Genomic DNA, 72,089 nt, shown 5'->3' on the forward strand with positions numbered 1-72,089 from the left:
GCCAAGATCAAAGAGCTGTCGAAGGACACTAGAAACAAAATTGTAGACCTGCACCAGGCTGGGAAGACTGAATCTGCAATAGGCAAGCAGCTTGGTGTAAAGAAATCAACTGTGGGAGCAATAATTAGAAAATGGAAGACATACAAGACCACTGATAATCTCCCTTGATCTGGGGCTCCATGCAAGATCTCACCCTGTGGGGTCAAAATGATCACAAGAACGGTGAGCAAAAATCCCAGAACCACACGGGGGGACCTAGTGAATGACCTGCAGAGAGCTGGGACCAAAGTAACAAAGGCTACCATCAGTAACACACTATGCTGCCAGGGACTCAAATCCTGTAGTGCCAGATGTGTCCCCCTGCTTAAGCCAGTACATGTCCGGGCCTGTCTGAAGTTTGCTAGAGAGCATTTGGATGATCCAGAAGAGGGTTGAGAGAATGTCATATGGTCAGATGAAACCAAAGTAGAACGTTTTGGTCTAAACTCAACTCGTTGTGTTTGGAGGAGAGAGAATGCTGAGTTGCATCCAAAGAACACCATACCTACTGTGAAGCATGGGGGTGGAAACATCATGCTTTGGGGCTGTTTTTCTGCAAAGGGACCAGGACGACTGATCTATGTAAAGGAAAGAATGAATGGGCCATGTATCATGAGATTTTGAGTGAACACCTCCTTCCATCAGCAAGGGCAATGAAGATGAAATGTGGCTGGGTCTTTCAGCATGACAATGATCCCAAACACACCGCCCGGGCAACGAAGGAATGGCTTCGTAAGAAGCATTTCAAGGTCCTGGAGTGGCCTAGCCAGTCTCCAGATCTCAACCCCATGGAAAACCTTTGGAGGGAGTTGAAAGTCCGTGTTGCCCAGCAACAGCCCCAAAACATCACTGCTCTAGAGGAGATCTGCATGGAGGAATGGGCCAAAATACCAGCAACAGTGTGTGAAAACCTTGTGAAGACTTACAGAAAACGTTTGACCTCTGTCATTACCAACAAGGGATATATAACAAAGTATTGAGATGAACTTTTGATATTGACCAAATACTTATTTTCCACCATGATTTGCAAATAAATTCTTTAAAAATCAGACAATGTGATTTTCTGGATTTTTTTTCTCATTTTGACTCTCATAGTTGAGGTATACCTATGATGAAAATTACAGGCCTCTCTCATCTTTTTAAGTGGGAGAACTTGCACAATTGGCTGCCTAAATACTTTTTTGCCCCACTGTAATTTGCATATTTTGTGACAATGCCTAATGTGCAAAAATGTTGGTCAAACTTCTGATGAAGTAAAGAAAGCCACATAATTATCTTTCAAAATGAATCACACAATAGGATTATTGTCTATATTTCTTACAACAAATAAATCAGTATTGCATAAAATACTCCATTTCTCTTGTTAGATGTAATGGGCTGTGAGAACTACCTTGAGGAAGAGGAGGAGGAGCCACAGCCAAGGCAATTGTCAGATAAGAGAAATCTGAGCCTAAAGCAGAAATGGAATTTGAGAAAGCAACTCAGACTTGATCCTCCCTAGTTCTCTTTAGGATAAAGGCACAGAAGGGGGAGGCACATTCAGAGTTGCAAGATTCTGTTACTTAACCTGTTACTTCTGTTACTTTTATTACTAAACTATAGTAAAAGTAGTTTTAGTATTCATGACTCTGGTGTTCAAGTCTGGCCTACCTTGAAGGACTGACATTAGCAGAATTGTTCTTGTGAAACACTAGAAAATGAAAGTGCAATTGTCACTGGATCAATGGGAAACTGCACTAGCAGAAAAATTAACCCAGCATCAAAAATGTTTGAAAAATGCCATAATGAAGAATAGGGACAGTCCAATATGGACACCATCACTTATTTACATTAATACTTTTTTTTCCTGATGAGATTGTCTCAATTGGCAGAAATGTCACTTTGGATACATGTTTCATATACATATGTAGAATTTCAGTTGAAAGGGAGATGATTGGGTTTGAGTTCCCCCTCTTGTGCATGAACCCCTCTTTTCATATGCTCTAAATGCCTGGATAATATGGTGAGGATAAAGTTAGTTGATGCAACTTCCCTACCCTACTAGCACTGCCCTAATTGGAACATTGTTAAATGTTGAAATCATACAACTACACATCCTTCCTCTGAGTCAACCTTGTTCTATGTAAGTTGACTAAAAGTAGTTCCACAATCATTCTGGTAATGCTTTTGATTTTTTTGTTGTTGTTGTTATAAGTTGTGCACTTTTTATGTAACACAATTTTTCCTTATCTTTTGAATTATAGGAGATTCAGTATTGAAAAATGTTTGCTTGGTTAGTTGAACTCTAGTGTCTTTTTATGTGGTATGTGTAATTTCAGAATTTCTGATATGACCTCTTTTTAGTGAATTTTCTGGATTACCTGAAGTGATAATCTGAATTTCTTAAGCAAAGTTCACAGAAGTGTACACTTCACATACCATGTTTATTCTTTTATCCACACTAACAGTATATTTCACACATTTAAACTGCAAAAGTAGAATAAATTATTAAAGAAGGAGATCCTGTTCTGCCAGCGTACATTCAAATCATATCACACATTTTGTATTAGAAATGTTTTATAAGTACACCCACAATTCACTATAGTCCAGAGACCTCTAGGGTACACACAAGAGATTTTCTCCTGTAGGGGCACCTTATATTTTTTTTCCTCCTTTTGAACAGCTGGCTCATAAGTTTTAAAAGGTGTTGTGGTGCTGCCCCAAGATACTTAATTCTCCTTGTCATGGAACTAGTCCATGATTGGTTGGCCATCAATAAGACATTTTTGGCAGCTAGTTGCTGTCTTGACTCAAACAGTTCTTTGAATTGGCCCAAAGTAGAACATGACTCACCTGTAATCAAACTGATGATAAGGCTGACCTCCTTCTGCTGATTGGGTATTGTGACTGTTTCTCTGATGCTGTTATTTTTATATTATGTTATTTAAAAATATATAGTTATGATAGATAAACTGAGGAGGAGGAGGAGGAGGAGGAGGAGGAAGACATTGTTGCCTGGATGTATGGGTTGATATTTTCATATTGCTATGTGATTCCAGTCAGTGTGGCTTGCTCGACAATTATCACAGAAACAAATCACAAGTTAGAGCATGATGTGGCAGGCCAGCCACCGAAAGCCATCACCAAAATAACTGACAACGTGGTGAACAAATGGCATTCTCAAAACTGTGAGGCAGGTCCAAATGCAGATGGCATTGTTTCTCTCCATGGCAGCAACAGCTAAAAGCCTGGCTTGTAGAATTTTCCCCTGTTAAAAGATCAGAAGCCCTGAAAAACAAAGCGACAAGGTCTTAAACTGACTCATCTAGACCCTCAGAAGCAAGGATGAGTAAGGCAGCAACCCGGCAGGGAAGAAAGGGCTTCCTATGGCCTTGTTTTGTAAGGTTCATTGCATCAGCGGCGACATTTAGTAGGGCAGAAACTTCCCAGCCTGCTCAGACAGGACACAACCACAGCCTCTCAGTAGCGTTCGGGCGGCCGCAGCACTCCTTGCTTTTCGGAACGCTTGGAAAGGCTGCGCACGCGCACGCGCACCTGCCCCGCTTGCTCTCTACCGGCCGGCGGCCTCCCCCGCTCCCTCCTCCCATCTCTTCTTGGGCTTTCTCAGGTAAGGATGCTGAGCGGAGGGCCAGCGAAAGAAAGATGGGTGGGATGACCGGGCGGGCTGTGGCGTCGAGGGTCCTTGGGGGCTTTCTGTAGGGAGTATAGGAGACTCTTCCTTTCTAGCGCCGCACTTCCTCCCGAGCCGGCTGCTTTTGTCATCTCGGCGAGAGAGAGAGAGCAAAGCGAGACCCAGTGCCCATCGCGGATGCCCTTTTCGATGTCTCCGCCCCACTGATACCGGGGGTAGCCGGCCTCTACCATGAAGCCCCGGGTCTGTCCGGCTTGCAGGGCTCTTTCTCCTCCCGCCCTGTTTGATCCGCACTCCACCCAAAAGAAGCCGATCCGCTTAACAGGCACTGACGGCGGATAAAACCAGACCGGGAAAAGCAATGTGAGTGTCACGGTGCAGGAAGCGCTCGTTGCTGAATTCTATTGCCTTAACTGTGGCCGCGATTTTATGCGGCTTTTGGGAAAATGCCCTCGTACTGAGTCAGTGCGCATCGCAACGAAACCTATTCTCTGAGATTCTGCATGTCTAGAAACCGGTTCCTTATTTGCCTAATTTGTGCAGTGCTTGGTGCAACTTTCTGTTTCTCACTCTTTCCGCACTCAGAGTCTGAGGAAATACAATGGCTACTAGTGGTGCTCTGAAGAAAAAGACAGTGGACAAGCAATCTGCAGAGTAAGAATTAAACGGAATGCTGCTTAGAAAGGCACAATGTCTCAAAAATAGGGATGGGAGGGAACAAATACTTTTCTGGCTATCATCTGTCTATGTCTGTCTGTCTATCTGAGTATTACCACTGTGTGTTGTGTGTGTGTATGACACGCATACAAGATCTGTTGCTACAAAGCCTTGTTTTTAAAGTAAAACTTATACCTCGATCAATTCATTAGTGCCAGTTAAGCAATTTGTGCTCACTGAAACTCAGAGTATTCATAAATTAGCTGATGGGGATTTGAAAAATGTATTGATTTCATAATGGGCATGTGGAAAACTCCAAAATATTCCCATTTCTCTCTAATTTGTGGTGAAATTACTCCTGGACCATGGTTCCAGGGTGGTTTGGCAGTTTCTATCAGTAAATCCTCTGTAATAGAAGTGCCTCAAAATGTTTTACACTGAGTAAAACCTAAGAATATCTTCACAGTGTCTCAGCACAGTCAGTGAGGAAGTTGAACATACAAAAATGCATTGTATTCATGACGATATCGGTGAAATCAAAATTTTCAAGAAGAGGTGTAATAATTTAGAAATTACACTAGCCATGGTTGAAGATATCTATTTTGAGATTATGAATTTATTTAACTGTTTATTGACAGAGATGCCAGGGTTCATGTCCCCAATCCACACCTTGAGAAAATGAAAGATGACATCCTGTATCATTTTGCTCTTGGGACCAGTACTCATGACTTTCCTGCCTTATTTGGAGATATAAAGGTAAGAAAGAAAATGGCTCTAGATTGTTAAATCAAGTAACTGTTTCCCTCTTACCACTCTACAGCTAAGCCCTAAGTCCTAAGTCTTCTTGCTTGTGCTACTGTATCAGACATAGGTTGAATTAAAGTTTACAGAATCTACTTAAAAGCTGAAAAACCTGAAGCCAGAAAGATAGTAGTGAGGGGGAGGAGGTTAGTAGCTCTCAGCTACTCATATTTTATGTCCCACCAATCATTCTATCAAAGAAGTAGTCTCACCAAGAGATACAGAAGAAAAAACTTTTCCCAAGAAGGATATTTACAGATTTACAGGTACCATGTTACCATATTTGTCATATTTGGTACAAGGGTATTGATGGGCAGATTCAGTAATAATCCTCACCACAATTCTTTATGTATATGCTCAGATGGAGAAATTGGGTTGCACATGTACTTTTGAATTGTCCTATATATTGTTCCTGGAAATTGGAATTAATCATATCTAATCATAAACCACTTGGGTTAGCCTCATCAGGCAATTCTGTGTTTCCTATTGAAAAGATCAGTATTTCAAACTTCCAGAAAAGTGGCTAAATGTGTGCTATGGTGTTAGAAGTTGCTGAATCTGGACAAAATCCAGGTATGCTTAGTTTCTGTTATGAATGGGGCTTTTATGCAGGATGCTTTATATTTTCACTGTGTTTTGTGGTTTATGATCATACATAAATAAATGCATGAATTGTTCATCCTTGCCTTAGAAAATGGAGTTTGTTACCTATAGTGGCCTAGATACCAGAGAAATCTGGATGTTATTGTGGTTCAATTGTTCTGTCATGGAGAAGATCCTATGTGGTCGCTGGGAGTCAAAAACAACTTGATGGCGCACAATCAATCAAATCAATCAATTATTCAGTCACTTTGTGACCCAATGGATATAATTTTGCTAGCATTATCTGTCAGTAACTGCTTCTTGTAAGCTTGTGCTTGTGTCATCAGTGATAACATCAAGCAACCTTATCCTCTGTCATCTCTTTTTTGATTGCCTCCCATTTTTCCAAGCATTTGAATCTTCTCAAATACTCTTGTCTTAAGTGCCCAGAATATTTAAGTTTCAGCTTCAATATCAGTCCTTCCAGTGAGCAATCTTCTACTAATCTACTTACAACATATTCAAAATATAAATTAAATAAATTAAGGTCTGTCACCTTAAGAGCTTTGGTGCACTCAGGCTCAGATTTGAGTTCCTATAGATTAGAAATTTTAACAACCTAATTTTTCCTACTGATATAGTCAGCTGGGAGCATGATGGCCAAGAATAAGAGATGGTAGGTGTTGTATTTAGGAGAGACACACAGGTTGCTGCCCTCCCTCCCTGTTCTAAGCGGACATATTGAAAACAAAACTTTGGATCATTTACTGACCAGGTATGTGTTCTACCAGTACATTTATAACTTTTTGCTTTAGTAAACACTTAAAGAGATTTATAATGCTGCACAGTGGAGCAATATTTAGAAAACATTTTAGTTCAGTTAGTTTTTGAAACCATTGTCTGTGACCCTAATTTAATTTTGGTGCACATTGAAAGTGTACATTTTGCTAATAGTATGCTTTATTTATTTAATTCTGCTTAGTTTGTATGTGTTGGAGGAAGTCCTTCACGGATGAAAACTTTTATTACCTACATTGCTGAACAGCTGGATATTGGCAACCCTGGTTATGACTATCCCAATATATGTGCTGGAACAGATCGGTATGCAATGTACAAAGCAGGCCCTGTGCTGTCAGTCAGTGTAAGTATACAATATATTTTAAAAACATAACGTATAAAAAAAAGCCTTTGAAAAAAAGAAAGACACAATGGCTTGTGACTTTAAAAATCTGCTTTTATTTGGACCACTCAAAACGTTAGGGTTAGGGTTAGGTTGCTTTTTTCTGAGACTGTGTCCAGAAATATCTACATCGATTGCATGTTCCATCCATCCATTTATTTTCTCTATGCTGAAAATAAATGAATGGATGGAACATGCAATAGATGTAGATATTTCTGGACACAATACAATTTAAAAAGAAGAGAAATTTTGGATCCCAGACATATTTTTTATGAAACAATTGAACTGTTGATATGGCTTTGGGGTGAATTGTGCTCCAAGAAATAGATAAAAGAAGGAAGAGAGATAAAATAGCTGCTTGAGGTTTGGGCGAGGCAAGCAGTGTCTTGTCCACATTGGTTTCAGAAGAGAGTAGACTGGAAGAGGAGGAGGAAGAAGAGGACACAGCAGGCAGTTCCAAGGAGGTGAGTGGTTGTCTGACCTGCTTTAGCACACATTTCAGGTAAACTCAAAGCCACCCAGCTTGCAAGCCCTTCAGCCTATGCCAGAGGAGAAGGCTGAGAGCCCTGCCCTGCAACACTGGCCATCCAGAGTGCTTTGTTGTTAAGTGGTTCAGGATAAATATGTTGTTGTCCTTTCTTCCAGGAAAAATGTTCAGCTTCCTCTATAAGTACTGTAATGGAGAATAATCTGTCATGCTGTTTTACTCTGTCAGTATGCATATTGATTCATACATAAACAGAACACATGAAATGATAGAAAAATATTCATTGTGGATTCCTCCCTCTCCCATTTTTAAATTTCAGCATGGAATGGGAATCCCTTCAATTGCCATCATGTTACACGAACTCATCAAGCTGCTGTATCATTCCAAATGCTGCAATGTAACCATTATTCGTATTGGCACATCTGGTGGAATAGGTATTTCTATTGTTATTTCATTAAAGTAAACACAGTGATTGGTTTATGGTATCATCAAATACAAATTATATATTTATAATGTAGGTTTGACACCAGGCTCCGTGGTGATCACAAAGCAAGCTGTAGATGCTACCTTCAAGCCACAGTTTGAACAGATTATTTTGGGGAAGTCTGTCATTCGCGGTACATGCTTAGATGAAAACCTAGCTGAAGACCTTATGGAGTGTGCCAAGGAACTTGATGAGTTCAACACAGTTATCGGAAATACAATGTGCACTCTGGATTTCTACGAAGGTAAAGCTAGTTGCGTACCACCCTGTTCATAGCAAACAAAATTTCAAACTGAATGAGCAGATGATAAAATAAAACATAATTTTCTTAACATTAAATAAGAAACAAACTACCACATGAAGAAAATGCATAATTCAGACCCCAGAGGTAGTTGAATGCTTTTGCATGAAAAAGGGGGAAAGATTTGAATGGAACCTACTTATTTTTCTAGAACTTCATCCAAGTGTATTCTCAAGTCCAAAAGGAGGTTTAACTTACAATCATATTTACCTGGTTCAGATCAAGTGATCATTTTTAATCTATTTAAATTTAATTGTCATTTTTAATTTTAATTTTCTGCATAAATGCCTTGATGATATATAACACAGTGAATGTGCTTGTATTTAAAATGAGTTCCCCTCTTATTTGCATGTATGCAAATACATGTATGCTTTGAACTGGCTCTTAACTGTGGTAGATCTCATTATAATAAATGTTTGCCACAAGTTCAATATTTGGACTACAGGCATTCAACAGGTACTTAGTTGTGACCTACACCAAACTAATAATTATTAAGATATCTTAAGGTGACATGGGGTCAGGATGTGAATTACATAGTTCAGTCATACAATCTAAACCATCCAAATCAAAACAGCATAGCTGTCATTAGAGAAATATCCCCCACTTCCCTTCTGCCATTGGAGATTAGCAGTAAACCATTGTGACAGCATCTGACTGAGGCAGAGAAGCAGGAAAATATAGAAAATGTATGCAAGAGGGAAGGGGGGAGGGAGGTAGTTTTGTTAATACAGGGGTTGGCATGGAGCCCTCTGTTATGCTCATTGGTCTAAAAAGAGAACTGGGTTGAAGAATAAATTCTGAATGAAAATCTAAATGTAAATTCTTCAGTAGCAGGGCAGAAACTGTGATTAATTTGTGAATGTATGAACAAAAAGACATCTTTCCAGAACTACCAAATATGCTTTGTTTAGGTTTTCCTGTAACTTAAACGTCACTAGAATCTGTTCATAACACACATATAGATTATCTTTCCAACTCTATCCTTCCTGGCTAGATAGTTCCAGATATGCTTACTATCTTGATCTGGCATTCTGCTTCCCCTTGCAATTATTGCCTCCCTCAAGGGAACTTTAGTAGTAGTCATCTGTCCAAGACCTTATTGCAGAGATGTGTAGTTTTACATCTTCAGTGACATGTCGTGCATTTGTAGGTCAAGCTCGTCTTGACGGTGCCATCTGTATGTACACTGAAGAAGAGAAACTACAATATTTGAAGGAAGCTCACAAGGCTGGAGTCAGAAATATTGAGATGGAATCTTCTGTTTTTGCAGCTATGTGCAATGTTAGTGGCCTCAAAGGTAATGTGTATAATCTTATTTTATCCACTAGCTTTAATTCTAATATACTGAAGAGTTTGTAATGTAAGTAGGAGTAGTAGAATAATTGTAATACTGGTACCTGGAGATGGGGGTGGACCACTGTCAGGGAAAGTAACCTAATTTAGTATCAATGTTGCCTTCCAGCCCCCCATGCTCTACCACAAGGCCTGGTAGCCAGGGTGTGTTACCGACGCTGCTCCCAGGTTCGGCTTATGGTCACTCACTCACACACTCACTGCCTGTTGAGGCACGCAGATCTTGTCAGCCCCCCTTGCTTTCTACCTGGGTTTCCAGATAGGTGCGGCTGGAGCAGACAGACACACAGCCCTGGTCAACAGCGGGGAAATAATTGGGGAGACACACAAATCACTTCCAACCGAACACTGAGGCACGAGAGGTTCTTTGTAATACACGGAGACCCAGTGAATTTAAAGTAACAGCAAAACTTTACTGGTTGCAAGGTATATTTGCTCTTCCTCATACACACACACACACTTACCCACGTCCTTCCCAACTAGGCTGCCAGGCACTAGCTAGAGGGACTGAAGCCGCCAAGTCTGGATGACTCAGATGACCAAGAAGACTCAGATGACTCAGACGACTCAGAGTGGGCGGGCTTTGGGACCCCTTTTATCCCCAAAAGTACAAGTTGATGGGATTGGGGCGAGGGCCTCCATGTGCTCAGGCCCAACCTCCTCTTTCTGGTTCAGATCATGTGCTCAGGCCCAACTTCCTCTTTCTGGTTCAGGTCCTTTGTTTTTTCCTTAATTTTCCTTAATGACTTGCTTCCTTCTTATCTACCTCCCTGAAGGGATCCCATAGATAAGTTTCCTGGCTTTTGTCCTCTCTGCTTACCTGCCTGCTTCATCTTTAGGTTATGGCAGCTTCAGCCTAGTCTCACAGGTGCTAGGGACCCTGTCTTCTGGCTGCTGCTGCTTAATGCACCGTCAACCTGCAACAAAACTGACCTTATCCACTTGAACTTGTTATCAAAACCTGGCTGAGCCCGGGGGAGGAGTGTTTCCATCTCAGAGATGTGCCCAGCCAGGTGTCAGGTGTGCCATCAGTTGTGAACCCAGGGTTGGGATGGAGGTGTGGCAAATGTTATCTGAGAAATCTTAGTAGCTTTCAGGGGTGCTTCTCCACAGATTGCAGAGTGTGAGGCCTTGTTTGTGAACTTGGGCTGTTAGGATCAGAAAGGACTGTTGCATGTGTACAACCTCCCTGCTGCATAGAGCTACTGGAGTCTATGGCTGGGTTGGCAGTGAGATTCCTCAGTCTTATGGTTCTTCATTCTGCTGTCCTTTGACGGGGACTTGGAAGCGGCTCAGGAGTTCATTGCCACCATGGCAAACATGCACTTGACCCAAGTTATCTTTAGCCTGACTCACAGATTACCTGTTACCTCACGACAATAAGTATGTCATAAAAAGTTACTTCTCCACCCTTATTGCATCCAGAGAGCCAACTGTTGGCCCTGTTCAGGGTAAACTGTTCCCTCTTGGGTAAGAAGGGCCCACAGAAACACTTGCAGGGCTGCTGCGAGGATTATTCTAGGCAGATAAAGTTGTTTTGATTTAATCAAAGTTGGAATCCAGCCATACAGGTCCTGAGGAGTTGTCTGAGGCACAGCTTTGCCCAATTATCTGGGAAGAATTTGAATCTGTTAGCCCTGATGAAGTGGACAGGATCTGCTTTTAGATTTCTGTCCCTCCTGGTTGATTAAGGTCTCCTGGGAGATGACAAGTGGTTGGGCCCATGCATTGGTGAATGATTCTCTGCTGGAGGGGGTGATTCTGCCTTGAAGGAGGTGGTTGTCCTCCCTCTCCTGAAGATACTGTCACTGAACCCAATGGATCTGGACAATTTTCAACAGTCTACAACCTTTTCGTCTTAGAGAAGGTGGTTAAGAAGATATCATCAGACCATTTTCAGTCAGGATTCAGGTCTGATTATAGTACAGACAGCACTGATTGCACTTGTTGATGACCTCTGTTGGGCTTGGGATAGGATAGTGCATCCATCCTGGCCCTCCTTTAACTGTTAGCAGCCTTTCATACAATGGATTAAATTATGCTTTTGACTTGGCTTAGGGGATCAGGAGTATGCTCATGATATCCAGCTGTACATCTCTGTCCTGGGCTGACCAAGCAATGCTGCCAAGGTCCTTTACCAGTGCTTAGAGTCTATGGCATCTGAATGAGGGAGAACAGGCTTTTGCTCAACCCTGGCAAGATTGAGTAGCTGTGGGTTTAAGGTCCTCTGGCTCTGGAAATTTTCCATCTTTAACTCTGCCTGGAGGTGCACTTCCCCAGTCAGAATTGGTCCACAGTTTTGGGGTCCCCCTGGACTCATGGCTCCTGCTCAAACAGCAGGTGGCAGCTGTAGCTGGGAGGATTTGCCCAGGTTCGTCTTATGCATCAGTTGCACCTATTCCTGGACTGGAAGACCTTGCTCACGGTGATTCATTCCTGGGGTTTGAATTACTGTAATATGTTCTACGTGGTGAAAAGCATTTGGAAACTGCAATTGGTCCAGAATGTAGTGACACAGACAGTTTTTGGCGTTTCTTGTTATGCTCTGCTGCTCTGTGAACTGTGCTGGTTCCCAGTAGGCTTGCAGGTGTGATACAAAGTGCTGGTTATCACCTGTAAAGAAAGCCCTATATGGCATAGGGCCAGGCTATTTGTGGAATCCCCTCTGTCCCATTGTTTCTGCTGGGCCCATTAGATCTAGCAGAGTGAGCATATTCCAGGTCCTGTCTATCAAACAGTGCCATCCCATCTTGTTGGACCCAGGAGTTGTGCTTTCTTTGTGGCACACTTGCCCTGTGGAACAACATCCCTCTAGAAATTTGGATGGACCTGATCCTGTTAGCCTTTTTCAAGGCATCGAAAGACCTAGTTGTTTCCCCATGATTTTGGGCCAGGAGGTTTAGTGAGCTCTGCTGCTGCTATGTTTTTTGTGATTTGAGGTTTATTATTTTAACCTTGGGCATCATGGGTTATATGCTGTAGCTATTATTTTAATCCTTGTATGCTGCACAGAGTCACTTTGTGGGATGGGCAATTGTATAAATCAAATAAATAAATAAATAAATTTTATAAGCATATGTAGATAACTTGGAAATATACAAAATTTGGAAACAATGGTTTGAGACTAAATTTCTTTTCCATTGTTCACAGCTTCTTGCTTTATTTATGAATGCACCATAACAGATCTTAACATATTTTATTGCATAACTATTGCCATGCCCTCTCTTGACTTATTCTGATCCCTACCATTGTCAACTGAGTTGTATCTCCCTTAAATGGTTTACTCCCTCTCCTACTTATAAAAATAAGATAATAACATGTTTTTTCTCTCAGTATTCATGTATTATTATTGTTGTTGTTATATTTTTTATTTATTAGATTACTAGTTTTCAAATAATTTGGGGGGGAATAACTTTGATCTTGTTTTATAAATGTTAAGGTGCTGTAGTATGTGTAACACTCCTGAACCGACTTGAAGGTGACCAGATCTCCACACCGCATGATGTTTTGAAGGAATACCAGACAAGGCCACAGAAGCTGGTGGGACATCTGATTAAGAAATGTCTTGGGAAAAAGTGACTTTCTGTACTATATATATAGAAGCACCATCCTTTCCTTTTACTTGAATTCCTGTTAAAAATGTTTCTTCAGTATAAAATAACATCATAAACTGCAATCCTGTGCACACTTCTCCATTGAACAGAATGGAACTATTTTTGAATGTATACATATAAAACAGTGCTGGTAATTCTTCAAGGCAGCACTCTGTAATTTTAAAGCACATTCTAAAATATTTTTAATCGACTCAGTATTATTTTACAAGATAAAATCTATTATTAAAGCAAAGCTGTAGTGCCACTTAAAAGTTCTGCCCAAAGAGAAATTAGCCTTGGAACCTGACAAAATCCATTAGATCCATGGCAGTTGTTACCCAAACTAAAATTCTTAATGGCTTAAGACTGTAAACTTTTTCATACTTATTTGGGCATGGGGATTTAGGTAGCTAAGAGGAGACAAGTGATTGCAAGACTGATATTCAAATGAATGCTCTAGGACAGTCCATACACTGCAGTTCTGAAATGTTAAGTTTTCACCTTGGACCTCAATGAATGCTTTGGGGCTACCTGTCAGTCTCTTTCCACCTGGTCTGTTTTACTGCATCGTTCTGAGGCTAAAATGAAAGGAAATGCCCATATCGTCTGCAATGAGCTCTCAGAGAAAAGGTTGAATATAAATGTCATGCTGAAAATATGCATTACAATAAATGCGGAGGAACAAAGTCTTCTATTCTACCTGACTTGGTAATTATGAAGAATAGGTACACTTGTGCTTACTCTGTGCATAAAATATATAAACTCCTCAATGTATAAACTATATGTAAAAAAAAAAGCAAAATTCTTTAAAGCTGGATCTTTTATAAATTTAAATAATGAAGCTGTACTCCTTCTGTTTCTGCTAGTCATACAGAAAAGTGATCAGTGACAGAACACAGAATGTTCCTAGCAAGCATTGACTGCTGCAAATCTGATTCAAATATCCCATTGATAAGTCAGTTTTATAATTACTTACTTTAAAGATAATTCTCTATTTTTTAAAATAATTATGTTACAAAATTAAAAATGTCCATTTGCATCTGAAGTTGCCACCTGTCTTTAGTTTGGAGACTAAAGTACATTATTTCATCTAGTACAAATGGTCGTGCTTTGCTGTATGGTTTATATGTAAGCTAGCCCAGTTTATTTTCTTGCAAGATCAAACTCTATAAAAGTTTCCAATATATTGGTCTGGCATAGACTTGATTTTAGGTTTAAATGCCAGAGAAAACTTGATTTATTTCCTTATGTATTTTACTGTGATAATCATTTTATACTGATATTTAATTTCCTGTTGTACTTTACTATTGTTTGAATTTTATTTTTATGTTATGATTTAGGCAGCTCTGAGAGTGGTGGCTGAAAAGTAACAAATACATGTTTTAAATAAATAAGAGTTTTTAAAAAGCTACACATATTGACCATCCCCACTATTTTTTTCTAATATCAAATATAATTTTCTACTGGACAAGCCTAATATCCACATAAAGCCTTTAAACTTAGGTTTACATTTCTCTCTTCATCAGTCAAACACAAATGTTAATGGGAACTTCCCAAGCAGTTTAGAAAATTTAGTGCAATATATTGGGATAATAAACTCTGCAAATTGATTACACTGCACTGTGAGATTTATTTTGAAGTTCCCACCCATCTGTTGCACAAGAACTTTCTATTTTAAACTCTAAGGAAAATCCATTTCCATATTATTTTAACATAGTCAAAATGCCCTGTTTAATACAAGGTAGAACATATGGATACTTTCATAAATGGAAGAGCTATTTTGTCTGTTTTTCTTTGTCCACAAAACATCCTTCTGCCAAGTGAGAAACAGACTTGGAGTGTCTAAAATAACATACAACTTTGGTGTGGTTTCATAGCTTTCATGTCGTGACTTGCCACGACAGCAGATGCAACCAATATGCCCCCACAACAACCCTATGTGATAGGTTGGGCTGAGAAAGAGGGGCTGGCCCAAAATCACCCAGTGAACATCTGTAGCTGAGGGTGAATTGAACCTGGCTCTCCCTAGTTCTAGTCCAATATCTTAACCATTGCAACTTACTAGAAGCACCGGTGTTTGTTGTCTAATTCCTTGCACCTGAATCCTGACCTAAGAGGAACGGGGTCACATCATGGGCAAGTTGTAAAGGATGTCATCCATCCCAAGCCCTTGAAGGGAAAGCAAGGCAGCCAATGCCCTAAGCCAGTACCTTTCCTGCCATATTTGAAGCATCTATCTTGCCCTTCCCTTCCAACAGTGAGAAAGCAAAGCACTGGGCAGATGAGGGAGAGGATCGCAACCCATGCCAAATAGTTAGACCTATGCCCCCATTCAGTCAGGGAGATCTCCATTCTGGCTAACTGATCCTGCAGACATTTTTTCAGATTGAACAACATATCCACCCTCAAAAACAGTGAAGATCTGGCTTTTGTCCCAGGCACTCGGCCCAGGATGTTGTGGAGCTGGCATGGAGTGGTTGGTGGATGGACGTGAGGTTTGCCAGGGCCTCAGCACTGTTTATTGCTTTAAATGCTCTTTTCAGTGTATTGTGTTTTTATTTTGTTTGTCACCCAGAATTCCTTCTGGTAGAAGGGTGGCTCTCATTTTGAGGGAAACACACTTGATATTTCCTCAGGGGCACAATATATTATTCTCCTGTCAGAATTGGGAGAGTGTGCTCTGGCAAGCAGCTGGCTAGCAGAGGTGAACAAGCTGGTCTAGGAAGATCCGGAAGTGACAAATAATGCTCATTGATTGGACTAGTGCTGTCAACAGCCCAGCTGAGTCATTGTAGCCTTGGGAGCAGAGACGTACAGAGACAGAGGCAGCAGGCAGAAGAGGCTGTTACAGGTATAAAGAAAACAAATGTCCTCAGTTCAAAGTTAAAGGTTATGCCAAAGTGGAGCAGGTGTTGGCAAGTAGTCAGCAGGCATAGGAGGACAACCTATTTATTGGATCAGTGTGTCAACAGCCTGGCTGAGTCATTGCAATAATGTAGTCACACCTTGCACCCTTTCCTGCTTAAGAGGAATAATGCGCTTTTGCGGCCATCTCATGCACTCAGAGTTAAGCTTACATTGCCACAGGCCAACTAAAGAAAAGTTTTTCTTTTCTGAGCATTTATAAGCTTATAGCTGGCTGCACTGAGTGTCTTCTAAGGCAGGAGGTCAGAGTAGCATGGATGAGGAAAGTCTTGGTTGATTGCAGTGAGTATAAATGTAATAATATGTTTTAAATGTGATAATACATTTTATATAATACAAGTTTAATAAATTATTATTATTATTAAGATTTCCAAATTGTCCAGCGAAGAAAATGCTAATATGAAAAGTCTGGAGTTAGTCCTTTCTCAGAAGGAGTGAATTTTGTGGGCAAAGCCTTCCTCCCTGCTCAAATTAATACATTTAACAGCTGAGAGACTGTTTGATGAAGTCTAAGTTAAGCCTTATGGATGGAATTAATAATGGGGAGAACTGCAAACATGACTCCTGCCTCAAGTGTGCTGAACAAATATAGAAAAACACCAACAATATTGCAGATCATCACCTCTAAAGACCTGTACTGTATAACAGGACCAGGCATCCTGCCTTGCTGGTATTGAATCTGCCCATCCAGGAAGTATAGCTTGAAAAGGTCCTCCTACAGACACCGACTGAATGATAGGCCTTTTTTGCTGTGGCCCCCACACTTTGGAAATCTCTACTCCTAGCTGTTTGCAGAGCCCTCTCCTTTATAGCATTTGAAGAACAGTCAGAATGGCCCTATTCCCCTGAGGTTTTATCCCTAGTTAATTGCTAGAGGCATCCATCTCAGGTGGGTGGGTATTAATAGAGTTTACATTTTATATTATTTCATATTTCTACTCTGTTCTAACCCACCCAGAGCTTTCTACTTGGAGTGGGCTATAAGAACTGTAAATCATTAAATAATACTGTAAGTATGCAATAGAGGGAGTATGGGCATTCACTCTATAGATTCATCTTGAGGTATCCCAGGAATGGGACATTTCACTTTCAGGAACACCTGAGCTTCACCAACTCAGGTTCCAATAAGGCCAGTGGGATGTGACACCATTTCCTGTCCTGCTGAACACATGACCAATATTCCCAAGCAAGCATGGCCAAACATTGTCACCTTGGCTTTAGGTTGCCTCCAGCATAGGTGGTAATAGAGGAGTCTGGGCTGTTTGTCTTCCATAGGTGGGTGCTGCAAATTCCACCCAAGGATTCCACTGCCCTCTGCTCATGGCGAAGCAGCAGCAGTTGCTAAACAACCCTCAAATCAAATCTTTATTACACTCAAAGACCAGCATAATTAAAGAACCCTGTCTGCCTTCAGCTATTGCTGGGAGTGTTGGCTGAGATTTGCTCTCAGGACTGCCACCTGGTCAAAGTGGAGCTGCACTTCTACCCTTGCCTGTTGCTGATTCTGTATTTTCTGGATAGTCGTGACCAGTTCATTCTCCCACTGCTGCAGGGAGTGTTCCTCTCATGTACCTTTCCTTTCAGTCAAGAGTCACACATGTCTGCCAGCACATACAACTTTGCCTAAAAAGTATCTGCAGTTGTTTCCTGATCTCATCCTTCAGCTATTCACCACAGTCTGCACAGGTGTGGCCAGTGACTTCTTCATCCATGGAGTGCTGGGCGTAAGAAAGCTCTCCACCTCCTGCTGGAGATAGTTCACAAGGGAAAGCAACTGGATAAGAAGGGCAGTGGTGGCACTAAGATTGGCAGCCTCAATAAATGGCTCGAGGACTACTTGTAAGGTGATCTCCCACTACTGCATGTTGAATGGCCTCTTAATACAGATCTCCCCCTCACACAAAAAATCCCCAACCCCAGGCTGTCTCACAAGATTGCCTGCTGCTGCTCAACTAATTGTTTGAGCATCAAATATGTGGAGTTCCACTGAATCTTAGATAAGTCAGTGCTGGGGGGGAGGGTGCTATTGCCACTCTGAAACCTCTCACAGCAAGCCATGAACAAGGGAGCAAGAATTACAGACTTCTACAAGGTGTGTTTAGTGTCAGTATTAGGAGCAAGATACAAAAATATAGAAAAAGAGCAGTTGACCAGCTTGGGTCATCTGCAAAGCCTACTCTGTTTTTCTTCCCTCTGCTCAAACCTGCCTCATGTCTGCTGCCACAGTTCATTTGATTAATGTTTATTTTAATCAATTTAGTAAATTAGTTTATTAAAGTAATAAATCCCTGAGATAAAGGCATATAAGAATTACTGAACACAAAATACTCTGTGTGTGTGTGTATGTTCAGTGAGTGTGTGTGTATCTGACAATAATGTAACATTAAACCCCCTCTCAGGCTTAATTAAGATTCATTCAAAATACAGATAGACAAGTACCAGTTTTTGGGGGGTAAGTGTGAGTTGGGGTGAGGAGAATTAAAGGAGAGGGGAACTGAAAGAGCTAAGATCAGACAAGCACAGGGAGACCAGGTTAGACAAACAGGATGCTTATGTTATCTGGATCTGAGGAAAGGCCACATCCTATAGAGCAAGAGCAGCAGAACGGGATGGTCTCCCTTCTCTTTGTCTCACCTCAGGTGGAATATGCTGCCCAGCACACAAATCCTAGAAAGAGTGAAAAACACAAAGGTTAGCAGAAATAGAGAAACAAAAGAATCCCTCACCCCAAAAGAGCTTTAATAATCAGAAGGTAATGAAGAAAGAACCTCCAATAGCCAGACGTCCATGGCAGTGTCAGAGAATCCCTCACATCACTTTCCTCCCCTGGCTGCAGCATTATCCATTATCAAAGTGAAATTTCAACACTGTGTGTAGTCTATCACAATCCTGGAAGTAGCAGAAAAGCCACTGAACCCAAAGGGCTACAAAGGGCTTTTCAGGACCTTTGTCATCAGTGGTCAGGATCACCAAAGAAGGCAACAATGGGCAGTACAATAGTTACATAGGTCACATAGTGCCTCCTACTGGTCAGTAGCAATTATAGCATCTGTTAAATTATATACACCCCTTTAAGTGGGGAGGTCTTGAGGCTTCTAATATGAGGCCTAGCAGCTCTCTCCCCTGAGAATGCATAAAAAAGGAGACCCGTTGTAGCACCTAAAGTCAAACAGTTGTTGATGCTAAACTTGTGCTATTATTATGGTGGTTTGTATTGTATTATAAACAGTTTGTATTTCTTTAAAGCAAAGAAGTCATTTTCTAAATTGCTATATATTTTCTAGACACAGTTGAGCTTTGCAGCAAAAATTTTTATTGGGACATTTATTCAGAGTTGCGAAATAGTCAAAAGTGCATGCAGATCCACTATATCTCCATATTCAAACAGAACCAGTTTACTGAACTATGTGGATAATTCAGGCTAAGAGAATTTGTGAGATACAGACATTTTTCAATAATTATTGATGCCATTCCAGCATGTCTTAATAAACTAATAGTACTGGACAATTTTCATCCAGTTTCCAAACATCTCTTTTTAGGGAAAGTTGTTGAGAAGGTTGTAGATTCACAGCTGCAAAGTGCCCTGGAAGAATCCTATTATCTGGATCCTTTCAAGTTGGCTTTCAGGCTAGTTTATAGTACTGAGACAGCATTGATTGTGCTTGTGTATGACCTCCGGAGGACTTGGGATGGGGGTGGCGCATCCATCTTGGCCCTCCTGGATCTCTTGCAACTTTCAATACCATTGATCATGACATTCTTTTGGCTTACAGGGTTTGAAATGGGGGGGGGGCATGGTTTTGTGGTGGTTTTCCTCCTTCTTCCTTGGCCGGTTCCAGTAAGTGTTGATAGGGGGAGAAAGGTGTAGCCCTAGGCCCTCTTATGTAGAGTGAGTCAGGGCTTGTCTTTCTTTGCACTCCTATTTAACATCTACATGAAGCCATTGGATAAGGTCATTCACTGGCACAGAGTGTGGTATCATCAGCATGCTGATGATAATTATTATCTCTACCCCTGGCAGTATGAATGATGCTGTCAAGGTTCTTACCCAGTGCCTGGAGGTGGTGAGGCTCTGGATGGGAAAGAACTGGCTGTGACTCACCTCTGTCAAAAATGAGTGCCTGAGGGGTTTTGGGCCCCCTGAGTCTGGAATTTTTCCATCTTTAATCCTGGATAGGGCACGATCTGGGGGCACTCCTGCACTAAACTAATTTGGTAATTGAAACATGCAATGCTACACTTAACATTGGGGTGGTGGTGAAAGTTTCAAGAATGGGATTCAGTTCTGACTGAGGTCTGACTAGTTCCACAGAATACTGTTATTTCATCTGACTTTTCTGCCAGCTGCAACATACCTACTAAATGCAATACTGAGCACATAGATGTCTACTAGAAGCCACAATTATGTCATATGTGTCACCCTTGCTTCCTTGCAGATGCCCATGGCTGAGCAGCATTGTATATTCCATACTTTATTTTCATTACAGCAGTAATTTCAAATGTTACCTGTCATTTTCAGTCATTTCAACTAATCTGTAGCTTTTCTGGGATTTTCTGGCACAGAATCAATAAGGAAGAACCATTTCAGTGATGAAGTAATCTTTCTCAAACAGCTATATTCCATATTTTTTAAATTGGATTGTAAACTAATTGGATTGTTTCTAAAATTACTTGGACTCTCTGGATATTTACTAGTAAAACTACCTGCATTGCAAATTTGTAATTTGCTTATATCAGTAGCTGCAGACAAACCCACTCTGAATCTGTTGAACCAAGTAAAGACAAGGAATCGAAAAGCATTTCTTTTTTTAAAAAAAGTCTTACATTTAGCATTTATATTATTTTCACCTGCCTTTTTAAACTAAGATTGGGGACTTCCAAAGCTGGAAGTGGGCTGTGCTTCTCTGGATCTCTGAATGGGCTTGCCTTAGTACAGATCTAGTCATTCTCAAGTACCCAAGAATCGGTACTGAAGATTACAGCTCTGGAAAGTTTATGTACAGTTTTATTTATAATTCTGGTTATATCAAGGTTATAGGTATAAGTGTAGATACAGATGTGAATGTACAGATATAGACCCAGGTATAGAAATAGATACATTTTTTCCTCTGCAAAAAATCCTGGAATATAATGCATGTACAGATTAAACACTTCCAAGCCCTACTGATTTTTATGGGAGTATCCAGTATATGCCTAGCTTTGTAACACTGAAATCAATGGATTCTTAAAAATTTAAATGTAAAAATTAAATTATATATGTGTATGTCAATATCCCTGACAGTCAAAACAAGAATTCAAATGTTATCAGATACCAAATGAAAGATTTTTGGTACAAATTTAATGAATATTTGAATTTTTAGAGTATTTCAGTTGAATATTTAATGTCAAATAATTGTAGAGGAAGATTTCAGAGTGCAAACACACTGCAGTTTTAGCTGGCATGCTGTTTCAGTGCATAAACAGGTTGTCTCTTATGGGTCTCTATGGGATTATGTATCTTATGGGTTTATATTGTATTTGTAACACAGTGTTGAAGAGGTCTCCTCTGCTTTGCTGTCCAGAGAAGCCAAATTCTTCCTATGGCAGAGGAGTTCTACAAAACTGGAATAAAAATATTTCATATTTTTAACAACAGATTTGTAGAGCTCAAGTTACGTTACTAAGCATTATTAAACAGAGAGAGAGAAAGAGAGAACAAGAGAACTTGTCAACCTAGGCTTTTGCTAGGTTTCATCAGATTCACCATGGCAAAGTCTTATGTTCCTTATAAGACTCATAAATTTGCAAAATTACATCACTGTTTCTTTTCATTGCCATTATAAATTGGCCACTAAATGGCACTGCCAAAAATCAAATTGAACATCCTTATAAGTTATACGTTCAGTACAAGCAGAGATGTAGTTATCAGAAGTGACTTTAACAGTAACTGCTGAATGAACAATGACCGATAGTTTTCAAGAATATTAGTGCTCTCAGGTTACTTGCTCTGGATCTTTTAAAAATTGGTGGGTGGAGGGATTACTTTGGTTTTTGGAAGATGAGGTTGAAAGTTTAGGCTTTTTGTTTTGTTTTTGTTTAGAGGGCATGGGGAGAGTACTTTGACTAGATACAGTAAGCATCACAGAAGCTAATGCCTATTATTATTATTATTATTATTATTATTATTATTATTAAAAACTTCCAAAATTACTTTGGCTTCAAATTTGGCAGTGTGACCTTAGAGGACTGTGGAGGCCACAAATGGACCTGAAGGAGGCACATCCTTGCTTGAAAATACATGAGTAAGAATCAACATTTAGAACTGTACCTGAGTGCAAGAACAATTAATTTTTATCAGAATTGCTTAGGATTGATCATTTAACATTTAACTAAGTGGCCTTAGTTACACAAGACTGAAATACATGTAATTCCATAAACATTTTATTTGATTGATTATGTGTTAGTTCCTAGCAACCACAAAGATAGATTTCTCCATGAAAACATTTTATTTAGTACTTCCTTGTTAAAAAATACTAAATAAATTATTAATGGAATTGCAAGTATTTTAGCCTACTATTTTTAAGGCCACCATTTTAGATATACAGTATGCATGGAAAACAGTTTGCTTTCCATTATTTTTTCAAGAATGGTAATGAAATCATGAATAAATTCCATAAATTATGGATAGACTGCGTGTAATTCACCATTAGGACCACACTAAATTACAATTTAAATTATGGAATGTTTATGTTTAAAACTGGGGTTTCTGATTTTAGATAGGGGCCTTTATTACTGTTGACTATGCCACTCATTTTCCTTTCCTTCCTTCCTTCCTTCCTTCCTTCCTTCCTTCCTTCCTTCCTTCCTTCCTTCCTTCCTTCCTTCCTTCCTTCTTTCTTTCTCTACCTACCTACCTACCTACCTACCTACCTACCTACCTACCTACCATCTAAAAATAAAGTACATTATGCCCTCATGGCAGTCTCTGAAGTAGCGTTAAAAATTACCACCAAAATGAAAATTTGGTGGTAGGAGCTCATTGAACAGAACAGCATTAAATATGAACACCCTGGTACCCTAAAAAAACCAAACACCATTATAAGTATGTTTTTACAAGGCCTTGGTGAACAGCAGCTGAAGCAGGCAAGAGGTAGGATTTAAGATTTTGTTTGTGTGTGGCAAGGGGAGATTCACAATTAGATTGAATAACCTTGACTTAGATACTATATATATTCAGGGTCCATTGCAAAATAACCATAAATTAGAAACAACATCCTGTTGTCTCAGTTTATATACGTGCGTAATAAATATAGTGGCAATCAGCTTTCTGAAAATTCAGTCTTGTTTCCAGAGGTATCTTCTTTCGTCCAGGGGCAAATAACATTTTTCTTCCAGTGGCTACACTCAAAAAAAAAATCTTTGAGGGCTGGAGGGATTGTGGTCAGTGATATCATCAGTGCATGCAAGACCAAAATCAGTGGATCAATTTTTAAAACGTATTTTGGGAGAACCCAAAATTGAAGGGGTTTGAATCATTTTTAGTAATCTGTAAATGTACTATGTAAGTACATCACATAGTTTAGATGTAAACTGTCTGATAGCTGTGATAAGTAATCAAAATAACAATCTTCAACAGTGTTGCACTTTATACATAAGTATACTAAGCATGGGAAGGGCTATTATCTTCATGACCTGCTTGTGGAATTTGCAGCTGAATTTTAATTTCATTTGTAAAGGTCAAGATATCATAGCCAGTCAAATATCTTTCTTCCTGGTTTCTGAAAGCTTTAGTTAGAAATGAAGTCTTATCTCATACAGAGAGTGAGGGCTGGAGTAGGCAAAGTAAAGATGCAAAGCTGTGTCAGATATCCATGGACAGAACCAGGTTTTTCTTTTTTCTTCTTGAATTCTGGTTTTATTCATTTGTTTTTAAAGGAGCTGTAGGTTTGATGCTACAATATTTTTGTGCATCCCATTTTGAAAAGGCAATAGGAAACCTTTACAGTTTTCCATTTATCTTCTGTGTCCTTCCTCTTTCTGTCTATTGCAATGTCTCCTAGGATTTGTAGTACAATATTGTACAACACTCTATTTCTTAATTTGAAAAAGGAGTTTCCTTAGGATGTTTTCGTAGGAAGTTAATTTGAAGCATATGACGTCAGGGAGGCTGCAGACTGCAGGAACTTAATTGTATAAAGACAGGATATTCACGCTTCCCCTTTGTATGGGAGGCCAAACATTGTTGTTCTATACGAATATTTCTCAGAGTAGAAACCTAATCTAAGAAATTATTAATGAACCAGATTTTTAAACTATAACAGAAAGGACATTTATTTACAAGAAATACATTATAGGGAACACCCCTAGCACCTAGCTATTTATATCTTACTAGAAGAACACATACTTTATGTCTGTGAATGAAGGCAGAGCAAACTGACCTTAAGTTAGAAGTCTCTTAGACAAAGAGCAGGCAGAGTTATAGACAAAGGAGAAAAGCAGAATAAATCCTTAACTCTCAATTTATACCACATACCACTGTGGTCAGTATGTCCTAAGCTACTGAAGAGACAGTGCCACTGAAGTCACATTTCCAACACTTTGGTCACCTTGAGACAAAATGGGCAAGAAAACTAGCCTATGAGAACTTCACCCAAACCTACTCTCCCTTCAAAATAAAAAATTGAAAGCAAATTCTCTTTCAGAAATTGAATGAGAATTGATTAAAAAAAAAAAAAGCGTGGGTGCATTTCTTTCCAAGGCATCAATCTACACATCCTATTCCCCATCCCGAGGCATCCATAGCAGTATGTTTGTGTGAAATGACAAAAACAGTGCTGTGTTGATGTGATGTAAGCTCTGCACCTTTTGTATATGTGTTATGATGTCCCACGCACGTACAGAAAGGGCAGCGCTTGCATCACATTTTGATGAGAGTGCTGGATCCTGCAGACGCTTCCGCCCTGACAATGAATGCTGAGAGTTAATCAAGTAGCTCTGATTAAAACCCACACTTAACTGCTCAATTAACTGGATGATGAAAGAAACGGTTATACATATAAGACATATATACATCTATAGCTTGCTTTAAAAGCTTGCCAAGAAAGGTAGCAGTAAAAGTCTATTGAGTGAGAATGAGGGCAGATGCTTATGGGGCTTATTCTTGAAAAATAACTCTAGTATGCAGAAGACGTACAGCTGAATGCGATGCCTTGAAGGCATTTCTACAAAGCTGAACAGAAAGTGGAAATACAAAATTTCTCTATGATAGTGGAAGAAGGGATAAAAGAGATTCCTCTCTTTCCTCGATTAAACACAGATATCTATAGTTTTGCCCTGAGTTGCACCAGAACAGAGTAGGTTGAACTCTTTGAACTCTTTGTAAAGGTTTTCTGTGAAAACTGAAATGCTCTAAGGCTACAGCGGTAGGAAAGAGAAAGAGTACGGGGCATTCAGTACCCCTCTTCAAAGCTCCCTTTTAGAAAAACTGGATTTGCCATGCAAAGTATCTGGTAGATTCGTTGCAAATTCTTAATGAAAAGCTTCTTATGTAGGTGTGCTTTAAAAAGACAATGATCATTTTGAAGCTGTTTCATTTATACTGAAGTTATTGTTTCAATTTCTTGATTTTTCAGAAGAATTGTGAAATGGCAAAATATATTACGGTTGCTACAAAAGCCCAAACCAGTTTTAAATTATAAAGTTAGTTTACACAGTTCAGAAGAGTTGACTAGAACTATTACTAAGGAAATTATATTACAGCTATAGACCCTGTATAATAGTCAGTAAAATAATATATACAATATTTAGCATTTAGTTAATGGAAGAATACCAATATTTTCTTCTGGGGGTTAACAATAATAAATAACATTGTTCACTAGTGTAGTAAAGGCATATAATACTTAATTGTCATGTAATAATGAATTGTTACTAAGGAATCCTTTTTTATTATTTATATTTTCCTATTGTCAATGTATAGTTAAAATTTACTATAAGATTCTTTGGCAAAATAGCCTATCTAGGTTTTAACTTTCCATGCTGGCGCCCAAACAACCTGTCTACTGTTATTCCTAGAGGTATCAAGCACTTAAAGAAGATTTACTTTGTATTTTCTGGTCATGCATACATACTGAATTATTTTGGCACATTATATTATTCAGCACATGACAAACTACTGGTTACCAGTAAATCCTCAAGTTATTTTCATGTGCATTTTAAAGAAAAACTGTGGAAATGTAGATATTCAATTTATATTAATTTTCTAACCGTGACTAAAAATGAGAAATTACTGGAAAGCAATAGAAGCGCTTTTATTTATGGGCTGATATAGGGAGGGAAAAAGGGGATTTTGCTGTGCTTGTAAAATTAAGTCACGAACTCCACAGGAAAAGCCCAGAATAAGAATTAAGGCATTTTGCTAGGGTCTGTGCTCATCACATGTGTGACCTTTACTGATAGCTGCCTTCCTCTGTCAATGGGCAACTGGAGGCAGGACAATCATCAAAAGGCCAATTATTGTCAGAATTTACCTAGGCAGATCAAAATGAACAAGGAAGTTGGAACCTTTTCCTGAGACAGCCTTGTTTATTTGGAAGTAAGGAAAGACCTTTTAGGCCAGGCAAATCACTGGTGATTTTAAACTTGGAAGTTACTGGTTTGACCTTCTGAAGCATTTTCTCTTTCTTCTAACTAGGGGGCTACTACTTTTGCCTGATTCTGGAATGAAAAAGATTGGAGACTAGAAATTTGAATTCTGAAGTTAAGAAAGCCCATTTGCAGTGTATCTGGAATAAAACAAAACATCCACTTGCTAACTTGGTTAATTATTCACAGAGGCTGACCACAGAGAGATCAACAGCCTTAAATAAGAGCTCACACAATTGGTCTGATCTGATTGGGTCAGAGGTACCTTCCACACTTATGGCTACATATAAAGCTGCAGTGAGATAGGTAGTTCTCCACCTACACAAAGTGTAGAACTGCACCGTGAGAACTGGCCTGAAAAGGCAAACATGATTGGACTTTTCTGGGGCATATTTTTAACAGGATAAATGAACAAAACTGTGATGGGTCTCATTATTTCAAGCCAAAAGTACAGAGGCTTTGATGCAACAAATGTCTGGTGCAAGGTACATCAGTTTCATTCAGTAATGAAATATCAGGAATGTCCTATTTATATTTTGCTTTCTGCTTAATGAAATTCGTCATCAGGGCCTGGAATTGCACCTAAATATTAGATTAATCTCTTAGTTCTACTCTATATGCCTTGTAAATACAGAAAAAAATTATTCAGTAAAGAATAACATGGTTTCAATTGGATTTAATTTATGTTTATTGTGGCTTGATTTGCCACAGTATCAAGTCAAATTTATTTATTTATTTATTCAACCAATTTATATAGCAGCCCATCTCACCACAGGTGACTCTGGGCGGCGTACAACAAAGCTAAAAACAATCAATAAATACATTAAAAATATAAAAAGGAAAATAAAACAGAGAATAAAAGGATGTTAAAAATAAGGGAGCAGCACCTTGAATTGGACCCAGAAACAAACTGGTAACCAATGCAGCTCGTGAAGCAGAGGTGTAATGTGTGTTCTACTAGAAACACACATAACTGCTCGCACCACAGCATTTTGCACCAGCTGATGTTTCCGGATACTCTTCAAGGGCAGCCCCATGTAGACTGCATTGCAGTTGTCTAACTGGGAGGTGAACAGGGCATGAGTGATCTTGAGTAGGTCTCTCTGATTTAGGAATGGGTGCAACTGGCGCACAATATGTAGTTGTGCAAAGGCCCTCCTAGCCACGACTGCCACCTACTCTTCAAGCAGGAGTTATGAGTCCAGGAGGACCCCCAGATTGTGCACAGAGTCTGTTTAGGGCAGTGCGACCCCAACCAGTACCAAAGATGGTAAAATCCTAGAACCAGAGGGGCTCAAAACCCAAAGCCACTCAGGCTTGCCAGGGTTCAGTTGAAGCCTGTTGTTCCCCATCCAGGTCCTCACAGCCTCCAGACGCCGAGATACGACAACCACCGCATTGCTTAAGTTGCCGGGGTGGAGATGTACAATTGAGTATCATAGGCATATTGATGATACCTCATCCCATGGCAATGAATGAGCATTCAGCAGTCTCATGTAAATGTTAAATAGGAGATGTGAGAGCACCGACCCCTGTGGCACCCACATAGTAAGGGGTGGTGGTGGGATCTCTCCTCACCAATCACCACCGACTGGAACTGACCCTAAAAACCCCTAAAAATAGGGGTGTTTAGCTTCCCCATCCTTAGTCCAAGTCCGTTCACAATGACTGGGTTGATTAAGCAACGGGAGTACCCAGAGTCTATTAATGCAGTTAAATCTGCTTTGCGGTTGGTTCTCAATCCCCTTAGTCTAACACCAACCATCATGGGACTCACCGTTATGTCTTCACACCCCGAATCGTCTGCCTGCCTTCGGGCATGTTTTAAAGCAGGCGGCTGGAGTTTTCTGCTGGCTGTTGCTTATCCTCAGAAAGCTTGCTCTCCACCATCAAGGGGACTTGAAACTGTTCCTCCGCTCCTGAAGCAGCTGTTTCTCTCTTCTCTGGTTGGCACCCTTCAGCAGGTTCCTTGATGGCTTGGATTTTGTTGCAGCCTGTGCAGGACGGTTCCGGGGGCAACTCGCAGCGTAGTGCCCCTCTTCTCCGCACCTGAAGCAAGAGAATCTCTCTTGTCTCTGATCCTGGCTGCCCTCCTTCTGTTACCATCCCGATCTTCTTGACATCAGGACTGATGAAGCCACAGGGGGTTGGTTGCCTTTTCTTTTAACAGACATCCAATTGTTCTCCACTTTCCCTGCAAGGCTGATCCACTCTTTCAGGGTTTCGGGGTTGTCCCTGGCTAGCATGTGTTCCAAAAGGTCAGGTTGTAAACCCTTTTGGAAACACTGGACCTTAAACTCTTCAGGCCAGTTTCGGAGTTTCCCAGCTAACCCTCTAAACTCCAATGTGTAGTCCAAAACCATTCAATTCCCTTGTTTGATTTGCTTGATGGTCTTCTTTGCTCTCACGACTGCGAAGGGATCTTCGAAGCACTCATACAGTGTGCTCATGAAATCATCCAAGTTTGTTAGTTCTGCTGCTCCAGTCTCATGCACCTCCACCACCCATTCTGCCGCCTTATTTTCAAGAGAACGCAACACATAGGCTACTCTCTCCACATCATTCTAGAACAGGTGGCCACATCCTTCCATGTAAATTCGCACTTGTGTTAGAAAACATGCCAACTGACTTGGGTCCCCTCCGAATTTCATCTACGGGCCCTGTTGTTGTAGCAGATTCCTCTCCTCCCTCTTACTTCTTCCTGGGGGGACTGCCTCCTCCTCTTCACTGGACACAGACCCCTCACTCAACTCCTTGCTGTCCCCCAAGGACGTTGGGGGACCTCTGGACTGACGATGCCGGTCCCGACTCCCCAGTGCTTTCTTTAGCATGGTCTTCAATGACCTCATGTCATCTGCCACAGAAATAAGTTGCGTCTCCAGTTTATCCGCAAGACTCTCAAGCGCAGCGGCTCGGGTTCCGGCTCCCTCTTCTCTTTTGGACTTTGAGCCAGTTTTATATCACCAATGCCCATTGACCACCTAGCCTTGGATTTCTTTTTTGAGGACATGGCAACAGCACACTCCTCCAAATCCCTGGGGTCTTGGAAATGAGCCCAGTGTGTGGCCATCTGCGCTCTTTCTTCCTCATCGCCAGTTTTGCCACTGGCTTTGACGTCTCCATTTCCGATCCATACTCTGGATCTTCTACAATGCTGCCAGTAGCTCTGGCCTCCGCCTCGATAATTTCGTCTGCCATCTCTTTTCAAGGCAAATCTGATGGACTTTCCTTGGAGAACTCGCATTCTGGGTAAAATCCAAAAGTCAGTTCCAGCTTTATGTAAGAACCGTGGTACTCAGTTCCCAATGAAAATAATTCCCATCGAAACCAATGCAGGTTCAAAGAGGAATTCGTTTTTTGGAAAAATAGTGCACAGCTCTAAGCAAAAGCTGGAACTGAGTCCTGCGCGTGCCAAAATTCAGTTTTACCTAACTCCCCTTTTCCCCCTCCCTGTTCTGTCTTCGAGTCCCTCTTGCACATGAAGATTCTCTCCAGGTCCCATGCTGGCACGACCTTGGGCATTCCTGAGAACCTGATAACAGTCCATCTGCGCCTAACGGTTAACCTTCCAACCTTCCCCCCCCCACTTTTTAATGGCAGAAATGAAGCAAGCAAGCTAGCAAGGCAATTGATTGATTGTGAGGATTCTGACACATACATTCTTTTGTTAAAATTGTATATTTCAGTTATCAAAGATTAGGTCAGACATACCATCTGTGGGCTTCAAAATTGCAGATGACCACTAGATGGCAGAAACATGTTAGAGTTTGCTAGTGATCATTTGGAATTTTGCAGTCCAGATTTGGTTTGTCTATCATAGCTAGATTTTTGTTTGAATAAATGCCAGCCCAATTACAATGAAAGTAATTCATACATATAGCTGAGTCATTAGATCACAGATAATCAAGCAAGGTGAAATCAAGTGCTGTAAATTATTCTTTATAGTTTAATGTAGTATTTCCCAACCTTGGCAACTTTAAGATGTGTGGACTTCAACTCCCAGAATTTCCCAGCCACCAATGCCCCACCAGCAATGCTAAAAAAAGATTTACAATCTTTTTGTGGTTGAGGGTCACACTTCCATTCACCTCCATTGAAAACCAACTTATGTTAGGGAGAGGAAGGCCATCTGTCTGCATACAGCAAAACAGATACTTTATTTGCTAACATCAGAGGTGAAAATCATGTTCTTGTTAAAGCTATATAAAGCTGATATAAAGTATAAACCAAAAAGGGGCCAGGATACAGCTTTCTTTAGCTTCTCAACACACACACACAACCTTTATTAGGGCAAAAGACCAGCATAAAACAATAAAATATAAAAAGGATATAGAAGTACAAGAAACTACAATATGAAAAGCAAGGGACGATAAAGTGTGGGGAAAACAAGCACACAGGGCCCATTATAGACAATCCAGGCCTAAGTAAGGATAAGGTTTTGTTGAGAGACAAATTGGGGCAGAAAAACCTCCATTTTGTTGTATATCTGACTCACATGTATATATTCTCATGGAGCATCATGCTCAATCTAATAAGATAGTGATCCATAGATGGCTTTTGCAATTTCCACCACAATCTCTCCTAAGAGATCAAATCAAAAGCCACCTTCAAATCTACCCCTCCTCATAAATCACTCCAACTGAACCATAGAAGAGAATATGTTTTTTAAATTCTCAGAAATCTCCCAAGAGGTAGCTAAATATTTTCAGTCATGCTTTCTCTAAGGAAATGTTGGATGTGCTTAAGCTCTGTTAGACTGTCCCATGTTGGGAAGTAAAATTAGCTATGTTACTCTTTTTTAACAATTCATTCCCATGCTGTTGTTTGATGCTTTAGATAGTATTTTGGCCTGTGATTATAAATAAATAATACTTAAGATGGACCTTTGCTTGTCATTGCCATGTTTATTTTATTTTATTCTGTTTTGTCATTATTGTTAGGAGCATTATTATCATTATGATGTGTATTTTTCTTGGGAAACTCTCCAGTTTTCTATTTTTATTTATATTCTTACCATGGACATTTTAACTGTTAATTGTATATTGTGGAAGTTTTATTGTTTACTGCTGTTGTAAACTGCTGTGAGTCTGTAGTTTGGTAGTATAGAGAAGGAATACATAAAATAAAAATGGTTAATAACAACTTCATTAGTAATGACTAAGAGAAAAGTATTTGTGTTTTGGCAGATCCTGTAGCCAGCTCTATGTTCCTATGGGTAAGTGTTGGTTTTGTTGTTTTATAGTTTTATATACTTTATTTATACATATTGCACAAGAAGAATCACAGCTCTGCATTGTGCCTGGTTTCATTCTTCCAAGGTTAGCAGGCTTTCTGACAGAAATGTAAAATACATTTGAATAAGTATTTAATGATTACTATGCAATCTTTGCTAAAATGTTAAACCTCTTTTTCTGAACAGATGTTGTGGTTTATAAACCAGGCTTTATGGCTTACTATATTGTACAAACCTAGTCAGTTGTGTTTTGTTCAGCAAACCATAGCTAAGCAAATGATAGCAACAAATGTGAACCAAGCTTCTGAGCTATAGTGTGGCATTTTTATATTTTTCTCTAAAGCCGATTAATTTTTTGTAGAATAGTTGAACCTGTGTGGATGCATGATAGTGGTACTGGCACTGAGAAAAATCAATGGCTATGTTCATATATTGTGCTAAGCTATAGCTTGCCTAACCATCATCTGTTGAATAGGCCACCTTGGCTGGATTCACATGTTACATAAAGCCATAAACCATAAGTTACAAACCACAGTGGCTGAATTCTCACAAGATGCTAAACCAAGACCAACAAATCATTTATTTGAACAGGATTTATTAGGCAAGGTAGTGGAAATGTGAACACACATATATGTGTAGATGAGTGCCAGTCCCAAAATCTGTGAATCTCAGCGATTAGACCATATCTTTCTTCTCTTGACCTGTATTTCCTTCTCTCCATGCACTGCAACCCTGGACTTGATTCTCTTATTTTGTATACCCTAACAGTAGATCACCATTCATTACTTTCTCTCTCTCTTGTTTTGTAATTAAGATGAATTTGAATGAAAATGAAGAGGTGATATCTATGGCTGAAAGTCTCCATAACCAGTCGTACTTCTGGGAATTGCTATACTCATCACCATGGCTTCTGTTAGACAATATTTTCTAAGAACGCTGGATTGAGAATTCATCAAAGTTTCTGCACATCATTCAAACATAAATTCCAAATCCTCAGTTTTGAGTCAGTGTAAACATGTATGTGGATGTCTATTTTGGGGACTGGTCTCCAAACTCAAAATGTGTAGTTATGTTACTTTTTTTTCCCCCTTATCCAATATGGGAATATAATTCAGCTTGTGGAATTTACTATGCTAGTGTAGAAAAGCATATGGGACAGTGGACATTGTATGTTAAATATTCAAAGCATAGTTTGGCCTCACTTGTTTAGGGGATACCAGTAAAATGATTTTTTAAAATAGAAATATTTCTTTTTTACGATTCTAATAAAAGTTAGGACCCCAGCTATTAATTATTTCAGAAGGCACTTTAACATTAACAGCACATAGCAGATTGAGAAGGGGGGAGATTAAGCCAGTATGTAGTTTGGCTATAAAGTGACATCTATACAGTATAATAGGACTGTGCAAATCCTTTGAAAAAAGTGATCTGGAATGCAGGGAGTACATACAAAGCACCTCTTTTTGAATCATTCAAGCAGCAACTGTGCCTTTTTTCCAGGCTCTTTGTTTTTCTGGGAAAAAATGAAAGTGTCTGTGGAGGCAAACACGTGAGAGGAGAACCAGGAGCAGCTTCTAAAGTTCTAGCCTGGAAAAAGACATGGCTCTTAATGATGCAAACTAAGGTGCTATATACATGCTCATGCTTGTTGCAGAACAGCTCTTTTGCCAAGCTCTGTGGATACAGCACTTCAGCATCCTGACCCTGGCTTCATGGGACATACTCTATTTTTTGTGGCCTGTAATGATTATGTTGAAACCATTTCCCCAGATTTTTATGTAGCTTAGTTATTTTTTGGAAAAAACTAAACTACTGTTCTGAAATGCAATCTGAATAAATATGATTATATCATTTGATGTAACATTGTCTCTGGGGGGTGTATGGAGTGCCTAGAGAGGGGTAGCACCTCTGGTGGAGAGGCCTGCTGTGCCCTTTCTAGGGCTGCTCATTCACCTTTGGTGCCCACCTGGCACTCAGCTCTCATCTGTAGCTCCAAGTAGCTGCAATACATGCAGCGACCACACCCCAGTGAACTGTTTCGGTAGATGGGCCAAACCAGGTGAGGGTAGCCAATGGGTCTTCGACTCTTGGTGAGATAGGGGATTTATATATCCCAGCATATGAAGTCTGGTCCAGCAGATTGAGCAGAGGAGACTGATGAATGGTCCAACAGCCCAGAAGGCAGGTCCAGCAGGTGTTGTGGAGTGCTAAGAACTTAACAAAACACTTAGACGTCCTGATCACCCACTGTAACAGGAGAGTTCTCCAGCAATAACAGTTCTCTGTGCCACTGGATTAAGGCATTTTATGCCAAGAGAGTGGGATTGCCCCTGTGCAATGGCTGTTCCACTTAAAACTCCATCACACAAACTGATATATATATATATATATATATATATATATATATATATATATATATAATCAATGGACAAAAATGATACAAATCTTATAATGAAAGCTGGTGTTATAGATAGACTAGTCACAAATGATTAATAATTGATAACTGATAAATATATAAATATACGTTGGATAGATAACATGAGAATCTATATAAATGATATAAATGGTGAGTGAAGACTATGAAAGGATGGCACAAATGATTGGTAACTGGCTGACACACAGTTTAAGATGGAAGATGGTTTTTATGTTTTTTATGTTCTTGTTTGTTTATGTATGTTTGTGTTTGCTGTAAAAAATAAAAAACTTAATAAAAAAAAACTCCATCACACACAGGTTTCTATTGTGCAATCCATTCTCATCTACAAATCATCTACAAATCATCTCAGTCCAAACTTAATTTGTTGAGCCCTGCAGCAATGGGGGAATGGTGAAGGAAAAGGTGGAGATGACCACTGGCAGTTGTAGTCATGAACCTGCATGTGGGCAGCCCTTGGACCAGTGGTCATTCCTCTCAGGATCCGGGGCAGCAGAGATGTCTGGCAACATCCAGCAGGGATGTCTGGCAACCTTTCTAGGATAGTACTGCCTACCCTTCCATGAGGGAGGGGGTTAGAAAAGGTACCCTAAACATTGCCAGCCCTACAACATCTGGCTAGCTAACTGCAGCTGGCAGATCATCTCCTTAGTGGTCAAGCATCAAGATAAACGAATCAAAGAAAACTCATTTTCAGAGCCCAGAACGTCTGCATCTTGCTGGATAGAGACAAGGTGTCAAGGCCTGAAAGACGAGCAGCAATCATAGCAGCCAAACTTTGCCATTATAGAATTGACATTGCTGCACTCAGTGAGAGCAGGCTGGCAGACGAGGTTTCATTACAGGAAGCAGCAAATGGATATACATTCTTTTGGAAAGGGAAATCATAGACTGACAACAGGACTCATGGAGTAGGTTTTGCAATCAAAACTGCTCTGCTGAAGAACATCTCTACTCTACCCACTGGAATAAATGAACGCATTATGAAGTTCCGCTTTCCTCTCAGCAAGTCCCGGTATATCACCACTGTCAGCGCCTATGCGCCAACTCTCATGAGTCCAGATGAAGACAAGGAAGGTTTCTACAAGGACCTGGACCAGATTATTCAAACAACCCCCACCAGTGACAAACTCATCAATTGAGGTGACTTCAACGCTCGGATGGGGACAGATAGTGACAACTGGAATTGATTCCTCAGGAGACATGGAGTGGGAACACTATATAGCAATGGCCTGCTGCTTCTGAGCAAATGTGCCAAGCAAAACCTGTGCATCATTAACACGATGTTCAGACTTGCAAGCTACCTGGATGCATCCCAGGTCCAAGCACTGGCACCTACTTGACTATGTCATAGTACGTCAGCATAACCTTAAAGATGTCACCATCACCTGAGCCATGCAACCAAAGACTGTCAGAAAGTCATTCAACATTGTCAGATCACAACACCCAGGCCAAGTCCAATGTTTCCAAGATGTACTTAAATGAAAAACTCTCTGGCAATTTACTGCTTGTAGGAACCTGTTCTGAAAGGTGGACACTGTTTAAAGATGCTATCCTGCAGACTGCAACAACTGTACTTGGACTGAAAACCTGGGCACATCAAGACTGGTTTGATGAAAACTATGAGATCATTTCTGCAGCCCTCCAAGCCAAGAACAAGGCCTATACAGACTGGCAGAATGATCCATCATCTGTCTCAAAGAAAGACAGGATTAAACACCTGCAGTCCAAAGTACAGACGGAACTGCGAGAAATGCAGGATGAGTGGTGGCAGAGAAAGGCTGAGCAGGTGGAACACCATGCAGACATGCATGCCACCAGAGAGTTCTTCAGCACCATAAAGTCAGTTTATGGTCCTTCTAAATTAGGATGCCCCCCACTGCTGTCATCTGATGGGTCAAGCCTGATCAAAGACCAGGAAGGACTGAAAAACCGCTGGGATGAACACTTTCCCAACCTACTGAATAGAGTGTCCATAGTTGATCATGATGTCTTACAGCAGATTCCTCAGCTGCCAGTCTTGGATGCCCTAGACCTGCCTCCCTCTACTGATGAGATCAAGAAAGCTATCTCTCAGATGAACTCAGATAAAGCAGCAGGACAGGATGGCATTCCTGCTGAGATCTACAAAGCAGTAGACCCAAATGCCTTACAGGCATTCCAAGACATCTTGGAAGACATCTGGCCACAGAGGAGATGCCTGATGACTTATGAGATGCCCTCATTGTGGCTCTCTACAAAAATAAGGGAAGCAAATCAGACTGCGGAAACTACAGGGGTATCTCACTGCTGTCCATTGCAGGCAAGATCTTTGCCCATATTCTCCTGAACAGACTGGTCACTGTCTCAGAAAGGAACCTCTCAGAGGCACGGTGTGGCTTTTGGCCAGAATGGAGTACAGCAGACATGATATTTGCCATGAGGCAAGTCCAGGAGAAGTGCATCAAGCAGAACAAGCCTCTTTACTATCTTCATTGACTTGACAAAGGCATTTGACACTGTAAACAGGGAGGCTCTCTAGATCATCCTGAGATGTTAAGGATGCCTGAGGGAATTCGTGAAGTTGATTCAGCTACTCCACAATGGAATGACAGGAGAGGGTCTTACAACGGTGATATATTGGCTGTATTTCCCATTTCCAATGGGGTAAAACATGGTCATGTGCTAGCCCCAGTCCTGTTCAATCTGTTCTTCACTTGCATGTTGTCATGTGCTGTCCAGGGTCCGAAGGAAGGAGTGTACATCAGGTACCAATTGGATGGCTCTCTCTTTGACCTTCACTGCTTGAACGCATGGACAAAGTGCCTCCATACAGTCCAAGAAACCCTCTTTGCTCATGACTGTGTGCTCCTGGAACACAAAGACAGTGATCTACAGTTGATGCTGAACAAATTCTCAGATGCTGCTATGCTCTTTGGCCTGACTATCAGACTGAACAACACTGAAATACTTTACCAGCCCCTGCCAAATATCAACACTGTAGAACCAAAAATCACTGTTGACAACACCCAGATGACAAATGTAAACAGCTTCAAACACTTGGGAAGCATCGTCTTGAGTGATGGGTCTTTGGACAAAGGATGAGTTTGACTCCAGGAGCAGCAAGGCCAGCTGGCACTGGGGCAGTCGTGTACTAGAGTGCTCAATCAACACAACATCCATATTTCCACAAAGCTGAAAGTCTACAGAGCTGTGGTTATCCCTTCCCTCCTATATGGATGTGAACCCTGGATTCTGTACCGAAGACACATCAAACAACTGAAGAAATTTCACATGCACACTCTCCACTCAACTGTCAGCATTCATTGGCAAGACTGGGTCTCTGATCTGGAGGTCTTGGATTGTGTGGAATCCACCAGCATTGAGTCCCTAATTATTAGAGCCCAGATGTGGTGGGTGGGGCATGTCATCAGAATGGATGACCACCGTATGCCTCATCAGTTGCTCTATAGTGTACTGGAGTTGGAAAGAGACCTCGAGGTCAACCATGCAAGCACTACAAAGATGGCATGAAAGAAACCCTATACCACTGTGACATCCAGCCACGGGAACTAGAAGCTGTGGCTGCTGACAGAACCCACAGGCAAGCCCTGTGCTATGAAGCCTCCACTGGCTTTGAAAACAGGCACCACTAAAAACGATAGAAAACCGTGAGTGGCATCACCAAATAACACCCACAGTTACTACAACAATGGACTTCCAGTGCCCCCCATTGTGCTAGACTCTGTGCTTCTGGACTGGGACTGCAGAACCATCTTCATGTCCGCAGGTGAACTGCAGAACAGTGTGTCTTCTTCAGACCCAAAGAACTACCATATAGGAATCTGGGACAACATTATCCTTGAGGAATCCACCTCCCTACCACTTCACAGAACACTACTGGGCCTTTTTAAAACTTCTGATGGAGGAAAAGATAGTTGTTTAGCTGTATAGTGCTTAAGCTGGATGGGGTTTATTGTATTTCATTCTGTAAGTCTCCTGCAGCTGTCAATTGTCCATAGAAAAATTGACTAATTTTAGAAATTGTGCTGTTATCAGTCAATCCTTTTGTAGCTTCCATTTCTTCTTTTCATTTGCAGCATTTTTGCCTTAGCTAATTTATATGAACAACTGTGCGCATTAAAATTCTGTGCACTTTAAATTTTTCTGTGTGTACATTCATAGGAGATTTCATGAACAATCGTTTGTGATAAGACATGCTTCAAGAGTTTCCTGCTCATTTGCATATATCCTTGTGAAATAAGGTCTCTTCTGAGATGTAGGCATGATCAGATGTTCAAAAATATTGCACAGAACTATAATAAGAATGATATCATTGGCATCACTTAGTTGCCTCTCCCCTCCTCCATAATCAACAGAACAAAAGCTGAACTTGTAATGTGTCTCACATGTAACCTGCATCTACATTACCAACTTGTCACACACCCCCAGCCCCCCTGTAGCTCACAAACGTTTCTGCCTTTCAATGAAATGTGTTAATCAAAAAAGGTGCTACTAGGGTTCTCCTGACTTTTTGCCACCATAGACCAACACAGCTCTCCTCCTATAATAGAAGAAAGGTCAATCAGTGGTGGCTTTGGCTGTTCTTATCAGGAAACAGATCACTGATAGCTGTCATTGAGCAGACAATGAAGTACTGATATCTTTCTTATGGTTAGGGCTACCTATACAGCTCTGAGGCCTATTATTCTATGTAAAACTCATGCTATCTTTATTTTAAAACTAATACTCCTGCACTCCAGGGTGGACAGCTATCAGACTTCATTTTAAGTAAACTGAAATGATCATGTCATCCCTTTCTGCAGTTATGGTGCTCTAGCTTGAAGCATAGGCACGCAGCATCAATAGGAAGGTGCCATGTAACCTTTCAAGCATCCCTTATTCCAAATTACAACTCTACACTTCTACGTGTTTTACGTAATCCCATGATCTAAATGGTGGATGCTGTGCTTCATTTCAAATGTCAGTATGAAGCTGGTTCTGCTTTTAAAGTCAGCATCTGCTAAGGAAAATCCCCATGTATCAAAAGTCAAAGCTCATTAGGTATCTCCCACTTTAGAGTAATGTGATTAAAGCACAAAGAGGAGTAGAGTTGGCACCTCCAGAAATATGCAGCTGTCACTAAATCAGAAGCATTGTGCCTAGTTCTGTCTCATTTTCCTTATAACTATAACTTGCAGTAATCAAGTATTAGTCACAATGAATAATGTTGTATTGTTTTGCCAGCTGGCCATCATACACAGCAGAGCAATCACTGATATTTTCTGTTTAATGTTTGTCTCATTATTTTCTATTCTGGGGAAAAATACTTTTTTCTCTTTCTGATATCAGTTCCTTAATCTTCCTGGAAGATTTAGATATGATTTCATCAAAGCAAATTTCTTACGTAGCCCTAAAAATAGTGCCAAATTTGACTATTACAGCCTTTTAGGCTTGAAATGGGGAAGATATGTGACTGTTACTTTTTTTTTCCTTCTCATTCTTTCAAAAGTTTCTAATTTGAAACTGGCTTATAAAGAATCAGTTCCAGAAAGTGATTAAAATAAATACAGGGCCTTGATCTATAAAGAGATTTGAATGTCACCCCAAAATACTCCACCTTGTTGAGCATTAAGACTAGCTTCAAATCATCTGCTTACTTGATACAATAAGCAGCATCATTATACTAAATAGCAACAAGCTTTTATTCTGGCCCGACTTATCACTAATGCCAGGTGACACTCAAAAAGCTCCTATAAGCAATGTTTTTGCCCTTGAAATGGGAGAGAGATTGAATTGGCGGAACTTGTATTCTTCCATTGTTTCTTTTATAGGGAAATATTTATATCACATCTATCATTTGGAATATTCTATTTTAGGATGGAGAACGTAGCATTATATGCCTTCTAATTTAGCTGGTTGGAACTTCTTATAGAATGGCCAACTCTTATGTGGTAGCAGGTGCTGTAGGAGAACATTTAGTTATGTCCTTTTCTACTACAGTAAGTAAGTTGTTTAGCTTTTAACACTGAAAGGTCCACTGTCATTTACAGGGATAGGATTAAGGTATGTGTAGTAAACCAGGGAATCATGTTTTATATTATTTGAATTATTTGAGATTAGTTCAGTTAATAGTTATAATTGAAGAAGTAGCATATAAGAAATTGAAAAAAACTCCCAGAAAGACAATGTGTATATATTCTACAAGTTAAAAGAAAATACAGTACAAAAGCCTAATGTATTTTACATTTCTGTTAGAAAAGCTAAGCACCTTAAATCTTGCTAAGTAAGAGGCAACATATATGGGGAGTGATGGTGCCCTCCCCAGTTAAATCTGCCTGTTTTTTGTGCACAAAGATCCTTTTTATTTTTTCCAAATTACAATGACACTGCGTGGTATTGCCCATTGCTATCTCTAGTACAGGCTTTTTTGTTTAAAGTTAGGATTTTACCATTTATTACTTTATTCCTGTCTCCAATATGCCACTCCATTCACAGGCAGTTCATTTTAGAGGATGATTTCATGGATTGAGAAGACAAGATACTACTTTAGAGATGGTTACTGTCAGATTCCAGGGCTCAGCTGTAAATCTTGGCTCTGCAGGCACTTAATCCTTAATTCAGGAATTGATTTATTCAGTAGAAGATTCTTAGACATGACTTGATTAGATTAGTTTCTTTACTGCAGACAAGAAAGAAGCCATATACCCACTGAAGATTTGTACACTGCACTACAGGGGTAAAAGCCTCTTCATAAATCTGTATTTTTCTTCTAGCTATTCTGTGTTAACAGACACGTGGCCATTCTCTTGAAAGCCTTGAGAATCATCTGATCTGCGTTAGCTAGTGTTTCTCTCTAGCCTGGGGACTGCTGGTACCAGCCTCACCAGCTTCGTTCCTTACACTTATCATTAGCAGGACTGTATGATACTTTCAGTTCTCTTACTTGTTTCAGGAAGAGTGGTAGTAAAACTCTTGGTATTGCTGCATTTGAGGAGAAACGCTGGGTGGCAGTTAGGAGTTGCCGAGAGCAGCTACAGGTGCTGCTAAAAGTCTGCGTGCTAGCATGAAGCATAAATAAGAGTGCACAGATAAATACTGACCCACAACATAATTACATCCTTGTCTGACTTCTGTAAGAGTCCAGTAGCTGATTGACTCCTTGTTTGTCCTCTTCCTCTCTTTCGCACTGCTGCTGTTACTTAAAAAATGTGCCCCTCCGTTCTCCTTAAATAGGACAAAGAACAATAGCCAACCAGCCAGTCTGCTTCTGTGGTACACAAAGATGGCCACTGAACAAATCAAGTACAACTGATTGTCTTGCAACATCTTTTTTAATACAACTTTCTTCTCCTTAAACCCAGATGTCCAATGTTATCTGCTGAACAATTTATGACATTTCCTTCTGGAAGAACTGCCTGAATGCTGATATTCTGGCTGCACCTGCAGTGCCCTCCCCCCCCCCCCCGCCCCCAGCCAAATAATCCACTCAGCTGTATGGCAATTTTGGAATCATGCAGGAAGAGTCAGAAAAAAAGAGACTGCACCAGCAGAGATAAAATGCTCTTTTTCTTGTCTGTGTTTAGGGGCAACTTCTGAGTTTAATTTGGAGAACACATTTGGTTTTACCCACTCTCTAGGAACATACAGCTAATGCTGTAATGTTGGTACCGCAACTTACCACCACCTCCATTGTTGTGTTGTGTTTCCCTGTTTTCCTTTCCTGTCAGTCAGCTTCTTCCTGCTTCTTATTTCCTCACCCATCACTGGATTATCTGCCACTAACACTTAATAAATTGGATGGTTTGCAAAACCTAAAGCAAAAAGGCCAATGCTTCACTCTGATTCCTGAAGCTCTCTTCCACCAAAATGTTGGGGCAAATTTCAAATGCGGGATCATATCAGCTTCAAAAGAAGCTTATGGCAGTTTGATTTTCTCCATCATTTGAGTGGAAGCTCAACAGATGCTTGGGTTGATTATAAGGTTGTATAAGGACCTGTAAAATGGAGCTCAGTTCTGAGAAGATTAAGACTGTCTAGTTAGGTACTTCTTGGAATTGAAATGTTGATTTTCACACAAATGGCATCAGTGGCCTTGGGATTTGTTGGTAGAGAGACGTAGTCTGCCTATAGTGATTAATGCTTTGGTAATCATTTGATTACATTATTGCAGTGCATTATATTTGGATTACTCATAGCTCAGAAGCCATGTTTATATATTGATTGTTCTTTAATAATGCTCAATAACAGGAATTCTTTGGGCAGTGTACAACTTGTTGAAACAATATCTTAGCAAAAAGCAAAACAGCATAAAAACAGTACAAAAATCTGTTTAGAGAATATCACAACACCCAAGATAAAAATCAGTAGTAGGTGTAATTATGGGAATAAATGCAGCATAGCATCACAATAAAATAGCAACAAGATATGAAATCTTTAAAACTTCAGAATGCTTTCTGGAACATAAAAACGTATTAATCAGGAACCAAAAAGACCCTACTATAGGCAGGTTTCTCCAAGGAGTCTTGGGAGGGGGACAACATAGGGAACTTTTCCCCTTCCCTCACAGAATTTTTGTTCCCAGTGGACAAAAACACGATAGAAGCAACATGCTACAGTATAACCATTGCATATGTTTATTGAATCAAAGTTTAACTATCTCTTTAATAAATTTCTCAATTCCAGCATAACTAATTAGAAGTGCACATTGCTGTTCAACAGGATTTTCTCATCTAGTGTAAACAGAGATGTTATCTAAATTAGTAAGCAGATAGTTACCAAAAATTGTCTTGTGGCTCCTTGATTCCAGAAATATTTCCAGGATGGAAAAGGTAGTGAGAGAAGTATCAGGTGGAAAGCAACCAATAAAATATCTAGGTATAGGAGGGAAAAGCTCTTACACACTACACACACTTCACCCAGCTTACTCACAGAGCTCTTCTCCATCTCCTATTTTATAACTTAGAAGTATTGGACTCTGACCAATTGGTTTTCATTTTATCATGGAATGTTGTTAAAGTTTAGAAAATAATTTAGGGAGGAGTCTAGTTGTTCTTGGACAATTATTGGTCATGAAAATTCATGTCATACCTTTTATCTACTAGCTGTACTTTGATCTTCTCCTGGTCTTTGGCACATCATTGTTTTAGTCCACCCTAGCATGCTGTTGCATTTCCATGCATCTGCGCACTCAACTGCATGTACTTTATTCATCATATAATTCGTTAAGCTCATTATCCATCATGATCATTAGATGAGGTCATTTGCTGGGCAAGCTTACAAAGACATTACATTCTGTTCAAACAGATTCTCTCCAGTTCAGCTGTCCCTTGTTTTCTGTATATTCAAAGTACCCTTCCAACAGGTACATTCACCATGGACTAAAATAATTTTCGGTATCATTTTCAAAAGAAATTCCACATATAAAAACTAGGTAATCACTGGAGTATCATTTTAAACTGCTGAAGCCACATGGACCTCCAGTGATGATGCTGGTTGTAAGTGTATGCCCAAACTGTGCACCTGATTCTTTTGAAGGGGTGCACTTTTTTCAGAGTGCTGTAACAACAACTTAACCAGACTGATCAACCACTCACAAATAATACTTACGTTTTGGATTTTAGGTTATTAACCCTCTTCCAGTCCAGAACAACTATACAGTGGCTCAAAAGTTAAACTAACACAACTATATTAGATAAAAATTAACAGAAAGTTAGACAGAGCTACATGTTATTTATTTATTTATTTATTTATTTATTAAATTTGTATGCAGCACATCTCCCCCAGCAGGTGACTCTGGGCAGCTCACAATGAAACCCACAAACAGTTAAAAAATAAATACCTCCATTAATTAATTAAAATTAATTAATTAATTAAAAAGTCAAACTACAAAAAAAAGGCGCTATGCATAAAAAACTAAAAACATTCAAGATGACGGGGGAGTAAAATCAATTATCCCACAAGCCACTTCCACTGGAGTCAGCCCCCATGCTGCTCCCAGGCCATTTGGCATAGCCAAGATTTCACGCTCTTCCTGAAGGCCATGAGCATGGAGGCACACCGGACCTCAGGTGGTAGGTTGTTCCACAAAGCAGGAGCCATGGCAGAAAAGGCCCTCTTCCTAGATCCCACCAGTCAAAATTCCTTGACTGGTGGAGTCTGCAACATGCCCTTCTGCCGGACCGAGTGGGGCAGGCTGATATAACAGGAGTGAGATGGCTCCTCAGATAACCTGGTCCTGTGCCATGCAGGGCTTTAAAGGTAATAACCAACACCTTGAATTGGACCCGGAAGCAAACCAGCAACCAATGCAGCTCGTGTAACAGTGGTGTTATATGTGCCACCCTAGGGGGGTTCAAAACTGTCTGCGCCACTGCATTCTGTGCCAGCTGTAGCTTCTGGATACTCTTCAAGGGTAGCCCCATGTAGAGTGCATTGCAGTAATCCAACTGGGAGGTTACCAGGGTATGAGTGACCATGCAGAGGGCCTCCCGATTGAGGAAGGGGTGTAACTGACGCACAACACGAAGTTGTGCAAAGGCCCTCCTAGCCATAACTGCTACCTGCTCTTCGAACAGGAGTTGAGTCCAGGAGGACCCCAGATTATGCACTGGGTCTGTCTGGGGTAGTGCGACCCCATTAAGAACCAAAGATTATAAACTCCTAGATCTTGAGGCTCCCCGTACCCACAGCCACTCCTAAGGCACTCTTACCAGGGTTCAGTTGAAGCATGTTGGCCCCCATCCAGGCCCCTACAGCCTCCAGGCACTGTGAAAGGATAGCCACAGCATCACTTAGGGCACCTGAGATGAAGATATATAATTGAGTATCATCAGCATACTGAAGATACCTCATCCCATGGTGCTGGATGATCTCACCCAGTGGTTTCGTGTAGCTGTTAAATAGGAGCAGCGAGAGCACCGAACCCTGAGACACTCTACAAAGTAGGGGCCATGGGTTGGACCTCTCGCTTCCTATCAACGCTGATTGGGTTCGGGCTTGGAGAAAGGAGCTGAACCAGTACAGAACTGTGCCTCCCAGCCCCAACTCCTGCAGCCGACCCAAAAGGATACCATGGTCAATGGTATCGAAAGCCACTGAGAGGTCAAGAAGAGCAAGGATGGATGCACTACCTCCATCCTGCTCTCACCAGAGATCATCTAAAAGTGTGACCAATGCTGTTTCTGTCCCATATCTGGGCCTGAAACCTGACTGATAGGGGTCCAGATAATCTGTTTCCTCCAGGATCCTCTGAAACTGCTGTGTGACTACTTTTTCCACCACCTTTCCTAAAAAGGGAAGGTGGGAAACTGGATGAAAATTGTCCAGAAGGGTGGGATCTAATAATGGTTTCTTGAGGAGAGGGCAGACCAAAGCCTCCTTAAAAGGCTTCGGGAACACCCCCTCCTGCAAGGATGAATTGACCACCACCACTACCCACCCTAAAGTCACCTCCTTGGTAGCTTTGACAAACCAGGAGGGACAGGGATCTAAAATACAGGTAGCTGTGCTAAAAGCCCCAAGGACTCTGTCTGCTTCCTCAGGGCCAATAGGATCAAACCATTCCCAGATAACTGGGTAAGACCACTCCCTCAGCATCTCCACTGGATCTGCCTTACGCTTGGCCTCCAACTGAGAACAGATCTGAGCAATTTTATCTGTCAGGTGTTCAGAAAATTCCTCTGCACAGCCTGTAGATAGTCCTCTGAGTCCTCCCTACCCAGGAGGGACTGAGTGACCCTGAACAGGGCTGCCGGGCGACACTCTGAGGATATGCAATAAGAGTGGAGAAATAATGATTTCTTACTGCCATGAGGTAGTCCTTAATAGTGGCTCTAATCTGTGTTTGGTCAGACTGAGCTGTAGTTTTCTGCCAGTGGCGCTCAAGATGTCTCTTGGCCCTTTTCAGCTCCCTTAACTCCTCTGTAAACCACAGGGAGTGCCGGGGACGATGGGCCAAGAGAGGCCACACAGGCACAATCCTGTCCAAGGCCCCAGCCACCTCCTTATTCCAGGCTGTGCCCAGGACCTCCGCTGGACCATGCAGCAAGGCCTAAGGAACAACACCCAGCTCCCTTTGGAACCCTTGTGGGTCCATCAGTCACCGGGGGTGGATTGTTTGAATAGGTCCCGCCTCCCTGTGGAGGGGGGCAGCATAGGAGAATCTCAGGGCCACCAGGGAATGGTCTGACCATAACAGAGGGGATAATATCAAATCCCCCACCAGATCATGCTGCCACAGCTCCAACAAGAAAACCTTGTCTGGAGTGTGACCACTGTCCTGAGTCGGGCCATAGATGACCTGGGATAGGCCCATGGCCACCATGGTAGCCATGAACTCTTGAGCTGCCTCCGAGGCCAGCCCCAGGGATGGCAGATTAAAGTCCCCCAAGACCATAAGCCTGGGGAACTCCACTGCCAACCCCGAGATGGCCTCCAGCAGCTCTGGCAGGGAAGTTGCTACGCAGCAGGGAGGCTGGTACAGAAGCAACACTCCCAACTGATCCTGTGAGCCCATCTTCAGGAACAGGGTCTCACATCCAGCAACTTGTGAAGCAGAGCCCCTGAAGGCCAGCAGAGATTCCTGGATGACCACTGCCACACCCCCTCCCCTGCCCTGGGGTCTCAGCTGGTGCCAAACCCTAAATCCAGCTGGACACAATTCCGAAAGGACAACACCCCCTTCTGGTGTCAGCCAGGTCTAGGTAATGCATGCCAGGGCAGTTTTGGTGATACCTTTGCTCACATCCCCAGCATATCCTAGTGCTTCGATGTACAGGTTAAAAAGAATGGGGCATATAATTGCATGGGTCCTGAGAAACCTCCTTTCCTTATTGCCACTGGATAGACACCACCAGTAACACCTTCTGAGATTTCTCTAACAAGTAGGAATGGAATGATTCTAGCATTGTGCTCCTACTTCCCAACTCAGACAACCTGTCTAGAAATACAGTATTGGTACTATCAAATGCCAGACTTACACTACTTTTACTCTGTCTCCCAGAATAGATTGTCTCCCAGGGCAAAGAATGCAGTTTCTATTCCAAAATCAGGCCTGAAACCAGATTGTCATGAACGAAGAAAATCAGTTTAATTTAAGGATGCTTGGAATGGAACAGCAGCTAGAACTAACTGATTCAGTTCTGCTTTGGCTATTGCATTGCTTACTTGGTAAAAGCAAGTAGAATGGTAATTTCTTCAATTTTGGAAAACAAAAATATATTAACTACCTGTTTGCTTCTCAATTTAAGCCTAATTTAAGATGCTGGTCCTTTTCTTTAAAGCTTGAAAGTCCTTAATGTCCAAAAAAATATACCCTTCCATATTAATTTGTCTCAGCAATAAGATTTTTGGTTGAGATTATTCTCAAGCATAGAAAGTAATACATGTACCTAGAAAGAAGGCTTTTTGTACGATGGTTCTCTAGCTCTGGAAGATTTCCTACAAAAGAGATGATTAATGCTACAATTTTTCCACAGTCAGACTAAGACTTTTCAGTTTGGTTTAGCATTTTAAAGCATTATGTTGTCTCAATATTTTTTTCCTTAAAAGTCTTTTGATTTTAGTATGTTATTGCCATTGTTATGAATAATATTGTTTTACTGTATTTATATTTTTTAAAATAATTTTATTTTTTGTTGCTTCAAGAGTGTTTTTGAAATATTTTAAATAAAATAATTTGGCAAAGGTTTGCCAAGAAAAGAGGTTTAAAGATTCATCTATCAAACTATAACAGGCCAGCTATGGCATCTGGAATCTATTTCTGACTATTTTTTTTTTAACTGGGTCCTGCCCCAAATGAGAAAAAGGAATGAATACAATACATATAAAGAAGTTCTCTCTTTTTCAAGGTTTTTAGTATACTCTCTCTAGTTACTGTATGGAACTGCTAAACTGTTTATACTGAGCTTCAGTTACAACTTGGATTTGAAACAATTCATACTGAAAATATGCTGAACTATACAATAAAACTAAAAAAGGTGAGTTTCTGAAAGCATGATCATTTCTTTCTTACCCTTTGTGACTGTTCTGCTTCCTTCCTTATAATTCAATATTTAACATTACATCTAAAGTAGCAAAAAGTGTGCTTCACATATATTACATTCTTGCATCAACCTGTAAAGTAGGTCATTATTATTAACTCCTTATTATGGGTGGGAAGTGATGGAAAAAGGTCTATTGAAAGCTTCTTAGTGAGATTCCACAAAGGCAAGATCTGTTGGGAACCAGTTTGGGGAAATAAGGCCTTAATTTGTGGATGACAAACCAATTTTAAAAAATCACCAAAGCAACCAGATGCAACATTTACAGAAGGACAGTGACATTTAAGGAGAAGGTGACTTAATTTATGTGATAAGCAGTCAAATAACCTTATGGGTCAGACCAATTTTTGGAACAAGACACTGAACAACTTTCTTTGTTTTGTTTTTGTTTTACTATTGCTGATAATAATTTATTTCTATCTGTGCATCAACCAAATAACTTTGTTTAAATATTCTAGATATTTTACCAGTGAGTTACCAGTGACTGGATTCTTAAAATCTGTCCTGAGTGTTACCAAAATATACTTAATTTAGTATCTCAGTATCTTGTGATCAATAAAATATGGAAGCAATGCTACACAGTCAGCAATACTTTAATCAGAACTGGTACAAAGGTTGTGGGTGGAATCCTACAAAGGAGAATTGCAAATCTATGACTCTGTAAGTTATACTTTTCACATCCACAGGAGTGGTTTTGTCCTCTACTGAATGTCAGGCATGTTTGAAAAGCCTGCCAAAGTCCCACTGACTTCAGTGCAATGGTTAAACACTTTGTGCTGAAATTGATTTCACTGCCTTCAGTAGAACTTTTGAATGCTGTTTCATGTCCCTAAAATTGCTGGACAACAATTGAAATACTTCTTTCCATTGTAACCTGAACTAGCTGTAAAAGAGAAAGGGCTATCGGTTATACTTTGAAAACAGATTTAAAAAATGTGTTATACTGTCATTATATAAAGTACCCACCAAATTTCTGTAGAAATGTTTATAATAATTAATATAGTGATAAATGTTGTAAGCAGCTCCATCTGCCTAAATATTCAGTCCAATTACACACGTGGAAACCAAATCCATACTTTTCAATGTGCATGTTTAACTGTGTATCTGTGAACCTAGTTCTTTTGTTTATGCAAAATCTATTTATGTTACTGAGAATAGTTAGGCACAACTGTGTATATGATTCTGGGCTTCTCTGTAGCCAAAGTTCTTTTGTCAGTCTTTCCCCAGATAAGATGTCGTCAAAAATAATCTGAAACACTGTGATGAGGTTGCACACACATAGGACAAGATAGTCTGAAGGCAACCTTCTAGTCAAGCCAAGAAGAAAATAATCAGTGACCCAAATCTAAGAGAGTTGCAGGAAGCAAGCGTGTGAAGCCCCAAGCAGCAGAATCTGCCTCCCAGAGATGTCAGTGGATCAGGGCATGGAGGATGCTGGGGTGTCCTCTGCTTCTCCAGATTCAGGTCTGGCATTGCCTGACTCTGCCAGCACCAGAGACATGGCCTCAGCAGAAAGACATCATGCCATGCAGAAGACTAGCACGGGGCCTATAATACCTCCAGAACTGACATAGTTAACAGCCCCATTCCCAACAGTAGATGGCCTTAAGGCTGGGTGAGCCTAACCAGAAGGGTACTTAAACAAGCTGTCGCAATATCCCCCTGTTGGAAGGAGCAACTTCAGCAACCGGCTCCCGCCCCGCATTTCTGACCTGGATCAACTCCAGCTAGCTCCAGACAATGACTTTGACTCAGCCCTTGTCATAAAGAATATCACTATCCATGCTCCTGTCTACATTTCACATCTCACCCACCCCAGCCCCCTGGCTTCAGAAGAACTAAGCATGGAAAAACACCACACTCACCTGGTTCCTGCTTTCCATGCTGGCAACTCGATGCACAAGCACACCCACCCACTTGTGCACCTTATCAGTTGGCATTTGGGCACCCCCTGCAGTCCCAAGAAGCCAGACCACAAAAATTTGACAATAGCATTTGGTTCAAGACTCATGGGTTGCAAAGACATGGCTGTATCAACCATTGCTCTATGACATTGTTCCATAATTGTTCAATGTTGCACATACTATTCTTAGGTAGAAGCTTTTATACAGGCTTTTATGCAAAAATTAAGATCTCTAATTAAAATGCAAGGCAGCCCAATGGAGGTATACAGTGTGCCAACACATCTGAACTCCTATATTAAAACTGTACATGTAGAGTGCCACAGAATCCTTAAATTGCTCTATTACAGCACCAAGTGAAGAAACAGTTTTAGAATTAGGCATGGGAGAAATTTGAATGAGCACCTGCACTAGTGCTTGTGCCGTGCCTTTTCCTAGCTTTTTCCAAACAAAACAAAACACTTGGGAGCATGTAAAAGCTCAGAGAGAAGACTTGCTGAAAGTGAAACTTAAGGAAATTTGGCATCTAGACTCAAAGTATGTATGCGTATAACACCTGACCCTTGGAGTCTGCCCTGAATATTTTTATATTTTTAGAATTCCAAATATTCTGTATTCTCAAATCATGTTATGGTGAATCTTTTCCTCTCTCTCTTAATATTTACTGTATACTTGGGTTCCAACTCAGTTTTATTTTTAATTTCATTTACAAAACGTTGTTTATGAATAAGCTACAGGAAGCAATTTGGCATTCGTTGTGATGGCCAGTTATGAAGAAATTGTCTTTTCTGGAAGCAGCTATTAAAAATATAATATTCCAGAATATACAATTCATTAGAGGTAAATTTTTCAAGTTGGAAAGCAAAATATGTAATGGGCAAACAGTGTTTTTCATGTTATGTTATATTGACAACTGCTTTATGTAGGTAGTTAACAATAGTTGAGGTTACTAAAAAATTCATCAGCTCTGTGATTCCTCCATGGGCTGTTTTGTTTGCAAACAGCAAACCGCAAACCACAAAGCATTTGAGAAAACATATGTGCATATAAATATGCCAGGGATTCATATTAAATTAGTTGTACTTTGTTCTAATACAAGCCATTGAAATTCATTGCCTAATTTGGTGCATTTGTTTCACTTGGATGTAACTAAGTTAATATAGACTGGATTTCCATATTATACTAAGCCATGACCATATAATATAGTCAAGGAAAGACAGGTAGGGACTGGCAAACATTTTACAAATGTTTGATAGCCATTACCGAACTTCTCATTGAGAATCCCTTGGCAAATTATCAAAAAGTAATTTCTTGAAAGGGTGGTACAGCCAAATTAAGGATCCTGATGCTCTCATTAGAATGATATGCAGTATTGCAGGGTTGTGCTGGAAGCTCCATCCCTTTTGAGCAAGTGTGGGACATCACAACTTATATACAATAGAAAAAGAGCAGGGCCTCTCACCGCAACACTGCAGAGCTCCTTGAATAACTCCAAGTCCCCTTCGCACACACCCTGCCATTGGTACGAAAGAACCTAATCACAGCGGTGGATCACCTAGGATTACAACGATGAAGCAGGCAACAAGATTGCAGTGGGAAGATAAGCAGAAGATGCCAGTTTTATGGCCAGTTTATATTAAGAAAATTAATCGGCAAAGCTGAATCTGGACTATAACTGTAACTTGTATTGGATTTTCCTCTTTGCAGTTGAGACTGCAAACAGTTAACCCAAGGAACAAGACTCTAAGAACCCTGTTAATAGTATTTATTAGAAGGAGGATTATTGTTGGAACAGAAGAGTTCTAGTGAGTATCTTATTATTCAGATAAGACACATTTTACAGGCAATTTATGGAGATAAAGTTTTCATTCATTTCCTCCTGCTTTTTTAATGTAATGGCTGGAAGTTTGCATCTTTAGTGAATGTTAGGCAATATATATCTGTTCCTTTTTTTTTTTTTTTTTTGGTAACTGCTTGTCCTGTTATCAGTGGCCAAAATAACTCTCACAGCCCTCACCCAAGGCATTTATAAATATGTTGAACAGTACAGGGCCTTTCATTACAATCAAACCTTTATTATGGCCATAAGACCAACAGTAAGACATCTTAGGATGGCAACTGTAAATGTTGTCAATAGGGTTGGCATATAGCTGAGGCCTGAAAAGTTGTTCTCCCAGCATTTTTTCCCAGGGAGTAAGGCCAATAAATCAGCTATGTGAGCCTCCACCCAAATGCACAGCTGAAGCACATTGCTCATTTGAGTCTGCTGTTCTGCTTGCCTGCTCTTTGCAAGCCTCCCCAACCTATGGAGCTCTACTGTTGGATCTTTATCATGTGCATCTTCTTAGGACTGGGTGCTGTCACCTTATGAGGTAGATCAGACAGGAAACACGATCAGATGAGCTAATTCTTCATTATTATGAAGCTATATTAACAGAAACTTGCAACTCTGAAAATACATTTCTCCCACCTTCTCCTTTACAGCCCAAGAAACTACAGAGGGTCTCTTCTGAGCCTCTTGCCCCACACAGATTCCTGCTGAGGGCTCAGCTGCCTTTTATCTGACCCTTCCCTTGGTTGCATCTCTTTGCCCTGTCTCCCAAGACTATTCCCACATAACATTACAGTGGCTGAACAGGCTATCAGTGGGTTCAGGCAAGGTGTCCTAGGAGCCTGATGGATTTGCTTCAACCAGAGCATCATCATTGGCTCCAATACTGCTGTAATCACCCACCCAAGGACTGTTGTTACTAGATGACCCAGCTCTACTTCCTCTCTCCCCCCTCATCTGAAGGCACATTCTGTACTATCTTCTTGCTCACCTTGGGGTGCCACTCTCTCTTTGTGACAGTTCTTCTGCTTTGGTCCATTTCCCCTTCTTTGGAGAAAGGACTGAAGCAAAGTTGAAGTTGAGGAGCTCTGCCCTTTCCTGTGACCATCCTTCTATCTTCGCCAAGCAGCTACCCCATCCCCTTCTTATTCCTGTTACTGACTTTGCCAGAAAAAACCCTTGTTGGTTGTTTTTAGCTTCCTTTGTGAGCATAAGTTGTTCTTACACTTTAGCCTTTTGGAGCTTCTTTCTGTGGACACAGGTTACTTACTGATATGTCCCCATCTTTCCTGTACATCTCCTCCATCCTGTACATTTCACCTCTTAGCTCAGTCAAAACAATATGCTATACACAATAGTTTCCTAAGCTGCCTCCATTTTTTCTTCTCAACAATTGTGCAATTGTACTTCAGGTATTTTTTTTTTTAGGAGTTCCAAATTCTCCTGTGCTCCCTCTGACATGAGGATTTCTATCCATGGGATCCTACTTAGTACTTCTCTAAGCTTTTTGAAAGTGATTATCCTGAAATCTAGTGTACATGTATGACTATACCCCAATTTTCCTTTATGTAATATCTTTTTCTAGTTCTTCAACCAGAAATTCTTTATCCCTTTATCAGATCTAGGAGAATTGTTCCTCTTGTTTCTTTTCAACTTACTGGAAAACAATCAACAAGACCAGTGAGAAATTTGAAGAACCTTCCAGAGGCTGAGGTGATTTTCCAACAGATGTCTGAGTAATTGAAGTGTGCCATTATTATTATGTCTCTCTTCCCTGAAAGTTTTGCCATCTGTTCCAGGAGAGCTTTATCCAGACCTTCTGCCTGGCTTGATAATCTATTGCACACTCTCAGAAAAAATACTGTTGTGTTACATTCATTGCATCTTTATCCAAATGCTCTCAGCTGGACTCTTGTGGTCAAATTCCTGGATCCCTACATATGTGTGCATTTTCTTCACATATATTGCCACTCTTCCTCTTCTTCTGACCAGCCTATTTCTTTTCAATAAGTTATACATTCATTCTTTGCATTCTGCTCATGAACGTTGTCCTACTAGGTTTCAGCAATGTCTATTAAACCATATTCACCTTCCTGCATTCTAGTTATTCCTGTTTGTTCCCCATACACAGTGGATTTGTATAGAAACACTGGAAACCTCAGGTCATGTAGTGATCCTTTTTTTTAGATTTTTTAAATCCTGCCTTTATTATTTTTTTTAGATTTTTTAAATCCTGCCTTTATTATTTTTATAAATAACTCAAGGCAGGTAACATACCTAATACTCCTTCCTCCTATTTTCTCCACAACCACCACCCTGTGAGGTGAGTTGGGCTGAGTGACTGGCCCAAAGTCACCCAGCCAGTTTTCATGCCTAAGGCAAGACTAGAACTCACAGCCTCCTGGTTTCTAGCCTCACTAGACGAAACTGGCTCTCAGAAAGTATGCACAGCATTCCCTCTTCCCAAATTTTCTCCACAACAGCAACCCTGTAAGTAGGTTTGGCTGAAAAGGAGCAACTGGCCCCAAGTCACCCAGGGTTCTTCCATGGTTGAGGGGGGACTTGAACCTGGGTCTCCCCACTCCTAGTCTAACACCTTCCCCACTACACCACACTTGTATTATTATAGGGTGCTTCTTCATTCTGCATATCATTCTCATTTCCCTTCCCAGAACTTCTGAGTTCCCTTCTCCATCCTCAACAGGATCCATTTAAATCCCTCTGGATCGGATTTATAAGGTGACTTCCAAACATGTTCTTCCTAATTCTTGTGGAGTGCAGCCCATCTCTTGCCAGGAGTTCCTCACTGTCAAAAGACATAGCATAATTGAGGAATACAAACTCTTCCTCTTGTACCATCTGCATAGTCAGCTGTTCACTTCCAGTATTTTTCTCTTCTTAAGCTAATCCTTTGACAGGTAAGGGTGAAAAAACAAACAAACCTATCACTTCTACCAACAGTTCCTTTTTCTTCCTGCCAAGCACTTCCTTTGCAGTGTCTTGGAAATTGTGTCTGGCTGTGTCACTTGTTCCCACGTGTATTAGTAGAAAGGAATAACTCTCAGTTGGCTTAAAGAATCCAGGGGTCCTTTCTACAATGTGAGGAAAGCATTATCATTATGCTGAATGCAAAATCCATTGCTACCTTTTAAAAGAACTCCAATTTTCTGTAATGCCAACTTTTAAAGATTCAAAAAGTTGCAACTTGAGCTGTGCATTCACAAACATTTATTGACAAGATATACCTATAAATTGTATCTATATTTATTATTTATTATGTTCAATTATTTACAATCTACTTTTTAAATGTTGATGAGTGATGCTTTCTATAATGGTAGTAAAGATCCTCAGGTTTTTGAAAAGAGCATTGGCTGCCAAAAGACTCAAAAATTGGAGATGTCTTGGAAATCCTAGGGTGCCATAAAAACCATTTCAGTTCATTGTCCAAATTAAGAGATCAAATCTACCTGATCAAGAAATCTGTATGTTTTCATGAAGGTGCTTCACAAGAACTGAATGTAGTATTAAATAGATCATTGTGATAACATTTTAATTACTCAGTCATTTTTAGCAAAGAGAGAGCCAGTTTGTGTAGTGGTTAGGACATCAGGCTAGGAACAGAGACCATGAGTTCTGGTCCCACCTTAGACACAAAGCCAACTGGATGACCTTGGGCCAGTCACTCTCTCTCAGTGCTAGGAAGCAGGCAATGGCAAACCAGTTCTGAAATCTTGCCAAGAAAACTGCAGGGACTTGTCCAGGCAGTCACCAGGAGTCAACACTGACACAAAGGCACACACACAGAGACATCTTAAGCAAAAGTTAAAGAAATTATATAAGGTTTATTGTACAGATGTTTTCTTTGAACATTTAATCTAAATATTATCCCTTGAACTATTTGAGTGGAGGCACACAATTGTTTTTCCTCTTCTCAGAAAGCTGACAATGGAATTATTAAACCATTGGTGCTCTTGATGGCTTTACTTGTTTAAAAAATCCACAGATGGAGTGTTTCATGAACCTTCAAAAGTTTCCTTCACCTAGAACAATAACAGGACAAAATGATAAGATGACAATCAGCACAGGCAGATATATCATACCTCTTGTGAACTGTTTTTGTCCCAAACAACTATTCAAAATGATTAAGGAAACCATGGCTAATTTAGTTATCAGATATATTTGTATGCAGAAACTTTTGATAAATTTATTAGTCAAGATAATCTTGTGAAAGATCAATAATAACAAACAAGCTTCCACTGTTATTTATCTTTCCCTTCAATGATGCACAGTTGCAAGGAATGTTTTTGTGCTTTTGGGGGCTTATGTTCAGTTTGTGAAATGCAATAGAGACCTAGCAGAATTGGATTATGCTTTGCATGAACTCAGAATGGACATCAGAACTGTCACATGAAAGGATTACTTAGCTGGCCAAATAATTGTATTAAAAGTATTCTGAAAATTAGGAAACATTGAAATCTGATTTCAGAGGGAATTTAATATTTGCTGATCCTGGAGAAAAAACTATTTATTTGGTGTGGTAGTAAAAATAAAACCAGAAAGTAATTAGGACATGGTGAATGAGGCTTATTCTAGTTTACTGTCATATATGATGGCACTCTGTTTAAAAGAGAATGCACCAAGGGAAATTTCCAGTTTATATTTATACTGTGTAATAAACATCTATTCTTATACTAAACTAATTATATTTGAAGACCAAACCTCTCTATGCATTGACTTGTAAAAATGTAATGAGATCCTTCTTTATTCTTAAGGAAGCATGCAGAACTATATTTAAATTTAACCTTCCTAGCCTCCACTAAAACAAAGGTATACCTTTGAAACCTGTGTCTTGTCTTGCTCAAACCATGGCTGGCACCTTTAAAAGGACATTGGATTCTCATACTTCCTTTTCTAATAACTTTCAGAAATTGCTTGTTAACTGCATTTCAGCTATTAGGAACCTTTGGATTGACCAGTCTGAAAACACTCTGTGAGTTTCCTTCAATCCTTAGCGAAAGAAGTTTTAAATACAAATTTAAGGAATACACACACACAAATTTACACACACACACACACACATACACACATATACATATACATATATATTTTGTATGAATGGGAAAAAGGTGATTAGAACTTTAAGTTTGGAAAGTTACAAATGGACTCAGTGTCCAGATGGATTTGAAATAAGGTTTTGGAATGAATTATAAGAATCCTTCCCATGGGAAAATGCTTTTGTTTTGAATTCTCTTTAAAAAAATGATAGGATGGAACTTTGAAAGTTGGACACTAGAGGGAACCTGAAGGAACTAAAGATTACAATTAAAGGAAAAGAACACTTAAATTTGACTTACAAATACAGAATGAAGCAAAATATTTTAACATTGGACATATTGAAGGATATTTTTGAACAATGGACCCAGAAGTTAATTTTAAGACTGTCTGCCTCTGTAGGTAGACTGTGTTTAAAAGATGTTATGGAAGAAGAACAAGTTTTACCTCATAAGATTGAGACTGATCTGAAAGTGGATTTAAAATGACAGGCTACAAGAAAAAGATACTACACTGGATATATAAAAGAAACTGGCTGATGTCTTAATAATTAAAAGGGATATACAAATAACAAACCATGAGAGTGACCTGGGTAATTTTCCTATACTGGATTTACAAAAGAGTATTGTTAAAGCTTTGAAGAATTTTGTGAGAAGGGACAAAGAAAAAATGGAAAAAAAATCAAGTTCTAGACCATTATTTGAAGGGACTAACAATCAAGATTGTTAAAAGTAAAAGGAAGGAATATAAAGTTGTTTTATTTGATCAAGGTTAAAATATATATGTTGTTATCTCTGGTAACTCTTAATGGACTTTTGCTAACATCAGGACTGAAATGAGAGGTTTTAAGGATTTGTTTATAGATAAGAGATGGGATATGGGAAGAAGAGATCATTCGTTATATTTTAACAGAAGGTGATAAGTTATTAAAATTGTTTATTCTGGTGATGAAGGATAATAATTTTATTTTTATTTTTCTATTTTTTCTTTTCTGCACTTTCTATTTTTTCTTTTTTTTTTTAGTTTGTATTAGTTTTTTATTGTTGCAATTCTAATTTTTAATAACATTACCATATATATATAAAAAAAGAAACTTGTGTCTTGGAGAGATTAATTATCCTACAAAGTGCATATTTTACACATAGCCACACACATACTTTCATACATAGTTTAGACTATGGTTATGCCATGCAGTGCATTCCATTCAGCATCCAAAATGGAGCAGGAAGGCTCCATTTGTATCACATGCATTTCTTCAAATGCAGCAGTCCCACAATGGTCACCAAGAGTTGACCAACTTGATGGCACATAATCATCATGGTCATATTTGTTGAAGGCCATTAATTTGCAAAAGCATAATAAAGCTTAGATTTTAAAATGTTTCTATTCTTCAGTGTATAAATTTGCCTTTATTATCATCATAAATATTCCATGAAGAAGGTCATTGTTACAGAGGGAGAACTCTAGGCTTGAAAATATTGGTCCCACAACTAATCATAGAAACAGTCGACATGGCAAGGAGAGACTGATCCTTCTACTTCCACGATAGTAAAGGTGCAGCTCCTTTATCGCAAAGGAGGATATTAAAGGAGTGCTGTGCCCATTTTGTGTCAATCAGAGTCTCTCCTCTATTCTTCTGAAAATCACAAATAATCAGGAAATGATTATAATTTAGTAGGAATAAATTAAAAATAGAAGCCATGTTTTGTTTTGAACTCAGAACAAAATTATCCAGCTCAAGAAGTTCTCAGAATATGTTTTTAGTTTGTTGTGTTCCAATGGAACAAAATTTTGAACTGACAATAATGGCTAGCCATCTTACCAAAAATAAAAAAAATGGCAAAAGGGATTATTTTTTAAATATTTTTAAAACATTAAAACAAATTCACTTGGGAAACAGTGGGAGCCTATCTCTATTCACTCTCTGTGATAAATTAGTGAACCTGTCCCCTGCCTTCTTTCTTTAATACATATCTTTTCCATTCTTTAAATAAACCCCCAGGCACAAAGCCATCCCATTAACGGAACAAAAGAGCTAATTTCTTTAACGCTCCTTTCAATTAGCACCTCTCCTAGCCAGAATATAAATAAGACCAGTACAGTAGGCAGTTTCATATTTTACTTTTTTCCATTCTTATAAGGTTCCCTTAAATGTTTTCATTTTTAAAAAGAGAATCATATTTCCTGGATATTTTTTGTTTCAACTGCCACCTTATCCACTTAACAAGATCAGGGTAAAAAAGGTGTGGGTTGTTGTTGTTTTTTTTGGCAGCCTGCCTGTCTGCTTGCCCAGCAAAATCATGTGCTGCTCTTTGCTGACACCTTTGCTTGCACAACTGCCAGCAAACAAACAAATGCTGCTGGTACCTTTTAATTGCACGAACAGTAATGACATAGCAACAAGAAAATGTTACAGCATGTTCAGAATGCTAATGCTAATGCTAAAAAAAATCCTAATCAAATTAACATTGTAGTAGTTGATTTGTATTTGTAGTTTTGTATTTATACAACCTCAACAGCAAGTGTGGAAAACTATGTACACACAAAGCTTGGAATAATCAAAATAGGTGTGTTGAGGTCAAACAGTTCTGTACCTCCATTCCAGAAAGCATCATTTCAGGGCAAGAGTAACTGCCTCAAGGAACTTTTTTTTTTTCTGGCTAGATGCCTAGGAATTAAGCCAAAAGAGGAAACTCCATTTAACCTCTTTCTCTTAGTCTCGAGCCTGTTTAAGGGCTCTAATTTCTCAGGTTAAGACTTCATATGAATTTTCAAACACTGTTCCCTTCCATACAGGTAGCCAAAAACATCGTGCTGTTGGAAGCAGAACAGCAATCTGAAGTAAAAATGCGTAATAGCTAAGGCAGGCCTACTTTGGTACTTGAGACAGAAAATTCCCAGAAGAGCATTTCCCCTTCCTGGCAGTTAAAAACAGAACAATAAAAACAATAGAACAATAAAAATAGAAAAATAAAAGCAGTGCACTTTTATTGCTGCCCTTCAGTAAGAAACAAAAGCAATGGCCTGAAGTGGCTACTTCACTCATTCTAATGATAGGGCTAGTACTAAGCCCATGAAACATCATGATTTGCCTAAAACGTACAGCAAGTCTATTACTGGAGTGAAACAGGAATCCATGCTTCTACATATGCATGCCCTTTTGTCTCCTGGACCACACTCACTTCCCAAGATCACAATCAATAAATACTGGAGAATGGCTGTTTCCAGAATTGCGTGGCAGCAGTAGACTCCACCCCCACCCTCCACTGCAACTGGAACTCCCAACCTTGGAAAAAGATGTGCCTGCTTTAATAAATTGTTCCTGCTCCCACACATTTCAAATCAAGTCCAAAGCGATGTATTCTATGAATTATTTCTTAACAGTGAATTACTTCTTCTTACTTTGTCAATTTACAAGTGAAAGTATTCTTGTTTCCCTTTTAGATCCAGTTTCTACAAACCACAATTCAAGAACACCTTAGCATGCCAGATTCAGTGAGCAAAGTATAGTGAAATTAGTAAGATACAGTAAAGCATCTCACTGAGACTACTTCAGTTTGCTACCAGATTCAGAATTTATTCAGCAAGGCACAGTCTGTGGAAGCTGTCACTTTCAACTAATGTTAGGAGCAGCTCATCCAGAATCTGTATGTAACATAACTGTATATTGTTTAAGATATATGAAGAATCTAATGTTGTTTCTTTTACAATATGCCTCTAGAGAGCAACCTGATTGTGATTAGTGGAATTGTACTAGTTGAAACTCAGTATTCTGAGAATAAAAATACCAAGTTATCACAAAATCATGTCATGATGCTTCTCCTGTCCCAGCCAGGAACAATCCAGGAGACAGTGAGAAATGGAAGATAGTCTGGAATGAATACTTAAGTAATGTGGAGGGCAAAGAAGATAACTTGATGAAAGTGAAGGAGCACAGTGAAAAAGTGGGTCTAAGATTAAATATAAAGTAGGCCAAACTAATGACAAGTACAGCAACCAGCATTAGAACTGACAATGAAATTATTGAACTAGTTGATAACTAATGCTTTTTAGGATCAGTTATCAACGGCAAAGGAACAAGCAGTCAAGAAATATGCCTCAGACTAGCACTTGGTAGAGTATCCATGAGGACCTTGGAAAAGATATTCAGATGCCATGATGTGTCTATACCTACAAAGATCAGAATAGTGCAGGCAATTGTATTCCCTATGACACTTTATGGAAGCAAAAGTTGGCCTTTGAAGAAGCAGAAGAGAAAGAGTATTGATGCTTTCCAACTTTGGTGTTGAAGAAGACTCTTGAGAATACCATGGACAGTCAAGAGAACAAACAAATGAATAAGCCCTTTCCTGGATCGGGATGCCCTTCAACAACGGTCACTCATGCCCTTGTTATCTCCCAGATAGATTACTGCAATGCACTGTACATGGGGCTACCCTTGAAGAGTATCCGGAAGCTTCAGCTGGTCCAGAATGCAGACGCGCAAGCAATTTTTGGGGCCTGAAGAAGGACCCAAATAACACCTTTGCTCCGTGAGCTGCATTGGGTACTGGTTTGCTTCCGGGTCCAATTCAAGGTGTTGGTTATCACCTTTAAAGCCCTACATGGCATGGGGCCAGGTTACCTGAAGGACCGCCTCGCCCCCATGATTTCAACCCATCCCACCTGATCTCACAGAGAGGGCATGCTCCGGACCCCCTCGGTAAAAGAACTCTGATTAACGGGGTCCAGAAGGCGGGCCTTCTCTGCTGTAGCCCCCACCCTTTGGAACATCTTGCCCCTGGAGGTGAGACAGGCCCCCTCACTCCAGGCCTTTCGGAGGGATTTGAACACTTGGCTCTGCCATCTGGACTGGGGCGGGGAGGGAGGATGCCAGAAATGGGGTTGGCTAGCCCCTTAGCAGCCTGGTGTGGCCTCTGTTGGCCTCTTGGATCTTTTAATCTCTTTTTATCTCTGTAAGTGTGGTTCTTTTATAACTTTTAGTCATGTGTTTATGATTTTAATTTGATGTAAGCCGCCCAGAGTCCCCCATTGTGGGGAGATGGGCGGGGACAAGTTTAATAAATAAATAAATAAATAAATAAATAAATAAATAAATAAATCAAGCAAATCAACCCAGAGTCCTCACACAAGGCACAAATAACCAGGCTCAAATTATCCTACTTTGGACACATTATGTGAAGACCTAGTCTTCTGGGAAGACTATAATACTGGGAAAGGTGGAAGGAAAGAAATAAGATGATGACTTGCAGCAAGATGGATAGACTGAATTACAGCAATGATGGGTGCACCATTGGAAGATGTGAAGGACCAGGCTGGGGACAGATAATCTTGGAGAAAATCTATCTATGCGGTTACTAAGAGTTGATACCAACTTGATGGCACATAACTAATCAACCCTATGTCAGGTTCAGCCTGGCACAACACAAGCCATTCAAGCTAGCCGCCATTCCCCCTAGCTAATTTCAAATGCGCCTAGTCAGTTTCCTTGCCTCAGGTGTAGGCGATCAAAAGAGGAAGCGCAAAACCGCAAGTAAACTGCCAACAGGTGGCAGCAATCAGCCCGCGGCAGGAATCAGTTACTTTGCAACAAACGGGACTTCCCCCTACTGCCGCAGGCAAGCAGCCAACAATGAAGACAAAAAACTCCGCAGCTCAAGCTGCACTCAACCGCCCATCAAGAGTAATCGTGAGTCAGCCTCATGGGACCTGCCACGCAAGCAAGGCAGCCGGAAACAAAGGACCCTGGCTGAACCTGCCATTGGCCCAGGGCGGGGAGAGCCAAGGGCAAGGGGCAAGCCAAGGATGGGCAAAGGCGGGCAGGGGCGGTCAGCAGGCGGGATTTGCAAAGCGCGGGAAACAGGGAGACTATAAAATGCTATGTAACCTGTGCCAAGCCAACCCTGGCTTTGTTTGTAACCACATGCATTACACCTGAGTAAATTGCTTTCGTACGAGCCCGCGTCTCACGGAGCCTTTATTCAGTGTTGAATGCGGCAACTCTTACACCCTATGCAGTAATGACAGATTCATTCTCTTGCATAGCCAAAGTTACACCATCCATACATTTGGGGTTTCTCATGGTTTCTGGAAGAAAAATAACCCAAGATACCCTAATCCAATTCAAAAGCCAAAAGCCAAGACATAAGAAGTTGAGTGTGTCTTGGAGGTGAGGTTGAAATGAAAGATCCCAGAAGAGGTCTTTACTGTCTAGCTCAAAGTTGGTGAGGAGCACTCCACACAACTATGCTGCATTGCAGGTCCTACTGATATGTTTACTAAAATAATTCTGCTTTGTATTTTCTGATGTCTTTCATACATTGCTTTGGTGTTTCACATACCTGGATTTGCCATAAGAGTATAACTTTATAGTTAATTAGCTAACTAATTGGTATACAGTACTTGCATGAATATTTTTTTTTTAAATATTTAGATCAGTGTTTTTCAACCTTGGCAACTTTAAGATATGTGGCAGTTGAAGCCCACATATCTTAAAGTTGCTAAGGTTGAGAAATGCTGGTTTAGATATTACAATTTTAGATGTTCTGAAAACATTTGTCATAAGTCTGAAAGTATTACATTGAATTAGCCAGCATAAATGGTCAGATAAATCAATGATTCATGATATAATACAGAGCAAAGGTTTTAATCCATCATAACTCTTTTTGCTGTTTTTTCCCCTATCTCAGGTTATAAGACACCATTAATGAACCATGGTTCACTTTTGAAAAGAACTCCCACTGGAAAAGTTTAACCAAAATTGTCAGGAAAGTAGGCATGACAGCTCACTATGTGAATAAAAGGGAAGATTTCCCAAGTGAGCAATCTTGTAAGTAAATTATGGCTACCATGCAATATCATGTCAAATTATTTTATTTATATAGTCATAGTCTTTAATTTTGTTTTCCAAATGAATTAAAGCTGCCGACTTGTATGAATTTAAATTTGTTTGGGAATAAATCCCATGGAATCTAGCGATACTTATTATTATAGGCTCATGCTAGCAGCCTTTTAAACAAGTTTAAGAGCTCAAATATCATAATCATGTTCTTAATACATAATAAACACATTCATTTATTATATAAAATGATTTATTATATTTCTGTGCACAGAAATATTTGGCATTAGTTCATAAAAGAGATCTAAAAAATTCTCATTCTGATCCCCAAATTTTAAGTTATCACATTACCTCAGGGTTCCTCAACCTCAGCAACTTTAAGATGGGTGGGCTTCAACTCCCGGAATTCCCCAGCCAGCCATGAAGCTGAAGTCCACCCATCTTAAAGTTGCTAAGGTTGAGGAACCCTGCATTACATAATTCATGGAAATGTTGTACTCCCTCTTTCACTTTTTCTTCAGAACAATGCTGAAATGTACGGATTGGTCCAAATGTTCCTGTGAACTTCCATACCTTAACCACTATTCCCTACTGAACACAACAAAATGGAGTGAAAATATGAAACAAGCGAATCCCAAAGGAAATATTTTTTAGTTCAGGAAGATTTTCACATGAAAGAATACTTAAAAAAAACACAACAACAAACAACCCTATCCTCTATTTGTTCCCCTCCATATAATCATAAGGGACATACCTGGAATTTAACATCTTAGCCTGCCACATCTTTTTGTCTAATTTGCAGGTCACCTCCCTTATTTATTACAGAGATCCCTGTGATAAATGGGTGTGAAACCAGAAGAATTTAGTTGGTGGTGAGACCAAGACAAAAATGGTGGACTGGAATGAATTCAGATGGAATCTGGACTTTGCTAGCTTTTTCAATGCTTCACAGAGATTCCTGACTGGAATTAGAAATCCCTGGATCTAAGCTGGGACCTAATTCAGAGTTTCTCCATACACAACAACTATATTTGATTGACTGAGAGTCTAACACCTCTGACTTGTTTGGATCCATAAACTAGAAACTTACTTCCACCTTTTCTTGATTATCAAAGTATTTCTGCTAGTGGAGCATAAAATGAGAATTGTGGGGGATTGCTGCTATAAAATTAAGCTCCTACACTGCACTTTACAGATATAGTTCAGTATCTTTCCCTACTATATAGACATAAATTGCACATGTTTAGGGCTGACAGCTTAGGAATACTGCAGTCAGAAGAATATCCAAGATAGCATATACTCTTTCTCATCTTCTACATTCCTGGACTCTGTTTTTTGATTTGTTGAAGTCCTGAATCTAACCATTGATTTTAGAGGTTGAGGATATATTGCAACACTGTGTAGCAGGTTCAACTGTGATTGTATATTTATTTTTGTAGAACATTGAATAACAGTAAGTGAAGGCTTAGCTTCTAATGGCTGGATGGTATTGCTAAACAGGAACTGGAATAAGTAGAGAGTGTGGGGGTTGTGGGAAGGATATATGCAGAACATATGCTATGGAAATTGCTGTGTGTTTTAAAGAGTCCCAGAGTTCTTCCTTGCCATCACACCTGAAACTATATAATTCTATGGAAGTCTCCATCCTACTCTTTATAGAATTCATCCAAGAAATTTTTCTACCTTGTTCTTTCATTTCAATTAATATTCAAAACCTCAAATTCTCAGTGAAAACAGTTCTAGACAATACAGTCCTAAAGAATTTGGGTAGGATAGATGAAGAAGAATCTCTTATTATTCTCCAGATGCATTCTGAACAGGAGACTGGGGAACTTCCAATGTCTTGCATCATTCTGGAATTCTAGGAATAGTGGAGCTCTTATTACAGGAATATGGCTCCAAGTGGCCACATATTTGAAAGACTGAATATTTGCTAGGAAAAGTAACAGAAGAATTAGAGGCTTTGTCTAGAATTGCAATGCTGTATTTATTTTATTTATGGGATGTAATTGGCCACCCATCTATCTATGATGACTCTAGGCGGCTCACAACAATCCATGAAAAAAACAGTTAAAAACAAAAGTACCCTTCCCCCCCGGCACCAGATCAATCATCTTTGTAGCTCAACCCTTTTGTGGGGATATCTTAGGGGTATTTGGGAGTATTTTGGGGTATTTTGTATCTTTTAGAAAATCAGAATTCTCAACAGGAACTTAGCATTTTTCCACAATTTCCTGACAAACTGGCATGAGCCAACTATTATGAATACTGATTAGGTCAACAGCTTAGATGAGGATTTCATAAAGGTTCTCTGGGGGATTGGACTGTTGATTCTAGAGGAAGCTGCTACAGCCTTTAGCACATTTGATATTGTGAAAAATGCAATTTCCTTTCTGGTTTCAAATACAAGTTCTGTTCCTAAAATTAAAGAAAGGGAGAAAATATGTCTCCATTTCTGCAAAAAAATTAATAGAGAAGGAGGAAATAATTCTGACTTCCTTGTCCAAACACCTCCTTTCTTTATCAAGCTTTGGACCAGTTTCTAAAAATGCCATGTTCCTTTATCAAATTCCAAGAAATGTTTCATCTTCTTCATTGCATTTTGAAATGAACATATTGTTTTGATTTTTTTTCCTGCTACTGTGAAGCTCCTTCAAGATCTCTCAAAACTCTTTTGGGAAGAAGCGGTTTATTATTACACAGAACACCAAGCTCAATCCTTTGTACAAAATGGTGGACAAGAAACAGAGATACTACCTTTGTTGTACAGTCATAACAACACAGATGGATTCCTTTTGTTAAAACACCTAAGGCAGACCAGTAGAAGTCTGAGCTACAGCTGTGAAAACACCAGTGTGATTCAGCATGATGAGCTGTGTCATGGATTTTGTTGCAGCCTGGTTGGAGAGGCTAACTGCTGATTCAGTTCATGGAATTTGACTGAACTGTGCCAGTTCCTGCTGAAACAAAATGCAAACATGACAATGAATTTCAGGGAGGGATTCGTAATTGGAGTAACATATAGTTAATACAGAAAAGTTGATCTCTTTAAATCCTTTATTCCTATAAACTGCCTAGAATCCAGTTGGTTTCAGGTGATTAGATAAATTTTACAAATAAATACATTTTATAAATAAATAAATACATTCTTAGACTTGCTAGCTATAGCCATAAGTATGTTAAAAACAATCTGGAAAAGTCTTTGCAAAATTTTACCTCAGTTAATTGTAGAAGCCTCACAATAGTAATTTCCTGGTTTTGTAATCTGCTATGCAAAAATGTAATTAACCCATTAATGACGTAGTAATATTATGGATGTTACAAGTTGAATTGCCATGTTTTGGTCCTCAAACTACGACTTATACAAGAAAAAATAATATTTAGAATTTATTGGACTCCACTACGTCTGTATAGAAAAGGACTGTCCAAAACAGCATTTTGTTGGAGATGTAACAAGGACAATGCGTCTTTAAAGCATATGTTTTTACAATGTCCTATGCTTAATGAAGTTTTGGGAGAATGTAGTAGACTATATAAATATGATTGTGCAACAAAAGCTAAAATTTTCAGAGGATATATTCTTTTGAACAATATACTTAGTACATGGAACTTGACAAAAGGACAATGTAAATGGATTCTCTGTGCCCTTACTTTGGCCAAAAGACTGATATTGCAACATTGGAAAGATAAATGTATGGCCCCATTTATTCAATGGATTGAAGACATGATTGCACTTGCTACTTATGAGTGGATTGCCTATAGAAGTAGACTTTGTATGGACAAGTATAATGAAATATGGGACTCATTTATACAAAATACACTGGATGAAAAACAAAACAAAACAAAAATGATAGTCATATAACTCTATTATAAACATATGTACCATATTTTTCTGTCAATAAGACGCCCCCATGTACAAGATGCCCCCCACTTTTCCAACCCAAAATTAAGAAATCAATATTTTACAGATAGTGCAGAACACACTTTTATTTAGTAATTAGGTAACATTTACCTGATACACTCGGTTGGAGGAGGTCCAAACCGTCTCTCTGCAGCTCTATTTCCATGTTCTTTTGCATAACTGATTACATTCAATCACGAGTGAAACTGCCGATAGCTTGTCTCTGCAAACAGACTTCAGTTGGTCTCCAACAACCTCCAATTGGTTTGTTCAGCATCAGCTGACGTCAGTTACATCAGGCTCATGATTGGAGGAAGTCTGTTTGCAGAGACAGTATGGGCAGTTTCACTCGTGATTGGAGGCTCGTGATTGGAGGAAGCTTGTTTGCAGAGTCAAGCTATTTCACTCGTGATTGGAGGCTAGAAATAGGAGGAAGCCTGTTTGCAGAGACAAAGTATGGGCAGTTTTGCAACTGCGCAGTTCTCTCCTTGGCTTACTTCCTTGAATAAGGCACCCTTCAATTTTTAGCATAAGGATTTTAGAAAAAAGTATCGTCTTATAGTCAGAAAAATACGGTACTTAATAATATTTGCATTAGATAAGCACATATAGCATTGTAACTGTTTACTGTTATAATGATATTTTTTTTCTTTTTGTTATATTTTTTCACTTTTTTGTTAAAGCACTTTTATGTATTAAAAAATTGTGGAAGCACTATTAGAGATTCAATCAATTCTATTTTGATTAAAAAGAAGAGAAAGAAATGTCTTTTCGGTTCCCAGCAGCATTAAATAACATCATTTGATAATATAACCACAAAGGCTTTCTTTGAATAGCTGGCAGATTTATATGGTAGTACAACTGCAGAACTGACTGCAGCAACATTAATTATAAAAGCTTTCCTTACTAATGTGAAAAACATGACCATTGAGGTATCTGGAATAAATTTTAAAGCACGTGCCTTAGTGTTATTCCTTTCCGCAGTACAGCCTTTAATTACATTGTCTTCCCCTGGAAATCAAATATAGACAGTGTTTAGGGAACTATATGCTATGGCTAGGAGCCAAGTGATAGGAGTCAAGTAGTAGATTTCTTGAAGACTCTGTGTGTAACACAGAAATATTATATATTTGCTGTCAGGGATTAGTAAAGAAGCCCAACTGTTAAGCACAGCAGTAGTACATAACATGCTGTTGCTTGCAAACATCTTAAAATAATTTAATGAACTGATTCCAGAAATATGTATACCAAACTTGGAATATAATTTTGAGCTTGGGAAAAAAAGAGTTGTAAGAATACATTAATAAAAAATATTCTGAAGTAATAAATCTATTAGCATTATTAGAGGATGGCACATTAACATTACGTGAGATACGGCAGCTTTTGGAACTGTTTGAAAATGGAACTTGAGAAGAAAATCTTGCTATCTTCATTACCAATTATATTTATGATAAACAGTTGAAGAATGTCCAGATTGCTCACAATTTTGGAAAACAGGCTGTTTAATGTGCTTGGTAATCTTATGACTAAAGAGAAAGGATCCAGTTATACAGAACTTGAGATAACTGAATTCACTGACTTGTTTTTTGATGACATTCAATATCAAAACAACAATAATATCAACCCATTACAAAGTAGGACTATGGAACAAATTCAACATATATTTTTGCAAATTCTCTTTCCATCACCCCCAGAACTCTATAGAATAAAATACCTTTTTTACTAAAGAACATATATAAAGCTATAACATCAGAAATGAGATAAGCATGTGTATTTCTGTTTATTCCACATATATGTTGAGAATGTTAGTAATGTTCATTAAAAATGTTTAACCTTTTATATTCTGAAGCCAGTTCCCTTTCTTAACTTCTCTAGTATTATACAGAGCAGAAACAGCAGCAGAACCTGAGCAAAAACAGAAACTGTCCTGGCCACAAGGCTAGAAGCCTAGTAGTTTCAAGTGGTGGAAAAACTCAGCCCTCTCTTTGCTGGAACTGTGCTTGACAATGTAGCCTGAAGGCTACAAGGAACAGATCAAAATGGAAAGCAAGTTCTTAAAGTGAAAAGGTGGCTTTGTCTGAATACCTCCCCAAATTACAGATATTGCTTTCTTTGCTTCTGAGTTCAAGTGAAGTGTTTGGTTTTTTTGAAGACAGAAGAAAAGATGTGTAACTTGTTTGCTGAACATAAAATATCAGGCTGCAATCCCAGGGCAAAAGACAAGCTTCGGTAGAATATCAACAACCTCTGCAATCCACAAGTAAAAAAAGATGACGATAAAATAAAGATTCTGACTACAGAATTTGCAGCTGGGTTATGACTGGTCACAGAGTTTGAAGCATTACTAATCACCAATTATTTTACAAACCGAGAAATAGAAAATTATTATCTGCTAATATAGACAATAGAAGCTTTGGGCTACCGTTCAGGCCTCCTCTGCTCAGAGTTAGTTCAGTAATTTGAGGACCCAATGCAACATCGGATTTGAAAACCACCCCCAACACCAAACCCAAGATTAACATTGCAGGTAGATTCTTGTAAAAGGAGATTGAGTAAGAAGAAGACACAGTGTATTTTAAAAGAACTTGGCAGGAATTGCAGGAACTGTTGAAGGACTACAGCCTCTTGTGGAAACAAGCTTGGTGTCTCAGACTTCTGCAAGATCTTCCCTGGGTGCTCCCAAAGACCACTGTTGGCTTTTTCTAAGGTTTGAACTCAGGACCATGATGCTGCTTAGTGCAAATAATTCTTGGAACATCAGTCAATAGACTAAGAGCCTTTCTAGAACTCTCTAATTTTTAAAACACATTTCTACAGCATTTGAACACTTCATGACTAATTTCTCTGAGAACATATCCAGAGTTTATCCAGATTTAAAGAAATTACTTTAGACAATTTAACATTTTTTTTAATTAATGGTACTTTTCTTTTGAAAAACAACAATATGGTGGTAATTGCTTCATACCTTATTCTGGAACAATTTAAGCAACAATACTTAATTTTCAGAAATGTAGGACATTCTGAAATCTGTGTTTGAAGTTATTAATGATTTTTAACACATGGTAAAAAATAACAAAAGCTATATTTAGGTTTCTAATATTCTCTAGGGAAGCTTCAGGGTATTCAGTTGCTCTACTGAAATGTCTCTGAGTCTGAATGCTCCTGACAAGTCCAGTTTCCTTGATGGGTCTTTGAAAAAGCTGTTAGCAGTGGAGTTCAAGAGTAAAACTCAATGAATGATGTGAAAATGCTGTATTTGCACAATGGGCTTGATGAAAGCACTTCTTGATTTGACTTCCTTGACAATTGATTTATCACTTGATAAATCTAATCTGACTGGATCTGACCTGACAATCTTTACTCATTCATTCATTCATTCATTAATTCATTCATTCATTCATTCATTCATTCATTCATTCATTCATTCATTCATCATATTTATATGGCTGCCCATCTCAGAAACAAGTGACTAAGGGCAGTGTACAACAAAGCTAAAATATTGCTGGATTGGCTAAAATCTCATCAAATTCAGTGATGGATTAATGGATGGAGTGGTTTGGTTTGGTTTTTTTTAACAAATGTACTGAATTATTCTACTGTGGTGGAGAGGTTTGCTGGATAGAATAGCCTGTTCTTCCAAGGAAATTTCAGTATAGCCCATTCTTTCAAGGAAACTATCCTGCTAGCGGAAAATCTTCTTGACTTTATTGGTATCAATAAACAGTTGGATACCAATCAATGGATTCCTGTTCAGGTTTTGCTCAATATCTGAAGTATAAGAAAAAAAGGTGATGAATTACAGGAAGCAGTTTCATCCTTACTCAATATGTATTGGCTAAACAGTTTGAAATGGAAAATTGCCATAGAAGTTGTGACTGATATTTTATTTGATTTTTCTTTGGGGGAAAAAAAAACAGCAGTGGTGAGTATGCTGCAATGTTGCAGAAAGACATTATAGAAAATTTGGAATTATGTATTTGTTTGACTCTATCAGATTTTTTCCAAAGGATATTTATAGACAATATTCATTCTCAGCCACCTATGTATTATCCAGAATGCCAACTTATCATCTTAGATTTGTTTTGCAGAACAGCTATACTCTGATAAAAAAGGAAACTTCATTCAAAGCTTAATAAAAACAATACTGAGGGTTTTTTTTAAAATGAATTAATATAGAAGAAAATGCAGGTAGAAATGTAAAATATGTACTAAAGCTCAGGCCTGG

At 39.5% G+C, this 72,089-nt stretch overlaps 1 protein-coding gene across 1 annotated transcript; it reads left to right on the forward strand.

The window, feature by feature from the left end:
• The first annotated feature begins 3,685 nt into the window (after positions 1–3,685).
• Positions 3,686–14,705, forward strand: UPP1 (uridine phosphorylase 1). The gene is made up of 7 exons (XM_088150102.1): positions 3,686–4,324; positions 4,966–5,083; positions 6,693–6,851; positions 7,697–7,811; positions 7,896–8,105; positions 9,313–9,459; positions 12,955–14,705. Exons 1-7 carry the CDS (start codon positions 4,272–4,274, stop codon positions 13,092–13,094), a joined length of 942 nt encoding a protein of 313 aa, XP_088006228.1. The 5' UTR covers positions 3,686–4,271; the 3' UTR covers positions 13,095–14,705.
• Positions 14,706–72,089: the final 57,384 nt, after the last annotated feature.

Source organism: Python bivittatus, unplaced genomic scaffold (genome assembly GCF_059951505.1).
Source record: "Python bivittatus isolate LINGU-HERP-01145 unplaced genomic scaffold, Pbiv_v1 ctg000610_np1212, whole genome shotgun sequence".
NCBI lineage: Eukaryota > Metazoa > Chordata > Lepidosauria > Squamata > Pythonidae > Python > Python bivittatus.

Coding starts and splice junctions, on each gene's coding strand:
- UPP1 (XM_088150102.1), top strand. CDS start 4,272: ATGGCTACTAGTGGTGCTCTGAAGAAAAAGACAGTGGACAAGCAATCT. Junction 5,084..6,692: donor CCTTATTTGGAGATATAAAG/GTAAGAAAGAAA, acceptor AATTCTGCTTAG/TTTGTATGTGTTGGAGGAAG. Junction 7,812..7,895: donor TGGCACATCTGGTGGAATAG/GTATTTCTATTG, acceptor TTTATAATGTAG/GTTTGACACCAGGCTCCGTG.